This window comes from Panthera leo, chromosome B4 (assembly GCF_018350215.1).
Source record: "Panthera leo isolate Ple1 chromosome B4, P.leo_Ple1_pat1.1, whole genome shotgun sequence".
Lineage (NCBI taxonomy): Eukaryota > Metazoa > Chordata > Mammalia > Carnivora > Felidae > Panthera > Panthera leo.
In genome coordinates, this window is record NC_056685.1 from 93,498,315 (window position 1) to 93,570,403 (window position 72,089).

At 41.6% G+C, this 72,089-nt stretch overlaps 1 non-coding gene and 1 pseudogene across 1 annotated transcript; one reads left to right on the forward strand and one right to left on the reverse strand.

Annotated features, from left to right (window-relative positions):
* Positions 1–25,583: 25,583 nt before the first annotated feature.
* On the forward strand, positions 25,584–60,393 carry LOC122225434 (annotated as a pseudogene).
* Positions 29,332–29,501, reverse strand: LOC122225756. Its single transcript, XR_006205358.1, has one exon. It is a non-coding gene; the product is annotated as a U1 spliceosomal RNA (small nuclear RNA).
* Positions 60,394–72,089: the final 11,696 nt, after the last annotated feature.

Consider the following 72,089-nt stretch of genomic DNA (forward strand, 5'->3'; position numbering starts at 1 on the left):
GGGAAATCCAAATGAAGTCTCGAGTTTAGCAGTAACATACCAATGTCAGTTTGTTATTTGACAAAGTGCCATGATCTCTGCAACTTTTTTTTTTTTGTAAATCTACAAGCACTCCAAGTTTATTAGGTAAAGGCCTACCAGATAGGTCCTATGACTATTTTACAGACAACTACAGTTTAGAGAGGTTACCTTGCTCATAGTAAAACATCTTTTGGAGGAGTCACCCCAATAGCCCCTCGGACAATTTGAAGAGAATTCCATGTGATTAGCTTAAGCTCTTAGAATTTTGTATTGTTTATGTTTATAGCAGCACTCTCAACAATAGCCACATTATGGAAAGAGCCTAAATGTCCATCAACTGATGAATGGATAAAGAAATTGTGGTTTATATACACAATGGAGTACTACGTGGCAATGAGAAAGAATGAAATATGGCCCTTTGTAGCAACATGGATGGAACTGGAGAGTGTGATGCTAAGTGAAATAAGCCATACAGAGAAAGACAGATACCATATGTTTTCACTCTTACGTGGATCCTGAGAACCTTAACAGAAACCCATGGGGGAGGGGAAGGAAAAAAAAAGAGGTTAGAGTGGGAGAGAGCCAAAGCATAAGAGACTCTTAAAAACTGAGAACAAACTGAGGGTTGATGGGGGCTGGGGGGGAGGGGAGGGTGGGTGATGGGTATTGAGGAGGGCACCTTTTGGGATGAGCACTGGGTGTTGTATGGAAACCAATTTGACAATAAACTTCATGTATTGAAAAATAAATAAATAAATAAATAAATAAATAAATAAATAAATAAAAAGAATTTTGTATTGTTTAATCCTCAAAACAACTTTGGAAGTATCATTACATCTAACAGACAAGGAAAACAATGCTTAGGTGGCCACCCTGCAATCTATCCAGAAAGCCAGTAACTTCATACTCCAAGCGTCCATTCCTAGCATCTCTTCAAGTTGTATTCGCTCACTTCACTAACAGAACCAAGATTTTCAGGGTTTTTGTTTTTGTCTTTTTGTTTTTTTACTGCAAGAGTCCGTATAGCTATGGTGCAAATAAGCTGGAGGCTATTCTCTCCCCTGCATCATAGACAACCAATTGTCAAAGAAGAATCAAAGAATATACATTCTATTTGTTACTGAAACAAACAAAAAGCATGCAACTTCAACGTCCAGGATGATTTTATAAAACCTGCAGTTGAAACACAATTTTGTAACTTCATTAGCCCAGTGTTTAGAGACACAAAATTCTTTGTCCAAAATTCTTTGTAATTCTCGTTAAAACCAAGGTGCTTATAAAACTTCAGTCTTTTCTTAAATACATTTGTGTCCTATTATCTGTACACAGAATAAGCATTATAGAAGGTCTCTTCTTTTGCTCTTCAAATTCTAATTCTAATTTCTATGGAAACTTATTTTTTCACAGAACAGAAAATTTTTCCATTGCAGCAGGTGCTAGTTCTTTGTAGTTCAAGTTAAGAGCTAGTGTTTTACTTTCTCCAGCCACCAAGAGAGAGAAACCACTGTTATGTTCTTGGTCAAGAGACCAGAAAGGTCAATTGGATCATTTAGAGGCAATAAAGAGAACAAAGCAGTAACCTTTAACTGTCTCTCCCAATAGCTTGTCTGATAGGTCTGATAGCTTGGCCCAATGCTGGGACCATAAAACACATCTTCCATTCAGACCCTTACCTGCTGCCAAGGTGAAAGCAGCTGCTCTATTCTGCCACCAGGTGAGCAGTCTGAGTGGAGAGGCGGAAATACATCCTAGAGGCTCACTGAGAAACACCAAGTCTTGCACTGAAAGATTAAGATTTTCTTTCTGTGAAAGAAAGGTTATTTTTCAATAGTTCCGATGGTAACACTAGAAGGAGCTAATGTGTATAAGATGCTAAGTGGTTTCATTCAGATGATCTAATTTAATCCCAAGTCAGGTACTACTATCTACATTTTACAGGTGAAGAAATAGAAGACAATGACTTTGAAACTTTGTTCCTTAGGGCTCCCTCACTGTGACAGATGGAGAGGACAGAGCTGGGAAAAGCAGGAAGCCTGATGAATGAGAAGCCAGGCTCCAGGACCCCCCTTCCTAACTTCACCAGAGCACTTATGCTTTATCTATTCTTTTTTTTTTTTTTTTAATTTTATTTATTTTGAGAGAGAGAATGAGTGGGGAAGAGGGAGAGAGAGAATTCCAAGCATCAGAGAATCTGTCAGCACATAGCCTGATGCGGGCTTGAACTCACGAACCATGAGATCATGACCTGAGCTGAAACCAAGAGTTGGACGCTTAACAGACTGAGCCACCCAGGCGCCTTATATTCTGCTTTTTAAGTGTAAGTGGAAATTTCCCTTTAAAGAAAGGGTTCTAAGATGTGATCAGTTTTATGGGTCAACTTGGCTGGCTATGGCCATTTAATCAAACACCAATGAAACAGAAGTGTGGCTGTGAAGGTATTGTTGCGGATGTGGTTAGCATCTACAATCAGTTCACCTAAGGGAGATTACCTTAGATAATGTGGGTGGGCCTCATGCAATCAGTTGAAAGCCTTAAGAGCAAAAATTAAGGTTTCCTGGAGAAGAAATTCTGCTTCGAGGCTGCAGCAGGAACTCTTGCCTCAATTTCCAGCCTGTCTGTCCTACAGACTTTGGACTTGCCCACCCCCACAATCACATGAACCAGTTCCTTAAAATAAATACCTTCCTCTCAATACCCACCCCCCACACTTATGTGTACGTATCTCTATTGAATTGGTTCTGTCTCCAGAACCCCACGACTGGTACACGTGGCTTAAATAAAAGCCCTTATAACCTTGCTACTCAAAGTGTGGTCTGCAAGCCTGCAGCATCAACCTCAGCTGGGAGCCTGTTAGAAATGCATGGTCTCAGGCCACGCCAGATTTACTCCATCAGAGACTGCGTTTTACAAGACCCCCAGATGATCCTTATGCACGCCACATTACAGGGTTTAATACAACACAAAGACAGTAAAACACAACGTGTTTTACCTGAATAAAATCCTCAAACGTTTCAGCCTTGAGGGAGGGCCACTCTGAACATCTGAAAAAGAATAAAAACACCAACTTGTCTCTTTTAAGCTAGTTACCTTAATAGCTGCCTATGTCAATGTCATCAACCAGATGAACTTGTCAGTAATCCTTCAGGCCACCAAGTGGTCATAAGCCCAGAAATAGGCCTATTTGCTTCAAAGATACCTTCTCAGCTTTTACTGTATTCACATCCCCTTTCTCATCCTCCCTCCAGGAAACCAAGCATTTCTTTATTCCTTTTAATTACTAGGAAAATAAATCCAAGGCTGAGAAAAGTGTTGAAATTCAGTTTCTTCTAAAAGAAGTTGCAAAGGAACTAAAAAAGACATTGTGCAGGCTCAACCTCAGCTGAAACCCATAAGACTTAATAAAATTTAGCAGTTTTTTTTTTAAATTAAAATTCTGCCTGCCTCTTATCAAGCTTTGCACTCAATTACCATGTGCTGCTGGAGAAAAGGATGAGATAATTTCTTTAGCTGTTCCTGCTTAGCCCATTTTTCAGCCCAGGGATCCAACACCTGACAAGTACTTTGTGTCCTTCTCTGCAGCTGGGTTTTACGTTATCAGCGGGCAAATAAGTCACCACCTGCACCGTATAATATAATCAGATTTATTTAAATCATTCTCCGCTTCTGCTAGAACTATCTTCCTGATTCATTTAGTACTCTAAAAGATTTGTGGGGTGCCATTTCACATTCCAAGAGTCAAAACAAATGACTTAATCTGGTAAGAGACCGTGAACATCTTTATCTTCAGGCATCACAACAATTCTTCATAGAAATTAGAACATTCATGGGCTGCCTGGGTGGCTCACTCAGTTAAGCGTCCAGCTCTTGATTTTGGCTCAAGTCACGATCTCATGATTTGTGAGTTTGAACCCCGTGTTGGGGATTCTGTCTTGGGATTCTGTCTCTCTCTCTCTCCTCTCTGCCCCTCCTCCATGCATGCTCTGTCTCTCAAAATAAATAAACTTTAAAAGTTAAAAAAAACATTATAAAACTCCCTCTGATAGGCATAGGCCATCGTGCCTTCTCTTTTGTGCACCTGCGGTTTTGTGGGTGCCCGGAGACCAGGAGGAAAGCCAATCCTAACCTAAGTTGAATGCTGAGTTCCTATGGGTAGACCTTCTTCCCTCAATAACTTGGTGGCCAGATAGCAGCTGATACTTCCGTTTTAGGTTGTCCTAAACATTAATGACTCTCAGGCGGAGAGCATATGGTAGAATTGCACCAGATACTCTCTGAAATTGCAGCCATACCTGGAAATTTTGGTTCAATAGACCCGGTCAGACACAGAAAATCATGGTGGGAAGCTCTCCATAGGTAATTCTGATCAAGTCCTTACCTTGGTTGGGTCTCCAACTTTATGGAAAGCGGCCTCCTTCGTTCTACATCTATTCTGATGTGGGTATGGTGGAGGGGGGTGGTGAATGAGGAAAGGGGGTATGGTTTCTCCACCTCAGCAAGTAATTCTCTGACACCAATTGGGTGTCCTACAATTCAGCTCAATTCTGACACTATCTACTTGGAGATAGTGTCATACCCCACAGGTTAAAAGTTCAGTTTTACAAGATTGTCCTCTTGACCCCACTTCAGATGCTAGTCGAAAATCTAGGTTGTTACCTGTACTTCTGACTGGCTATAAATAAGATTCCCACAACCCCCTCCTTGTGTTTAATTGCTACATCAGCTCATAGCACTCAGAGAAACATTTTACTTACCATATTACTGGTTAATTACAAAAGAATATAACTCAGGAACAGCCAAGTGGAAGAGACATATAGGGCAAGGAATGGGGAGGGGGATGGGTAGAACTTCCATGCTCTCTGAGTGCCCCGCTCTCCCAGGACTTCTACATACATTCACCAACCCAGGAATTCTTCACGGCCTCACTTTCCAGATTTTTATAGAGGCTTCATTACATACTCACGATTGATTGAATCGTTGACCATTGGTGATTGGGGGGTGGGACTGAAAGGTCCAACCCTCTAATCACATGATTGGTTCTCCTGGCAACCAGTCACCATCGTTAAGTGCAGGCCAAGTCACCTCATTAACAAGAATCCAGTTCAGGGGGCGCCTGGGTGGTTTAGTCAACTAGTTAAGTGTCTGACTCTTGATTTCGGCTCAGGTCATAATCTCACGGTTTGTGAGTGCTAGCCCCGTGTTGGGCTCTGCACTGACAGTGCAGAGCCTGCTTGGGATTCTCTCTCTGTCTGTCTCTCTCTCTTTCTCTCAAAATAAATAAATAAACTTAACAACAAAACAAAAAACAGTTCAGGTGGGAGGGGTTTGTTAGGAATAATAAGACGTGCATTTCACCCTTACGGCTCAGAATCAATTTTAAGACAGGAGAACAAAATCAACACAAGAGGCTCCCATTGCCTTATTCCTTGGGAAATTCTAAGGGTTTTTTTTTTAGGAGCTGTGAGCCAGGAGCCACAGAGGAGACCAAATACATACACATATGAGAAATAATTTTGATTATCTGAATGACCAAATATATATTTCTTATAAATCACAATATCACAGCTACACATTAGAATCATCTGGAGTGGAGCTAAGGGGTGTTAAAAAATAATTAATGTCTGTGCCTCAGGTCAACTAAATCTGATGCCCTGGGAGTGAGCCCAGGCACCTGTATTTTTAAAGCATCCAAGTGATTCCAACCTGCAGCCAAGGTTGAAAACCATCATGTCAGGAATTCCTTAGATCAGGGCTTCTCAGACTTGAACAGGTGAACCCTTTACCTGAGGATCTTGACCCAGTGCAGATTCTGATTCAGTAGGTTCGCTGTGGAGCCTACATTTCTAGTAAGCTCGGGGCAAGGGCGCTGTTCCAAGTCCCTGGGTCAAACGCTGAGTAGAAAGGCATTTCTCATAGTTGCTCCATAGCCCCAATGTCCATGAATTTAAGTAAACTAAGGTCGTGAGATAAAATAGTTTGATTTTAACTTCAGATAAACAACAAATAATTTTTTAGTATAAAAATGTCCCAGATATTGCTTAGGGCATTCTTATACTAAAAAACTGTTCATTGCGCATCTGAAATTCACATTTTATGGATATTCCATTTGTTTTGTTTTGTTTTTGTTGAATGTGTCAATAGATTACTCAAATTTTTTTTTGTTTTGATGGCAAAGTGTTACTTAGGCAAGAGTGATGAATGACAAGAAGCTGATTTTACTCTATGTCCGTGGTTCTTTATCTTTTCAGGTTGGGATGTCTGAGAATATAATGAGTGTTATAGACCCTCTCCCCAGGAAAAAAGCACACGTATGTACATACACTCAGTATTGTGCATAGAGCTACTGGGCTTTGTGGTGCCTGCCTCTAGCCCACCTGTGGACCCTCTAGAGATCCACAGACCCTGGGTAAGAAAACCCGTGTCAGCCTCTCACTCGGCAGAATAAAGTTGTACTCAGTCGCCTCTGTTTCCCCAAAAGATATCCTGTGGGTTACTAGTTTCACAAAATATTTATAGATTCTGCTTGAAAAAAAAATCTTTTATGAAAAAAGATGGAAAATGCTGGATTAAACTAAGTGAAGCAGGCTTCTTTTTTTGCGGGATCTTGCAAATGTTTAATATACCACTGTGTTTTGGGATGCTCCCAAAAGGAGATAGTGTCTAGTAGTTCCCAAATTTATATGTATCTTATTCTTGCAGGATGTTGCCAGGCATTAGTATTCTCCAAAATACTGTGCTGTGCTGCCTACATAAGTCTGTTTCCTTGTGTCTCTTCTTAGCATAAGAAGAATAAATGCTCATTAGGAAAAATTTGGTGAGTTCAGAAAAATATAATAAGAAAATGTTACTTATAATATTGTGGTCCAGAGGTAACCAGTGTTAACATTTTAACCTATTTCCTTCTAAACTATGAAGGTTCATGACTCAGAAAATGAAGTTTTATGAGGAAAGCAGGATTTTTTAGTGTAAGAATGTAGTCCCGATAGGCTGGAGGAGAGAGGGCGGGATGGGAAAAAAAAATAACTCTTTGAATGTTGATAAAAATAAGTAGAAGGGACCAGGAGATAATTTTCCAATTTAGTAGCTCCTTCTGTAGATAAGAGACCATATAATTAGATTTCTAGATATCTACGCCAGTTGCTAAATTTCTGATAAACACACTGCGGAGATCTGGCCCAGTTAGCATAGAAATGGCTCCATAACTTCAGCTTCTACTCTATTATTATTTCCTGCATTTACCACTTCATTTGATCTCGAAGACAAACAGTATTGCTAGAATAGGCAGTTGAGCATTTTGCTACAACCATTGAAATAGGGAGATATCCCCCATCAGTCACAAAGTCACACGTAATGTAACAAAATGACAGTGTGTCCACCTGATACACAGCAAGCCAATAAAAACTGACACTGAACTTTTGCAGTGAAGAAAGACAAGTGATTTATTGGGTTAGCACCACCCAGGAGAACAGAGAGCTAATGCTCAAAAATCCTAAACAAGTGAGGATTTTTAAGCGCAAAAGTTGGGGCAAGGGTCTTTTGAGAAGGTGGATGCCATTGATCAGTGGTCCATGAGGCCATGCCAGCAGGTGTTCTGGTCCCCCAGAGGTCCTTTCCATCTCAAGAGACCTAGAATCTGAAAAATATCTTTATTCTTTATGTTAAGCTAGTGGGGTTGCATTCCTACAGGTTCCGTGGCCATTCCAGCTGTTTCTGCGGGTGATAGGACTTCTGTTCATTCTTTCATCTGAACTGACAAGATGGGACACCAGCTTCAATAACATGCTTACCTTCTTCCATCATCAATGTAAAAAAATAGGTAATATCCTGACAACCCTTAACAGTTGACACTATTACGAAGCACGTTCACATATGTAATATCTCTGGAGTCTAATAGCCACCGAGAGGGGGGTAGACAGCACAAGAGTGTTGGTGGGTTTTACTGCTTCTTTAATTTTTAACAGATAAAGAATGTAGGACTCGTGATTTACTCAAGCTAGTAAGTGGCAGAGTTTGAACAAGAAGTAACATCTCTGAAACCCCCTTCTGTGTGTTGCATAAAACAGCCAAGACAACAAATTATGTGATGCATGTGGTTGAATAAAGACTTCAATATCTTTGTATTCATGGAAGACAGAAGACAAACATTTTTTGAGGTTAGTAAGTATAGGTATTCCTTAAGCGTGGACTTTATCTTCAAAAGCATCTCATATTTCATTCTCAGTCTTCTGCTACCATTTGGGCCCTACTGTGTGAGTGTTTCAAAATAACGTGTTCTTAAAGCTGTGAGCCCAAACTTGAACTAAATTTTGAAACTTTCACTCAAGAGATAGTTAGTGGGTGCTTTTCTGGGTTTCGAAGGAGACACAGCCGGGTATTCTGCCGGGCCATTCTGTGCCACTGATCACTATGCTATCAACACTGTCCAGGTATGCTTTTGAGGAAATCCCAAACAGAGATTTTTTTTTTTTTCGGTTTTACCATGTTGAAGGGAAAGATCTCCAATGAGCAATGCCTAACATTCATTTTGTCATTCCGTCAACAAATATGTACTGAGTACCTGCCAAGGAGCTGGGGCAAAATAGAAAATAAGACAGAGAGGATGCCTGCACTTGAGGACGCTCTACAGGAAATAATTTCAACTACATGCTGTAGAAAAAAATGAAATAGGACAATATGATGAGGTTGGTGATGTGAAATAGAGTGAGTGACCAGGAAGCTCCTTTTTCTTTTCTTTCTTTCTTTCCTTTCCTTTCTTTCTTTCTTGAAGGCTTTAAATTGGGGTTTGGGAAATCCCTCCCAGAGCTGGTATTTGAGCTGAAGATCTCAAACTTCTATGATGTTAATGGGTCTCCAGTTTGTTTCCAATTAACGCTCAATCCAAACGTTTCTACTTCAAGCTGTTTCATCGCTTTGGTTTAGTATTTTGGTTTAATTCCAAATATTTGAAATTTTCTTCTTTTGGCAAGGTTTCTTTGTGAACAGTTCTGTATTGTTCGATGCTTGAAAGGCAGGTTGGTAGGACTTATTTTTATAAGAAATAGTTCTCTACTCCCCTTTTTCTTCTTAGTATGGCTGTGTTGGCTGCACCAACAAACAGACTTTGAAAACATGCTCATTCCTGGTGTGTGAGACTTCACTTGGGTGTGTACGGTTTCCTTGCCTGGTGAGAAGGAGAGAAGGGAGTATCATTTGCCCTCTCTCTGCCCCCTTGCAGGTGTGCACAGTGGGAAAGAGTCTGTCTCCATTCCTCCTCAACTCACTGGACCATCCTGCATCTCTCTTTCTCTTTTTTTTAAAGTTTTTATTTAAATTCAAGTTCATTAACATACAGTGTAATATTAGTTTCAGGTGTACGATACAGTGATTCAGGACTTCCATACATCACCCTGTGCTCATCACATCAAGCGCCCTCCTTAATCCCTATCACCTATTTCACCCATCCCCCAAAGACCGCCCCTCCAGCAACCCTCTGTTCTCTATAGTTAAGAGTCTGTTTTTTGGTTTGCCTCTCTTTTTTTCCCCTTTGCTCATTTGTTTTGTTTCTTAAATTCCACATCTGAGTGAAATCATATGGTGTTTGTCCTCCTTTGACTTACTTCACTTAGCATTATACTGTCTAGCTCCATCCACATCCTTGCAAAAGGCAAGAGTTCATTCTTTTTTATGGTTGAGTAGTATTCCAGTGTGTGTGTGTGTGTGTGTGTGTGTGTGTGTGTGTGTGTGTGTGTGACATCTTCTTTATTCATCAGCCAATGGACACTTGGGCTGTTTCCATAATTTGGCTATAATGTCTTCAAGCAGCCTAGGAGCCACAGAGCCCAGGGCCCTCAGAAGGAATGCCTCGGAAATATGTGACTTTTTTTTCCTCAATGTTTATTTATTAGAGAGAGAGACAGACAGAGTGTGAGTCAGAGAGGGGCAGAGAGAGAGGGAGACACAGAATCCAAAGCAGGCTCCAGGCTCTGAGCTATCAGCACAGAGCCCTTCGTGGGACCCAAACTCATGAGCTGTGAGATCATGACCTCAGCTGAGGTCAGACGCTTAACCAACTGAGCCACTCAGACACGCTGGAAATATGAAACTTTTGAGTGTGTGTTTCTTTTTCCCTCAGGAAGATGGGAAATGTATATATTACAATAATCTGGGGAAGCCTTTTTGCAATACACTCATTCCATCACCACAGACTGTGTGAACGAGGAAGGAAGAGAAGCCAGAGAAAGCTTTCAGGTGAACCTCATGAATCCCAGGCTACTCGCCCTTCTTAACAATGCATGAAGGTAGTGGACCAAATCTCATTTGTAACTCAGATTGACAGTGATTAATTAATTATCTTTTATTCAAAAAGTAATTTTTGAGTCAGAATGTTCTGCTCAGCGGTAGGGAATAGAAAGATAAATAAAACATGATTTCTACCTTCAAGGGCTCCCAATTTAGTTGGCAAAGCAGAATGGAAAATAGATAAGTTATAATGAAGTGAAATAAGTGATTATATAAGGAGTAAGGGTTCATTCAGTATCATATTTCCTTAAAATGCAGTAAGATCTAAATGAGTATCCAAGGCGGGGTATCTGGCCGGCTGGATTGGTAGAGCGGGCGACTCTTGATCTTGGGGTTGTGAGTTCGAGCCCCATGTTGGAGGTACAGATTACTTAAAAAAATAAAACCTTAAATGAGCATCCAAGGCTATGAGACTATTTAATAAATGTTGCATTTAAAAGGAATACATTTATAAGGAAGGAACTATCCCACATGTTCCTTCATGTGAATCCTCCACAAATGTTTCTTTTAAGGAGGTAGGTATATACTTGTCAAGGCTCAGCTCACAGAACATATGTAGAAACTACTTCATTGCTAGGCACTGTGAAATGAGGTGGGGAAATCTTTCAGGCCGAATGTTATAGGAAAGTTGGCCTGTAAGTTTTAGCATTGACAAGGACCTTAGATATCATCTTTTTACCAATCCACTCCTTGATAAGCCCTGTGAAGCTCAGTGTAAGTGACTTGCTCAAGGTCACACAGCTAGGTAGTGGTGGAGGCAGAGAGCCTACATTCTCCTGATTGCTCTAGTGCTATATTGCAGATGGCAACCCTGAGTTAGTTGGAGATGTTTTTGTAGAAAGAAATAGATAACAAAAATCCTTCTCATCCTACCCATGTAGTAAGATCTAATCAAGCACAACAGACTGTTGAAAAAGAAAAAAGGGACAGGCTGAGAGATATGATAGGAAGTATTTGGCACATGCTCTGTTCACTCCTGTCCCTCCCCCCAACATATTCCATGACTCTTGGCTGCAAGGATGCCCTTACAGGCTGGGTATTTTCCCTCAGGATGGATGTGCTATTAGTGACCCTTTTAGGGTAGCCTGGACTGATACTGAGTCGCTATTCTTGGTTGCTTTTTCTACATGGGAAGTTTAAAGGGTCGAGTCAGAACTTGATGATGTCACTGCAAAACAACTGCCTCAGAAGGGGAGAGTCTTTGTTTAGGGCTCAGTGCACCACAGACACACACACACACACACACACACACACACACACACACACACCTATCCATATGAGCAGGGCCAGTTTCTCACTAATCCCCTTCCTCTAATTGGCATTGGCTCAAAAGTCTGTGTGGATGGGTCTTACCAATGCCAAATTATCCCCCACTCATCCTACATTCCAAACTAAACATTAAGTATCTCTTTTACTTTGCTTCTACTCAGGGTGACCTAATCTTAAACAATTCTCTGTAAAATGTTCTGCAGGCTGACATCTGCTTTCCTTTCTTCATCTCCCAAAAGGTGATCATAAACAGAATTTCAAGAAATTTCTCCTGCAGCTGTTTGCGTTATACCACGACTTCTCTAGTTTCAGTCCTGAGGGTGTTTCCTACTGTCTGTTTATATTTGTGTTACCTAAGAAATAAATCCTCTTAATTTAAAAACAAATAAACAGTGTGTGGTGGCGAAGTTCTAGGCATGATATAAATCTCTCCAAATTAATCTTGTTCACTGAAAACTCACAAAAATGGTTTCAACCTCAACCATTCTGCTTGTAGTAGAGAACCGTTTTGGTAACAGCCACTAACATTAAAAGATTTGTGTTGTGTTTTTCTTTTTTCCCAAGCACCCATATTGAAAACAATTCTCTGCGTTTGCTTAACGAAGAGAGTCTTTCCAAGGAAAATCTCTTTAAAAATCCAGACAAAGGAAATCTTTTCTAATGACAAAAGGGATTTGTGATTCTGGAGATGTGCCTGTTAGTTCCATAAACCACAGCTCTACTACATACAACTCAGGCCAACAGGAAATGCTGACCAAGGGGAGGCAATAATGCAAGCTGTTCAGAGCGCAGTGTGTGTATGTCATAACATCATGACTGAGTGTTGTCTGTAGGGCAAACTCATAAAGTTGTGGTAAAAACACTGACTCTGGATTCACGCAGATCTGGACCCCAATCCAAGTTTACCAATTGCAGTCTCTGTGAGGAAGCTATTGTTTCCCTGAAGATAAAATGGGGTTAATTATATTACTTTCTTCATAGGGTCACAGTTAGGATTAACTGAGATGATTCAGGTAAAATTCCCAGCCCTGGCCCTGGCGGATATCAAATTTGCCATAAATGTTAGTTAATAAGTAAATGAGTTGATCTGGAGGCTGAAGTGCTGGTGAAGTAGGCCAGTGAGCTACCCTTAGAGACAAACAAAAGTAATCCCTGTGCTATGGAGAGCTGAGCCAGAATGCATGCCCCAGATACGGAGGATGGCAGGGCATGCCTCGCTCATCCAATATGGCCAAAAAGGTACCTGGCTAAGTTTAAGAGTTGCTCAATCAATTACAGACTCAAAGGATAATTGAGCATTCTTTGTTTCTCTTGGCAAAACCATGATTTGCAAAATCCTATTTGGCAAGAGAAATGTTCCAAGTTCTCTTTTTTTTTTTTTTTTTTTTTTTGAGAAAATTATTTTAATTGCAAAAAGTGGATTACATGAACAACCTCTAAAGTTCTTTTCAGGTCAAAGCATTCTGTCTCTAAGCATGGAGTATGTAGTAGAAGGAACATGCTTGGGCACTGGTGCCAGCCAGACCTGAGAGTAAGCCTGGGGGCCACCTCTTACCGCATATAACTTGGTCAAGGTCCGTCACTTCTCTGAAGCTCCATTTTTTCATCTGTATACATGGATGTAATAAAACCCACCTTACAGTATGGTTGTAAGAACTAAATAAGAATATTATACACACAAGGGTCGACCATGGTTCTTAGCACATGGTACATAATGAATAAATGAGAGTACCTCTACCCTTCCTTTCCAAAGTCACCAGCAGGGTGACCCAAGTCACTATGAACCTCCCAGGGGGAGCTCTTCCTTAGGGAACGATAGCTGTGGATGAGGCTTTGCCTCATGTTCAAATCATGAGTATATTCTCCATGTGGCCTATTACTTAAATAGCCTCTTGAGATTTTTATAGGAGGAAGAGGGATGAGAGAAGTCAATGGCAGAAACCTATGGGCTGGAACTTTGGCACTGCTTAGCTGGCTGCTTTGAGGACATTGCCCCGCCCTATATCCATCTAGCCACCTACCTATTCAACATATATTTATTGAGCACCGACGATTCTGTGTTAACATTGCACCTGGGCCTGGCAGACAACAGCGAAGAATCAGTGACCCCTACCCTTTAAGGGTTCACAGCACACTGGGTGAGACAGAGAAAGAGAAGTACACAGGCAATTAAAATACAGTCTGCTGTAATCAGAGCCAAGAGAGGGGAAGTACAAAATGCCACGGGCATGGCAAGAATGAAATGTGTACTTCCTGGGAGGCTGTTAACTTGACACTACTTTAAATTCATTCAGTGAGGGGTAGGAAAAAATGGATTTTTAAGCTATTTTTTTTAAAAGAACATAATAAACACTGATATATCCATTACACCACTTGAGAAATAAAACACTACAGGAGCACCTCACTGGCTCAGTCAGAGAAGCATATGGCTCTTGATCTCGGGGTCGTGAGTTCGAGCCCCAAGTTGGGTGTAGAGATTACTTAAATAAACAAATAAACTAAAAAAAAAAAAACACTACAGCAGGGTGGGGGGAATGGGTGAAGGTGGTCGAAAGATAAAAAATTCCAGTTATAAGATTAATAAATGAGATATAATGTACAGCATGGTGACAGTAGTTAACAACACTGTATTAAATATTTGAAAATTGCTGAAAGAGTAGATCTTTAAAGTTCTTATCACAAGAAAAACACTATAACTACACGAGGTGATGCATGTTAACTAAACTTACTGTGGGGATCATTTCGTAATATATTACCTATATCGAATCATTATGCAGTATACCTTAAACTAATGCAATATTATGTCATTATATCTCAATAAAACTGCAAAAAAAATCAGAAAACAACCTACTAGAAATACCATTGAAACCTCCTACGTATCCCTTCCTCCCCTATTTTTACACTTTTATTCCATAGGCATGTATGCCATGTGATATATACAATATTTTAGTGGAACGAACATTAATAAAAAGTAGGCTTAGGGCCATTTACTTAACTAACTCACTTTTACTAGCTGAAAGTTAAAGCCAATCAAAGTTCTGAGAGATTTTGCAAAGATTTTTATTTTTCACTTTTTTATAATTATTTCCCAAGTTTGCCTTTGGGTTTCTGAGTCCCACACATTTGGGGGAGGAAAATTGATAATTTAAAAAAATTAGAAAATACAGTAAGTCATTCATTCACTATAAATATCACTACATACTGTTCAGTTTCAGAATTTCTGCTGCCTTCACAGCTACTAGATATACATACTGTAAAAATGCTCAAGAGCATTAGGTCTGTGCGAAAGAGAACGATTATTTAATTTTTTCTAAAAGGTTCTGCTCAAAAGTGTTGTTTACTACAGTAGGCCTGAAACCAATTTTCATCTCCACAGCTATGTAAGACTTGAGTTTCCAATGATGTTTTAGCACACTCTTAGGTGGGCGCCCTGGGAAGTCCTGGTTATGAGAGCACACCAAGGGGGTAGCCGATCTGGACATAAGGTTTAGGGACAGTATTCCATCGCTGGATGGAAATGTGAAGGATTGGTAGAAATTACCAGACCAACAGTTAGAGGTTGGAAGGAGTACAGGCACTATTTCAGGCGTAACAAGAGAAGAGTCAGAAGTGAGAAAGAACATGGTGTATTTGAGACCATAAATGGCATTTGGTATTGCTGAGGCATAGAATCTGAGGGGAAATTGATAAGGAATGTACTAGAGGAGCCACATAATGCAGGAGAAACTCTATCCGAATTTCCTACACTACAGAATACATTTATGGAAGTTAAGTAGAGCATGCAAAAAAGCGCCCAATGGATAGAACTGATAAATTCAGGTAGAATTTGAATGCATTAAAATTCTGAGCATAATTTGCCCTGAACATCCCTGTACAATGCCGAAAATGCGCCATATTCTTCCTATATCCTCTTCCTCCTTTATCCTGTTCATCATTTATTCAATAATGGGGCAAAACTATTAAACCAAAGAAGAAACTGAGTGCAATACAGTACAACTCCTAATACTTCTTGTAAGAACGGCACTTTTGCGTCCTGTTTGATTGTGCCAGGAAAATGCATGTGACCTCAACTGTAACACTAAATACAGCACTGGAGGACTATGCTGTGAGAGGAGGTTGCATCAAAACAGAGATTCTAGGTCACATTGGCTTGAAGAGCAATTTTTTTAAAGCAAGGGTTTGGGGTCTTCTACTTGTAACACTGGCCCTACAGCATACCTGGAGAGGAGGGAAGCGGGAGCTGGAGAGGAGCAACCAGATCCACAGAGGTCAGAGCCAGGTACCCTCCCTGGGACAGATGATCAAAAACCAGACATGGGCAAAAAGATTCAGTCTAATTTCAGACCTTCCGCTCAAGTTCTGAACAGAAACCGGACCTCCAAGCACGGGGCACGCAGACAATGCAGCAGGAAGCTAGGCACCTGTTAAAAAATCACGACGGGGATGAGCCAGGTAATTCAACTACCCAGCATGAAGCAAAGGAAACAGGAACTGGAAATAACTCCTAGAGAGAAGCAGGTCTCTGGCCATCCCTGGAGGTAATTGGGGGGCAGAAGATGGCACAGTAGAAGCGTATGGATTATTCAAGAGATCCAGTCAGCATGGTGCACCCTCTAATAGCATCACAAGAGTGCTGGCCTGGCCCCACTTCCTGGACTTTGTAATAGCAGAAGCCACATGGTCTGGACACAGGGGAGACGGCAAGTTGTCCCCCCAAGTGCTCGGAAATAAACTTCCCCTCTGAGATGTAAACACATCACATTAACTGCTCAGAGATATACAGCTCGGAGAGGCAAAATGGCTCTGAGGCCAGCAAGACTTGACCTGGGTGAGGGCATCACGAGAGCTACACACATGTTAATTCAGTGCAAAAAGCAGAGGTAGTTCTTGACTTTCCTGCGTATGTTACGCAAACTATAATTTTACGTATCACAAAGACACTCAAACCATCCTGTCATACGCTAACCGTGCCCTTTCCTGATTCAGCTGGCCAGTGACACTTGGAGCTACCACAAGGTGGCACTGCCCGCCACCCAATGGTTTAGTTCATCACTGTCAACCTCGTTGCTCTGAAGATGACTGAAATCATGTACATATTTGGTTGCCCTTTTCCTTATTACCTTATAAAATGTGCCAAAATCGGATGTTGCCATAAAGGAGAGGATATTCAGGCAAGGAGGCTCAAGTATCTAGTCCCTTTCGTAGTTACATTTTCTCTGTAAAATAATAAATTATCACTCTTATTTATAATTTTCCATCTCTCGGGAAGTTTCAGTAGTATAAGTCACCATCTCTAACTATAACCAACTGACAAGATCACGTACAGTCACCTGCAAGATCAGACCCTGGATCAGGGGAAGCCCATCAAATAACCATTACTGTTTCTTGGCAGATTTCTGACTTTTCCTATTTGCACAACTCTATTTCTTAATCACTGTGTGCTTATCCATTTGAGGTTTTTAGATTTTTTTTCAAAGAATTTAAAACCACATAGATGTACAGAGTATAGATTCTGAGACCCTTTGTGTCCCCTTTATAAGGGAACAAGCAGATAGAGGGCTGCCAAATTAGTGGGGACCAAGGGGTTGACTAGGATGGATGTGGGCAATCAATCTTAGGGAGCAGGTGCCAAAAGTCAGCATCAGAAAGATCCAAAGCAAACACCAGGGTCAAGGAAAGGAAAAGGATCATAAGGTGAAGACAAAATTTGGGAAAGGGACAGAGATGAGTATAAAGAGGAAGCAGTTCAGGAACTAATGAAGGGGATCTGAGATGACATTCCGTTAAGACAGGAGAATTTTTGCACCTTACCTTGGTGAGTTGGCAGGTGTAGTTTGGATATGTACCAAGCTAGGTTAAAGCTTTCGGGTCAAGGGGCACCCGGGTGGCTCAGTCGGTTAAGCATCTGACTTCGGCTCAGTTGTGGGTTCAAGCCCTACGTTGGGCTCTGCTGACAGCTCAGAGCCTGGAGCCTGCTTCGGATTCTGTGTCTCTCTGGCCCTCTCCCCACTTCTGCTCTCTCTCTCTCTCTCAAAAATAAATAAACATTAAAAAAAAATTAAAAGCTCCAGGGTCAAGACAGACTATTAAATTGCTAACTCGCCACCTTCTCCTTGGTTGCTTGGGGGTGGGGCAACATTCTGTCAAAGCCGAGAACTAATTAAGAGTCTCTGTTACGAGGCTGTCAAACGAATGATCCTTTACTCCTGTGGGCCTGGAGGGGCCAGCTGACTTTTATCCTCCTTCGCTGTGTGCCCTTCTCAGGTTTCCAGCTGAGTAAAAGGTATGGCTGCCAGCATCATCGGGGAGCAGGTCAAAGTTGAAAGACTGAACTGGGAAACAATAAAGGGAGAATTTGTGGCAGCTACTGTTTCAGTCCACATAGTGCACTCCCTCCCTCTTCTTGGGCTTATGGCACCACCACCTCTTCCGTTGGGAAAATGCTGTTCCCCGACCCTAGAGGATTTGGGGAGACTGCGAGCCCAATTTCACCTGGCTGCCCCCAAGGATGGGCGTGACCAAGAATGTGCCCATCACAGTACTCACCCCCTGGCCAAATTATTGACCCAGTGTCCTTCTCTAGAATTTGCTGGAGTTCAAGGAAGATCTTTCTTTTTCCTGAGATGAAAATCTAGAAGAATGTGACCCCAGAATGGCTGACAGTCACATCCCCCACTGGATGCCGGGTCAAGATTCCTCCTCAGCGAAGGACTTGCCCCAGCTGCTGGGAGTATTGTTGGCACATAACTTTTGGCTGTCAGCCTTCAGGAATTGCCTCAGCTACAGACAGCCTCCTTGCCCAAGGTCACTCCCTTCCCTAGGCAGCCTACATGCAAAGACTGATGGACCCAGGAGCAAGGTCATCTCAGTCCAATGTGGGACAATTCTGACAGGCCATTCCAGCTCCATGCTTTCTTATGCGGTCAGCCTAGGCTGCCATTGGGTCTGCACCATAGCTTGACTTTTTCCTCTACCCAATCCTGCATCCTGCTGTTCCCTTCCCTAGGCATTAGTCCTGACGGTACTCCTGAGCATTCTGAGCATTAAACTTCATATAAGGGTCTTCTCTCCAGCCTGCAACACGCACCACACTGAGGAACTCGAAAGAGTGAAGTCAACATACAAAGAGAATCTGACTTAGAGAGAGAATGAAAGAACTGGCTGGATGCAATCACGCAGGGGCCAGAGCCAGTCTTGACATCCTGGGCTTTGACTGTGTGAGTCAGTTAATCCACATTTGAGATGTTTTGTTTTAAAGCCGGTTTGAGCTGGCTTTCTGATATTTGAAGCATAAACAGTCCCAGCTAATATAAAGGCCAACTGAACTAGCTGCACGGGTTGTTTTTTTTTAATATTGGTTAAAAATAGAGGACTTGTGCGGGCACCTGGGTGTGGCTCAGTCGGTTAAGCCTCGGATTCTTGGTTTTGGCTCACGGTTTGTGAGTTTGAGCCCCACATCGGGCTCTGAGCTGACAGTGTGGAGCCTGCTTAGGATCTCTCTCTCTCTCTCTCTCTCTCTCTCTCTCTCTCTTTCTCTCTCTCTCTCTCTCTCACCCTTCCTGCAGTCTCTCTCTCTCTCTCTCTCTCTCTCAAAATAAATGAATAAACTTAAAAAAATAGATGACTTGTGGAGGGTACTTCAGTATACTGTATAAGTTACTCAACCTCTCTGGGACTTGGTTTCTTGGTAAAATGGCTACTATTACCTATGTTATTGAACTGTTGTGGGGATTGAGTGCATTAATGTGTAAATCACTTAGAACAATGCTGGCACATAAATTATTACAAATTGATGCGCAGAGGAGCCTTTTTTGTTCCTTCACTTAAAATCAGTGGTACCAGGCCCATGCCAATCCTGAACCAGCGACTCATGTGGATCCCTTTTGTGTTGCTTTGTATGCTGATGCTACTATGGTACAAGACAATGAAGATTATTTATTACTGTACATCTGGAGTTGCAAACTCCAATGGCTATAAGGGTAAGCCAGTAGCCCAAAAGAAGAAAGCCAGCCTTGGGCAAGAATACTCAATCAAGAAGGAAGCAGGAGAGGTGGGGGACTGTGGCAAAATGGAAAGCACACACTTTGAGGTGGGCAGCCACTCAAGCATAGCTGATTGCTGCCATATGCAAACGAGGGCCTGTTACTGCCAAATTTTCTGATTTCTCAGGAAAATTTTTTTAAACTGGATTTTCATGCAAAGCATTACATTTTTTGCAATATTGGCCATTTAAAAAATACAGCGAAGGCCAAACAAAACACATCTGTCAATCACAGCTTGAGGCTTCACTTGTACAATACTTGTAGAGTAGTACATAAGTAATAGAATTTTCTTCCTTAAAATATTTTAATCAAAATAATACATGAGAGATGCCTAGGTGGCTCAGTTGGTTAAGCATCTGACTCTTGATCTTGGCTCAGGTCCTGATCTCATGGTTCCTGGGATCGAGTGCCACGTCAGGCTTGCACTGACAGCTCAGAGCCTTGGGATTCTCTCTCTCCCTCTCTCTTTGCTCCCCCTCCCCAAAAATAAATAAATAAATAAATTTTACACGAGCATAGGCTTTTTCAAAATAGTGTAGAAGAGCTTACAATGAAAAGCCACAATCCCCTGCTTCACCTTTTCAGGCGCCACCCCAAAGAAAAGTTGTATTTTCCTAAATAATACCACTACCTCTTGATTTCTCCACTTTAGACATTTTAGATATCATGTATTTAATTCATACCATGATACATGAAGATTGAAGCCATTTATACTTAACTGTATTTTTTGAGATTCAACCATGGGTATCTTCCACTTCCCCCTAATCATCTGATTTCTTTTTTCAACATTGAGAGCCGAGCCAGTCAGGGTTCAGTCAAAAAAACCATGCAATTATTTGGCCAGAAGGAATCTAATATAAAGACTTGTTTGTGTATAAAAGTCACTGAAAAATTAACAGAGTTTCTCAACTTTGACACTGTTGACCTTTTCTTCTGTTTTTAATTTTAGAGAGAGAGCAGGGGAGAAGGGCAAGGGGTGGGGAGGGAGAGAGAATATTAATTAAGCAGGCCCCACACCCAGAGCAGAGATCGACACAGAGCTCAGTCCCACGAGCCTGGGATCATGACCTGAGCCCAAATCAGGATTTGGACACTCAACCGACTGAGCCACCCAGGCACCCCGACACTGTTGACATTTTAGACCGAATAATTCTTTGTGGTGTGGGCTGTCCCCTGCACTGTGGGGCGGTCAACAGCCCTTCTGGCTCTCTGGCTGCTCTTCACTAGGTGCCCGTAGTGTTGCCCACACTTAATGCTGAACTGTCACAACCAAAATCTCTCCAGACATTGTCAAATGTCTCCTGGGCAGGGGGCAAACTTTCCCCTGCTTAAGAACCATTGCCCTAATGCACCTACCACTCCTAAGGTTGGGGGAACAAAGAGCAAACGCTGGAATCATTAAAACTTAAAAATGTAGAAAAGGGGACATTTAGCCCCTCGGACTTCTGCCGGTGCTGGTGTCTCCGAGGAGGCACGAGGAAGCCGCTTCTGCAGATGTTGGAAAAACTGCCAACTGGATTCGACTGCTGCCAGAGGAGGGGCCGGCTCCTGCGGAACAGCTTTGCAGGGGTGAGGCTCTCTAGAGCAGGAGGGACACAGGGAGGGCGAGTCACGTTTTTTGCCTCCAGCCCAGACATCTCCCTCTAGTTCCCCTATAGGCAGAGCCAGCTGGCAATGCCCGGTTTGGTTTGCAAATCCTAGTCCCAGCTTCACAAAGCTGATCTAGGTCATTTGAAGCTAAAAGACTCTTACTGGCACAAACACCAAGCTCTCATGTATGATCCCAGGGGATTCTCAAACTTTGAAGGGCTTACAAATCACTGGGAACCTGAGATGAAATTGGGAAAGCAAGCAGGGATGACGGAGAGTCACGGTAAGAAGTTTGAACTTACTCCCAAGGACAGCAGAGAACCACTGAAGAGTGTAAGCACAGGAGACAGCATACTGGATAATTTTTCCTGATGGCTAATCTTATCCATCGTGAATTCTTACCGGTATCAAAAAGAAAACCACAGACCCAAAATGGAGTCACTTATGTCAGGCCACGACATCAAACCAGGGCTTAATACCTAAACCAATGGCCCTTTCAACCTCCCCCCGGAAACATAGTCTGAACTGGTCAGTCAGGAATTTTATGGTCAGCACCAGCAAGGTCACATGGGTCCTCTCTATCCCCCAAAGAAGGATGAGGTAATTGACCTAATAAGACCCTTTTGTCCTCAAAGGTGACTTTACCCCAAATAACCCTTTTTTTCCGCTTATGTCGTCCTTATCCTGTCTTTAGAAACCTTTCTGTAGCCCTTTGCAGCTCCCCTCTACTTGCTAGATGGCATGCTGCCCAATTCATGAATCCCAGTAAAGCCAATTAGATCTTGAAATGTACTCAGTTGAATTTTGTCTTTAACACTGGTTTTGCTCTATTACTTGATTTCCAATCTTAGGGATATTTCCCTTAAGCCACTCTAAGACTATCATCCCCATCAGATTTAGTGGCTCCCTTCAATGGGCGCTCAGAGCTTTGCTATATATGCCTTTTTGTCATTGTTGTTATTGTTTAAACGTCTGTTTCTCCCACTAGACTGTTAATGCCTTGACAGGAATTGTGTTGTATTGATTTTGTTTGCCCGCAGTCTAACATAATAAGTGTTCCTTAAAGGCTTAATGGAGGGATGAACCTGGCAGGAAGGCAGAAAGAAATAAAAATATAAATGTACTTGCCAACCTACACCTTCTAGATGCATAATGATTCCTCATGTGACAAAGAAGTATTTTTAAACTGCAGACCACAATTAAACATTTAATAATGTAGAATTAGCAGTGAGATGGCAGAACAGGTAAGTGAACCCTCTTTTTAATTATACATGGACATTTCCTAGTATCTGTGTAATAAATTACTCTGGTGGCAACTCTAGAAACAAAAGTAGATTTTCTCAAATGACAAAAATGCATAATAATTATAGGAAACTGCCAAAGTTGCATTTATTTTAGTTCCTTCAAAGATGTGCCCACCCAGTGACACTCCAGGGTCCACAGAGCATAATTCTGGGTTTCAGATTAATACTAAATTGCTGGGGCGCCTGGGTGGCTCGGTCCGTTAAGTCTCCGACTCTTGGTTTCAGCTCAGGACGTGATCTCACAGTTCGTGAGTTCCAGCATCGGGCTCTATCCTGACAGCACGGAGCCTGCTTGGGATTCTCTCCCTCCCTCTCTCTGCCCCTCCCCCACCCATGCTTGCTCGCGCGCTCTCTCTCTCTCTCTCTCCCTCAAAATAAATAAAATGAACAAACAAACAAACAAACAAACAAAAAAGACTAAGCTGCTCTACTTGTTCGCTCCTTCAACTCATTCTTCTTCCCCTACTTTGTATCTGACTCTTCCTACCTATGGATCTCAATGTCAGCCTCCCCAGTCTGGCAGAAGAGTTGACTTCTTCAGCCTCCCACCTTGACTCCTTCCTTGCTTTCCTTGCTTCCTCACGGCTCAGCCATTCTTAACACCCTCCCGACCTGACCCCAGTGCCTCGCATTCCCACCCCCCCCACTTCCCACCAGATTGGCCCAGGCTCTGGGTGGCACCTGAACAGGTAAAGCAGCTAGTAGGTTGAGGTGTCACAGTGACAAGAGCATAGTATTGGAGTTAGGTGGCCTTGAGTCAAATCCTGCCTCTGCCACTTTCTTAGCTCTGGGACTTTGGGAAATCTATTCAACTTCACTAGTTTTCAGTATTCTCTTCGCTAACATGGCAATAATGTCTACCTTATTGGCTGTTAGGAAAATTAAAATACGTGTCACGTGTAAAGTGCCAAGCATAATGCCTGCTGTCTTACGTGGGAAACTGGCTCTGAGAGGGAGGCTTGTGTGCAGGAGTTTTTTTAGAGAATGCCCTTGGGATCAATATGGGGGAGGGAAGAAAACAGAAGGGGGCAGAGAAGAAAGTTGAACTATACTGTGGTCACAGTGAGCTCTGGAGCTGGGAAAGTCCTTCAGAGTAGCTCTGTTTTCCACCCTATAGGCCAGTTGACATTCCTCGGAGACGTTATGTGACCTTGGATGAGGCGACTGTCCTCAGTTGACGGCAATTCCTAGAGGCTAAAAGCTGTCAACTGCCAACAACACTCCCCACAGTTGAGGCAATGAGCCTCAGACCTGAGTCAGGGATCTGGACAAATGGTGGTGTGGGGGAATACAAAAATCTACGTGGTCTTTGTCTCTGGTTCCAGCCACAGAGCTCTAAAAGTTCTTGGAATTTCCTGAGTGATGAGATGTATTTTATTATTCATAACAAGCCCTTTGATCACACCTGAGTTTATGCTAATGAGGTGACTTAGGGTGGTACCCCTAGATCAACTAGATGGGGCTGGTCACCAGAAAGACCAAGTGATTAGAAAATTACAACTTTGAGCCCCACCCACCAACCCCCGTGGGAAGAAGATGGGGGTAGAGATTGAGCTATATACAAACTTTTGAATGAGGTTGGTAAATATGCGGAAGTGCTGGGAGGATGGCATGACTGGAGAGGGTGTGGAAGCTCTGTGTCCCCCTCCCCCCAACCCCTAGGCATCTTTTGCCTATGCATCTTTTCCATTGGCTGTCCCTAAGTTGTATCCTTTATAATAAACTGGTAAACATAAGTAGAGTGTGTTCCTGGGTTCTGCGGCCATTCTAGCAAATTATGGAACATGGGGAAGGGATCATGAGAACCTCTGATTTATAGCCAGTTGGTCAGATGTACTGGTGGCCCTCAATCTACAACTGGTGTCTGAAGTGGGGACAATCTTGTGGAACTGAGTCCCGAACCTGGGCAGTCTGCTCTAACTCTGAGTAGTTAGTGTCAGAATTGAATCGAATCTTAGGACACCCAGTTGGAGGTGGAGAGTTGATTTTTCATCAGAAAAGCACACCAGGTGAATACTTGATAAATGTCGTAGTTCTATAAGTTGAAAGAAAAATAAAAATGGTACTAACACGTAGTGGACTTTTCAGTAAATATTTACTGAATGAGAGAGTAAATGCTCACCCCGGGCACCAAAATCTTGCCTACAGTTGTTAGTTGGTGCCACCCAGTTTCTTTTTTTAGTTTAATTTTTATTTTTTTAATGTTTGTTTATTTTTGGGGGGGGGGAGGGGCAGAGAGAGAAGGAGACACAGAACTCAAAGCAGGCTCCAGGCTCTGAGCCGTGAGCACAGACAGAGCCCAATGCAGGGCCCTAACTCACGACCTGTGATATCATGACCTGAGCCAAAGTCAGACACTTAACCGACTGAACCACCCAGGTGCCCTGGTGCCACCCAGTTTCCATCTGCCTTTAACTATACCTGAGTAGGATTCTTTAACTCACAACTTTTTGAAAATAGCAAACGGATTAACAACCGAACGCACAAAATGGAATAAGCGCTATATGCTGTTATAGTTTTATGACTATGAGCTACCTTTAAAATGTGTGTGTGTGTGTGTGTGTGTGTGTGTGTGTGCGTGTGTGTGTGCATGTGTGTGTGTCGTCAGAACTGTAAGTAGACCCACTCAGGAAGGCACTGCTGGGATGGTTAGGTAGGGCTGGGGAGGAAGATCTCAAGCAAGCCAAGGAGCATGATTAACTCAAATCTACACCAGAGGTCCCTGGGCAGCAAAGAAAACTTCTCAGTCCCAATGCAGTGTGGCTCCTTTTCTCTCAATACCCAGGATGAACACGTCTACCCGCCCACACCCCCCTCCCCCGGCCTCACTCTCTCCCTGTCAGCTTCTGAATGGCCAAATCCAGCTGCAGGGGTTTGTGCACACAGAATAGGATTCTCAGTTTCTGCCTCTTATTTCTCAGAGCTCACCCTCCAAGAGCATCGTCACACTGAACAGATTTTTTAAGAGATTTGCATCGCTTCTCCGTGCCTTCCTGCGAATGCCAGCTGCTGCGGCTATTGTGTAAAAGACACACCCCTCTCTTGCTTGCCTTGGAGCACTGCCTCTGCGCTGGGCTACAGGATGACGCAGGATTTCACAACCACCCTCTCCTTTGGCCAGGAGCGTAGAGCTTCCAGGCAGCACACGTCCTGCAAATGGCCCCACTTGGCCTACACTAAAACGGTCCCTAGGATCAATTCGATAGGTAACTAACAAGAGATACGGGAAATGGGGAACAGTGCCAAGGGTCTGGCTGGGCTGGATGTGACGCGTGAGTGGCAGATCATACCTGCATTTTTGTGTCTTCCTTCAGCATCACTGTGGGACTAGAGACTAGGAACAGAGACTAAGAATATTACGGATGGACTCGTGTTGGAGTGACTCATTGGGCATATCAGAAAGGCTGGGGGCATTCCTACTCCATGTTCAGAGAAATTCCACGTTGAAAAACTGACCACAAGAGGTGCCTGGGTGGCTCAGTCGGTTAAACGTCATGATCTCATGGTTTTGTCAGTTCAAGCCCCGCGTCAGGCTCTGTGCTGACAGCTCAGAGCCTGGAGCCTGCTTTGGATTCTATGTTTCCTTTTCTCTGTCCCTCCCCTGCTCACACTCTGTCTCACTCTGTCTCTCAAAAATAAATGTAAAAAAAAAACTGACCATGTTTAAAAAATTTTTTTAATGTTTATTTATTTTTGAGAGAGAGACCGTGTGAGCAGGGATGCAGAGAGAGAGAGAGAGAGAGAGAGAGAGAGGGAGACATAGAATCCGAAGCAGGTTCCAGTCTCTGAGCTGTCAGCACAGAGCCCAACCCAGGGCTCGAACCCACAGGCAGCGAGATCAAGACCTGAGCCACAGTTGGATGCTCAACCGACTGAGCTACCCAGGCACCCCTGACCATGTTATCCAGGCTGAATAAAAAAACACTAATGTATTCAGGAAAGTGTCCATATCCCAAGTGAAGGACAAAGGCTTAACTAATTGGAGGTCCTAGGGAAAGGGTCTATAGTGTCTGGAAGATAAATTTCAATATAAAATAATCAGGAATATGAAACAGTAATTTTACATACACATAGTAGAAAAGCATGCTATGGTTTTTTTTAATTTTTTTTTTTTTTTTTTTTTTTTTTTTTTTTGGAGAGACAGAGAGAGAGAGAGACACAGTGTGAGTGTGAGCAGGGGAGAGGCAGAGAGAAAATGAGACAGAATCCGAAGCATGTTCCAGGCTCTGAGCTGTCAGCACAGAGCCTGACTCGGGGCTTGAACTCACAAACCGTGAGATCATGACCTCAGCCGAAGTCCCACGTTCAACCGACTGAGCCACCCAGGTGCCCCAAAACATGCTATGTTTTTATCCATCTTAAATCTCCTGTCGAAAATTTAAAAGCAAAAAAAAATTGGAAAAAAAAAAAAAAAAAAAACTTCTCATGACCCCACTTTCCCTCTAGCTAACGTCGCAAAACAACACTCCTCCAAAGAGCTGCCAACAGGTTGTCCCTAATTCCTTGACTGCTATTCTCTCATACCACCCCAATCAGGCTTCACTTCCATCACTGTGATGAGTGAAGGGCACCAATGACCTCTTCCTGGAAATATTTTCCTCATTTGGTTTCTGGGCCTCTGAACTCTCTTGCTTTTATCTCTCTGGCTCCTCCCTAGTCTTTTTGCTGGTCCCATCTTTTCTTCTCAGCATGTGACTGGTATAGTGCCCTATGCCTCCATCTGTCTCTTCTCTCTCCCTTGGTTGTCTCATCTGATCTTACGGCCTTGTTTGCCCTACGACTCCCACCTGTGTATTCCAGCCAGGCCTTGGCCCTCGTCTCTAGACTTATACACCCATCTGCCTTCTCCTTCCCTACCTGTATGTCTACTAGATGTCTTGTTCTGCTCTCCCACTCCATTCCGTCTCCAACACCAGGCTCACTCCATCCACAGCCCTCCACATCTCAAATGATGGCAATTCCATGACTCCAGTCACCGAGGCCCCCAAGCTTGTAGTCATCTTTGACTCTCCTTTCTTTCATATCCCATATCTGATCCACCAGGAAATTCTATTGCATATACTTTCAAAATGTCTCCAAAATCTGATTGCTTCTCCCCAGTTTCATTCCTCACTCCCTGGTCACCATAATTCTCCACCCCCCCTTAGTTGTTATTGGCTCCTAACTGGTCATGTCACTCCTCTGCTCAAAATCTTTTAGTGGCTGCCTATTTCTTTCTGAATAAAAGCCGAAACACTTACAGTGACCTGCCAAGCCCTATAGGATCTTGCCCAGTTATTACTGATCTCACTTTTTACTATCCTCCCTCTCACTCACTCTACTCCAGTATTTTTGTTTCGTTTTGTTTTACTGCTCCTTGAGCATAGCAAGCATGCCTCTACCTCAGAGCCTTTGCCCTGGTATTCACTCTGTCTGGAATGTCCCCACATGTCTGCATGGCTCCCCTCCACCCCAACCTTTTCTAGTATCTTCAAATGGCATCTTCTCCATGAGGCCTTCTTGAGAACCCAATTTAAAACTATCTACTGTATCCCTACTCTCCCTAGCATTCCCAATCACCCTGCCTTGCTTTATTTTGTCCTCATACTCCTTACCACATTCTAACACATTGATACCATAAAATATTTACTGTGTATTATTTACCACCCCTGTTTTGTTCACTGAATCCCAGCCCCTACAGCAGAGTTAGCAAATGCTAGGATTTAATCAGTATTATTGAATGAATTAGTCATACTAGTTATACAATTATACTTAATTATTGAATTTCAAAGCAATTCTTTTTACAAAGCCAATAATTCCATTATTTTCATGGAATAGATTAAAATTACACACTGTCATTAACAACTACTAATTATTTTCATTAATTCAGTGTCACTTGGCTGAGAATCATATAATCCTCTTCTGCAGATTCCAAAGTACCTGTCCTTTCTAAACTTGCTACAAGGGAAACTCTCTATCTGTACCCAAACACTGCCCGTATTATAAATCATAATAACAAGCCTCTGTGACTCAGACACTGGAACAATATGGCCACACACAGGGTTGTGGGATCAGGTTGCCACGGTAACCCTCTACTCCCATCTTCTCTGAGTTTAATTGTTCAGTTCTAAAATTGCACACTCTTGAGTTCAGCCTGCTTCAACTCTGCCAGGCCTTAGCTGGCAGGAAATTAAGTGACAGTATTATTATTCACCATAATTACTTGCTAATGATAATTTATATTTAGAAATATGAGAAAATATAGAAAAGAGATATTTAGGAGAGCTTTTCAATCCATCTAATGCTGTTTAAATATCGGTACTAACTTTGCATGTTGTGAGAACACTATCTTTACTTTGCTGGCCCCCATCATGCACCACCCTGCCCCATGACAGACCTCTACCTTTCAGTTTATTGTGTTCCAGTGTAAGATAACTGAACTTGCCTCCTTGGTCTCCAGTCCTTTGGGAAACTCAAAGAAAAAAGTTGTTGGAGACTATATGATTGATATAGTTTAAGTTGTGGATAGTAAGTTTCCAGTTATTAAAAGGAAAATGAGCCAACAAAAAAACTGTTCAATTTCTTGATTATTTGGGAAAAGTAAGATAATTATCATTAAAAAAATAATAAATCTGTAGTAGGTCAGGTAATAAAAATAAATGGCAACTTTTTAAAATAACCTTGTCCATTTTCAGGAACATAATTGTAATCTTTATAACCAAGTTAATTTCCTTAATAATGGCCTGAGGTTTTTTCATTTTCTGGTTTTATCTGTATTTTTTTAATGTTTATTTATTTATTTATTTCTGAGAGAGAGAGAGAGAGAATGCAAGTGGGGAAGGGGAGCAGAGAGAGAGAGAGAATCTTTTTTAATTTTTTTCCCTCACTATCACAAATTATGCGGTCGAGTTTCCCACATTTGGGGAAATCGCAGGGGTCACCACATCTGGAGTGCAATGGATAAGCCTTGCCCTGGGAAACCACCTTTGTGATCATGGTATCTCCCCTGCCAGGTAAGTATTTAAATTTTTTTTAAATGTCTTATTTATTTTCAAGAGGGAGACAGAATACAAGCCAGGGAGGAGCAGAGAGGGAGACATAGAGTCTGAAGCAGGCTCCAGGCTGAGCTGTAAGCACAGAGCCCTACTTGGGGCTCAAACTCATGAACCGCGAGATCATGACCTGGGCTGAAGTCAGATGTTCAACCGACTGAGCCACCCAGGTGCCCTTGAGAGAATCATAAGCAATCTTAAGCTCAGTGCAGAGCCCAACACAGGTGTCAATCCCACGACCCTGGGCTCATGACCTGAGCCGAAATCAAGTCAGACACTTAACAGACTGAGCCACCCAGGTGCCCCTTATCTGTATTTTTCAAATCAAAGAGAGCTACCAGCTCCGCACTTAAGCCATAACCCTAAGCCTTAACAGATCCTGGAAGCCTGGATCAAGCCAAGACAGTGGGCATTAGAGGGGAGGAGTGCAGATGTGAAAGGTATTTGCGAGATGGAATCATCTGTGAGTGCATACACGTATGGAGAGAAGAGAACAGTAAGGTTGACTCTCAAATTTCTGACATGAGCGAGTGGGTAGAAGAGTGGCTTGGCACTCCAACCATCGAGTTAAGGCACCTAACCTGGGAAGAGGCTTTTGCAGGAAGATGAAGATCTTTCATCATTTGGGGCACGTGGCCCACTGGATGAATATGGTCAGTAGGCAGTGGTCAGATGAGAGGCTTGGACTGGTACTGTAGATTGAGAGTGAGCTGGGTAGGCCACAGAAACCAGTCCAGTTTCCAGATTTTGTGAGAATAATGACTGGGGGCTCTGCAAAGGCTATGTTTTATTCTACTTTATTCCAACCCTGTAAAGAATATACACCCACTGAGGTTACACAGACATGTAAAGTGGAAATGGCCCCCTAGGCCAATGTCTGGTCCCAAGAGTCCCTAGGGGTGAGGAGTCTGTAGGTCAGGAGAAGCAGAATCGTGGGGCTCAGTCTGCTGTCTTTTGTCCTGTTTTAGGCAGGGCTTGGGGTAGTCCTTGGGGACCTCCTGGCCCCATCTTTTCTTCTCAGCATGTGACTGGTATAGTGCCCTATGCCTCCATCTGTCTCTTCTCTCTCCCTTGGTTGTCTCATCTGATCTTACGGCCTTGTTTGCCCTACGACTCCCACCTGTGTATTCCAGCCAGGCCTCGGCCCTCGTCTCTGGACTTATACACCCATCTGCCTTCTCCTTCCCTACCTGTATGTCTACTAGATGTCTTGTTCTGCTCTCCCACTCCACTCCATCTCCAACACCAGGCTCACTCCATCCACAGCCCTCCACATCTCAAATGATGGCAATTCCATGACTCCAGTCACCGAGGCCCCCAAGCTTGTAGTCATCTTTGACTCTCCTTTCTTTCATATCCCATATCTAATCCACCAGGAAATTCTATTGCATATACTTTCAAAATATCTCCGGAATCTGATTGCTTCTCCCAGTTTCAAATGTCCAGCTTGTCTCCATATAAGGAATTTCTTGCTGCACCTTAGCAACAGACTTCTGCATTTTATTTCTTGCCATACATTTGGCCTATTGGAGGTTTCAGTATATCAGGCCTCCTCCAGGGAGTTATCAGCACATAAATAGTAAACTGAGGCTTTGGGCTTGGATGAAATCCCAGGGAGGACAGAGTGAGAAAAGAAGGGGGCAGAGATGGAACCCTGGGGAACCCCAGCATCTAGGACCAGAAAGAAGACCAGTGAAGGGAACAGGGAGAAAAATGGTGGGGCAGATGGTGTTATGCAAGTCAAGGGATGGGGGCTTCAAGTAGGGAAGAGGGTTCTACTGTGCCAAATGCTGCAGAGAGCAGTTAAATAGGGCTGGAGATGAGCCCAATGGGCTTGGCAGTTAGGAGGTCACTGTGACTTTGGCCAAGCCAAGTCTTATTCCTTCAAGTCAAGGAGCAATGCTGGACCAAGAGGTGAGGATAGGAATCTATGTTGAACTGGCTACAGGAGGGAGTCACAGGATTCAGTAATTTTTCTGTCCAGAAAACATAATTTATGTTATATATATTATATAAAATATAATTTATACTGAAACTATTTGCAGGTTTTAAGCCATCATTTAATTCATTGTCTGTACAGATAATATGGGGGGGGGGAGAAGAAAATACACCACAATTCTCACAGTGCTTGCAGTAGAATAGTGAGTTTATGAGTGTGTCTCCCTTTTTCTTCTCTTCTTCCTTCTTCCTCAAATGTTTAGTAATATGCTCATGTTGCTTTCAAGAGAAAAAACGTTTGAAGGGTAACAAAAGCATATCTTGCAAGGTATTCACTGGCAAATTCCAAATGAGTAAGGGATGACAAATATTGTTTCCAACTTTATTTGAAACTTTTACTCAGGTCTATTTTAATGTAGACGATTTGCATTTGAACATCAGAGAAAAAGTGTAGGTACGATATTTAAACCATCCACATAAGAGTAAGCTCTTAACCCTAATGCAATTTAGAATCGCCTAGAAAGCTTTGCAGGAAGTATTGATGCCCAGGCCAATTATATCAGGATCTGGGGGTAAGGAGCACCTGGCTGGTTCAGTCAGAGGAATGTGCAACTCTGGAGCTCAGGATCATGAGTTTGAGACCCATGAGGGGTGTAGAGATTACTTAAATAAAACTTAAAAAACAAAACAAAACAAAGAATCTCTGAGGGGTGAAGCCTAAGGTTAGGTATTTATTAAAGCTACACAGGAGATTCTACATGCAGCCAGGAATGAAAGCGGCTGGATTAAGCTGCATAACAGGACTGTGTCTAAAAAAATCATTCCATTCTCTTTCCTCCTCCCCCTTCCTTTATAGATCAAGTCACCCTGACACAGTTTGAATGCATCCTATACCATTCGTTCTATCGGTCTGTAATTATTTATGTACGTATTTGTGTGGCTTTTCCATTAATGTCCGTTTCCCCACTAGTCAGTGACTGGGGTGATGACAGGGACCTGATAGTTTTATGTACTTTACCAAGCTTCCAGCACTAGCCTGGCAGAGTGTAGTTGCTCTATAAATATCTGTTGAATGAATAAAACAGTATCAAAACGTTTACAGATCAGATGATGGGTATGTTTCACACTGGAAAATAAATTTTGTCTCTTCTCTCCCAAGGTGGGTCAGACTGGCCTGAAGGGAGAAATGGAACCAAAGGGAGCCACAGTCTGGCATTAGGCTCAAGCTGGCTAAAGCAAAGATGAATGGAATACACATTCACGAGAGGCCTGCTAGGAAGCCAAGAAGGACCTAAAGCTTCAAATTCTAGAGACAAGAATGAGAACAAGAGAAGTCTGGGGTTTGCAAGACAGACACAGGAAGCAAGTTCAGAGGGATACATGAAGAGCCCCCATCCCCAGGGCTGAGAGCCTTTTATGATGCCCAAATCCAATTTCCTGAGAGTTAAGGGCACCTATGCTGTCCAGACAAATTCCAGAAGGACCTTGTGAATCCCGAGATTCTATGACACTTAACTGTCAGATCAAAAAAATTAGATGATTGTGAGAAAGTATAACCTTTCGTTTCATGAATAAAACCCCCAAATCGGTGAACCGATACTGTGTTCGTACATTCCCTATTTCAAGAATGTGCACAACTAAGGGGAGAGAGGGCTTGAGATGAATAATAAATATAATGCCTTATTTAAAGAATATCTTAAGTCTATAATAGCTTCCAAAAATGTTGCATGGAAAAGCAAGTGTTTTAGGTAACCCTCATTTCTAAAATGATTCAGACACATGATTGATTTATTATTTAAAATAGTCAGAGGTTTAACTTTCCAAAGGTTGATTCTAAACACATTCACGCATGGCTGCAGGTATTGCCTACCTAGATATAAAAACAGAACTCGCTAGAGATTGCCAAGGACACATGAAGAACATCCCACAGTCTGTAAGTTAAGGGACAGTTTGTCCTTATCTTCCTATAGCCATTTACCTTTTTGTTTAAGACATCTGTTTGAGTGGGGTCATTTGGGATAAAACCTTGTAAATAAAAGAAGAAATTAGCAATGAAATAAAGCTTTTACAATTGTTTGAAAAGGGACCAAAGTATAGAAACCCACTTTTGTGAAAATGGCTAGAAATGAGAATTCTAGGTAAATTTTGAAAGGATAATAAGAGGTGTCATATTCTGAGAACTTCATCATGTAAACTGCATTTTCAGTGCAGTGGAATTGAAGCAGAAACAGGATTTTACAATTTCCAACAGGCTGGAGAAAAATTGTTTCCAAAAAGAAAGATTTTCTTAGTAAGTGTGAATTCTATTTTTACAAAGTGATTTGAAATCAAGGTTGTGAATCAATGAAGCAAACCACAAAGGATACCGACGGCAAGCCCTTTAATCAATAGGAACACAACTGTACAAGGAGTGGGTAGGCAATATGTTTCCAATCCTTAACATATCTTTAGTGGAATACAGTCCACACAGGCGGAAAAGTGCTCCCCTTAATACCACAGATTTCCGCTCACAAAAAGCTTTCATACTGAAGCAAGTGACAAGATAGAGTGTGTCTTTCTTCTCCTGGAGTCCCCAGCCTGTGTGGGAACGTGACTGATGTCGTGTTCTACCCAGCGTGCAGGATGTCACTTGACCCTCCGCTGCACAGACTGCCTCTGACATTTCTTTCTGAGCCTGCTTCTTTGCTGCTAGCCAATCCTTTCCCGAGACAGGAGCATCCATATTCCACCCTGCTTGTTGTCTGCTCTGCCACTTTGTCTGGCTCCAGCGTCCTTGCCGTATGACCAAGCTCCCATCTGGCTTCCTGAGTAGTTCCATCAGCATTCCTGCCATGACAGAGCCCACAGGAATCAGCAGAAGACAATCACTACCAGCAAAGCCTGGGATGCAGATGTTCACAAACCTCTAGGTAATATCCATCATCATCCGGCCCCAAGCTGGACGCGGCTGAGGAATAAATGAGTAACGCAGATGCTGCTGTTACTGAGAATGAGCCAGGCAGAAGCAAGATAGAAGTCCCAGGCAGACTTAGTAATTATTTATCTGCTGCCTGACTGTTCTTACATAAGAGAAAAGTAGCTCTTTGGTGTGAAAGGGGACACCTGAACTTAGAGCTGGTTGGAGTCCTGGGTCTCCCCTAGATCAACTATGTGATCTTGGGAAGGTATAATTTATTCATCAGTACCTAAGTTCAGCATCGCTGGGAGAGTTAAATGAGGCTCCTCAAGCTGAGCCAGGAGGTGCTTACGCCCATCTAGATCACCTCTCGGTGGCTTTGTGTGAAGCTGCTCTAATTCCATCTTCCCCAAGGCCCTCCACTCCTCAGTCCTCTCCTGGCTCCAGTTCTCATTACTGAACTTAGTACCTAAAGTATTCATGAGCTAATGCAACATATACTTAGGGCTCCTATTGTGTCCTGGACTGAGTGAAATGGGTACATTCCCTGCACTCGTGCAATTTACAAGTCAAATTGAAAGAACAGACATGAATTAAAAGATGATACAGGTGAATGAGTAACAAGCCCGGGGAAGTGCTGTGAAAGAGAAGGGCTATTGGAGTGAATACCAGGGCAACCCGGGCTTCAAGGAAGGATTTCCCAAGGAAATGATGGTTAGACAGAGAGTTGAAAGATGAGAAGGAATTAACTAGATGAAAGGGCACTTGGGGAGGAGGTGGCAAAGAGTGTGACATGAAGAACTGAAAGAAGCCAGGGCAGCTGGCTTGGCTTGGAGACCATGCTTGGGATTTGGCCTCTATCCTGAGGGCAATGGGGAATCACTGAAGGGTTATGAGTAGGCTGACAGCAAAATCGAATCCGCATTTTGAAAAACCCACTGGGTGCTGTGTGAAGATTATATTGGACAATGAAAGAGTAGAAGAGCAGAGACTTGTGTGGAGGCTACTGCCGTGATCTGGGTAAGAACTGATGATAACCTAGCCTGAGGTGGTGACCAGCACAAGACAAGCACTGGATACTGGGGTGAACAGTACAGGCTGAGTCTCTCCCCTCATAGAGCTTATGGGGAAGACATTAAACTAGTATTCACAGTGGGGACGAGTACGATAATGGGTAGAGAGTTCTCCAAGTGTACCAGGCAGAGGTTCTAGAATACTCTGCCAGTACTCCATCCCCTCCCAGTCCTGGAGCCCAGCTTTGAGACAGCTCTTCCCAAGGATAAGGTCTGTTCCTTGAATCCCAAGTTGGTGGCTCATTGATAAATCAGCTAGTTGCTGACACATGCCTGGATTTCTGACTCTTTTTGGATTTTACCTCTTTGAAAAAGTGGACACCTGCTAAGCATCAAACTGCTTCCCATATCTCTGTACCTTGGTTCTCACCTTTCCAAGCCCTGGTCCAGACTAGAACCCATAGAACATCCAAGCTTGCCAGTTAGGACCTCTACTGTCAGTAGGTGTGACCAGGTCAGTCCAGTGTCTGATCCACCCCAGTGAGGGATTCTACACAAAATCTATGCTAGACCTTCTCCTGGTTAGACCCCTACCGTGTCCCACTGGTTCCCAAAATAAGGGATCAACTCTCCTCTAGCTATTCTTGATGAGACACTTTCATTAAAAACCTTTAGTTCCAGCTATGGAAACTTCTAGAAAATAGGGAAATTATACTTGCTCATCTTGATAGACTAATGACCAGTTTTGTTAAATTATTTTTATCATGATGAGAATGTCATAAAAACTTTGTTAATGTACATAAAAGCAGAAAAGAGATATTACATTTGAAAAGCACTCCAACGAAGTATTTATTGATATTCTTTTCTGAAACAGGTCACTTTCTGAAAAGACCAAAACCATCGTGGCTTTCATTTTAGATTTCAGTGTAAAAGAAAAGGAGATCCGGTAAAAATCCCAAACTCAGGAAGATGTAACATACATGTTCAAAGGAGTGGAAGCAGAATATTAGAATACGTGGTTAATTATGACTTTTCCACCTATAAAATTCCACGTGATACAGTGAATAAAAGAATTGTGCATGTTCAGTATTGTGGAATGATAATTTGCATCGATGGTGCATTAACCAATTCAAGCAAGCTTAATGATGACAAGCTTCGAGAGGAAAATAAGACTCTGGCTCAGTTAGAATAATGATTAATTCGCAACTGCAATTAACACTTTGGTCTCAGTAGAGAAGCTAGCTGGATGTGCGGCAGTGATGTAATCAGACTGTTTATGTCTGGGTTGAGCTGCATCAATGATGTAGGACACAGGGTACTGAATCTCTATTTTTAAAAAAAGAAAAGACAGGTTTTTTGGAACTAAGATTGATACAAAGATTTGTCTTTATGATATAATTTAATAGGTATTTTTGTACAGAACTAGGATCCTGCCTCCCCCATCAAACATACTACCATCTTTCTTCTGATTTCTTCAGGAAACTAACAAAAGACACGCAGGGATCCATAAACCATAACTTTTACTTAGGGCTCTCCCTCTGATCTTCTGTATGCTTGCAGAGCATTTCATGTAAATAGCTTCAATGTCTGGATTCAGATTTGGTTTTTAATGTGTGTTCAAAGGCCAGGAGCCCAGGAACGTGCAGGTGTTACTGAAATGACTGGCGTGTGATTAATGATGTTTCCACATTAGGCACAGATAAAGAGCGACTCTCTGGTTTATGGTTACAGCAGCTCTTTGCAGGGCCTGCCTCTGCAGTTTGCCTCTGGGAATCAATAGGAGGGCACTTACCAGTCTGAGTGCCTTCTCTGCCCTCTGTCACATTGCTTGCCACACACTGGATCACAATCTATCCTCAGGGCCGACCACCAAGTGGCTGACTGAGTTAAACATTCATAGCAACTAAACCAGATCACCACCAGGCTCGGTAATCAGTTGTTCCATAACTAGTGACCACAATGGCAAAATCCACCAACTAGTCAAATTTTGGTTGATTTGTTGAAGCTGGTAGCAGCTTCTGGTTTGGTGAGGGGCAGTGTGAGATGTGGAATAAGGGGTTATTAAGGAATCAGCCCAAACTGGGTTGGAATTTTTACCGAGCCTATCAACTGGATTGGACTGTTTCTTGACCTCTTTGACCTTGAATTTCCTTATCTGTAAAATGAAAGATAAGAAAGCCTACTCTGTAGACTGTTGCAACCATTCCAGATAACATATATAAAATTCTATCACAGAGGCTGGCATGTAGTAGGCACTCAGTAAAAGGTAACTGGTTTTTGAGAACCCTTCAATCCATCCTCCCATTGGTGTCAGATGATACTTTCCTTACATACAATTTTCATGTTGCCTTTTTCTGTTGGCAGTTTGCTATCTAAATATATCTTCCTGGTCCATTCACTGTTATGCAAATGATCCTTCCTATGCTTGCCTGGGTTTTTCCTGGCCTGAAAAGTTCTCTTCATTCGCCTCTGTTTATCCAAATTGTTCCCATTTTTTGTTTGTTTATTTTGTTTTTTAAACCCAGCCCAAGCCCTAATTCCTTCTTTAGGGAAAGCCTGACTCACTGGCTTCCCACTCTCTTTGGTAATTGTTCCTGTAGTTATTAGTTCACTCTAAGTCACATCAGGATTTCTTTTTTTTTTTCTTTAATATTTTGTCATGTTTATTTATTTACTTTGAGAGAGGAGAGAGAAGAGGGGAAGGGGCAGGCAGAGAGGGAGAGAGAGAATCCCAAGCAGAGATTATCTGGGTTATCAGCGCAGAGCCCAATACAGGGCTCCATCTTAAGACCCTGAGATCATGACCTAAGCTGAAATCAAGAGTAAGAGGCTTAACCAACTGAGCCACCCAGGCACCCCTAAGTCACATCAGGATATCTTGGGTGCTAACCTTTTCACCAACAGATGGTAAGTTCCTTGGTGCTAGGACGGTATTACAAATTTTATCTTCCATGGTACTCAGTATAAAGCTAACCACATAATAGACTCTCATATTTTGGTTTACAGATACAGCATTATCACCTTCATGTTGATTTTATTTGATGAGTAAGTACCTGTAATATTCATACTTTTGTTGGACCCTAGAACACAGCTTTGAATGAAACAGAAGTCAAACTGGTTTTAAAGTCTTAGAATTCAGCTATAGAATCACAGAAACACTGCTTGCAAGCCATAAGTGTCCTACAAATTCAATCTGACCCCTGTAATTTTACAGTTGAGAAATGTGAAGATCATAGAGGTGAAATGACTTGTCCACCGCAGCCAGTTCACGTGGGATCCAAAAGGACAAGTTGAGTTTCTGACCTCTAGGCAGTGACACAAGAAGGGGGCAATTCCAGGAATGTCTAGTACTGAAAGGTACACACAATTAAGTGGATACTTGTAAAGGTTAATTGACTGTGTCAACTTGACAGGGCCATGGGCTGCCCAGATATTTGGTTAAATGTTATATGGGAGGACGGTTTGGAGGGTGTTTCTGAATGAATATTTGAATTGGTAGAATGAGTAACGCAACTTGCCCTCCCCAGTGTGGGTGGGTCTCATCCAATCTATTGAAGGCCTGAACAGAACAGAAGATGGATTCAGAGAGAATTTATTCTCTTCCTGACTGTCTTCAGTTTGGGATGTTGATCGTCTACTGACTGTGGGCTCAGGCATGGGAGGAAACTTGTACCATTAGCCTCTTGGTTCTCAGGCCTTGGGATTCTGACTGGAATGGTACCATCCGTTCTCCTGGGTCTTCAGCTTGTTGACCAATCTTTGGACTTCTCAGTCTCCATAACCACATGAGCCAATTCCTTATATATAATAAATCATATATATATAACTCATTGTGTGTTTTCCACAGGGCCACATAAGCCATCTGAATCTTAGTCCTTCAGTTGTAAAACAGAAAAAAGAAATGGGACTAGACACACATGCCTTGCCCCTCACCGGGTTGGTGTCAGATTTTAAGGACATAAAGGATATAAATGTATTTCATACATAAAAAATAGTATTAAGATGTTGTCAGCTTTTCTGGGTGACTTTTAAAATATCACAGGAAAGCCACACATAAATGCTGTTGGCTTCCCAGCCTAGCATCTTTATGAGAGAACTTAGAAAACTGGTAGATGGATACTTTGCTGAGGAAGGATTTTGTACAATAAAGTAGTTTCTCCTAATTAAGTAGCAACTGCAGTTTGTTTCTGCTCCTAATAAAAATCAGAGCTGTGGGGCTAAAAAGTATTCTGGTACCTTGCTTGTTCCATCTATTTTCCTTCAGCAGGAGCACCTTGAAGCCACCTAAGGACTTAAATGACAGGAAGAAAGAAACAAAGAAACAAAAAGGAAGGGAAGGGAACTGGAGGGGAAGGGAGGGGAAGGGAGGGGAGGGGAGGAGAGGAAAGAAAAAGAAAGAAAGAATGAAAGAGAGAGAGAGAGAGAGAAAGAGAAAGAAAGGAAAAAAAGACAGAAAAAAAGACAGAAAGAAAAGAAAGAAAAGAAAGAAAGAAAGAAAGAAAGAAAGAAAGAAAGAAAGAAAGAAAGAAAGAAAGAAAGAAAAAGAAAATTAAGTCAGGGCTTTTTGTTATAGTAGACTTTCCTTGTCATAGGGAGGAAAATACCTCCAAATTTTTGGGACATTTGCCTAACTGCATAGATAAGCTTTTAGAAAGGGCTGATAGTAAGTCTTCTGTTAGGGGTTTCCTTGTTATCTTAAAGGGACAGGATATTTTTTTTTTTTAATTTTTATTTTTTAAGGGAGATAGAAGTTTATTGAATACACCACAAGGGAGCAGTGGGCTGGACAGTGGAGAATAGGCTGTCTTACAGATATTTTTATAGCATTGGTTTTCATTCTGGTTTATGATATTCTAAGGCATCTCCAAAATCTCTAAACCAATTACTTTTTATTTACTTTTTGGTTAAAAAATAAGAAGAGCTCACAGAGTATTTTTAACAAAAGTGTATGATTGAAGGGTCTCAAAGTCAAACAACTCATTGTTTGATTCCAAGAATGCTAAGGATTACAGCCCAATATTGACTGAACTAAGGTATACAATAGAGTGAATGCAAATCAGAAACATCAGGCTGCAGAGAGAGCACCAGACTGAAGCCAGAGTTTTAGGAAGAGGTGAGCTAAGCTGTACAACATCTGTGACTGATAGAAGTAAAGAGTAGGTGAAGTTTCCCCAATTGTAGATAATCCAGACTTGGCTGGAGAGCACAGTTATCTGTGCTCAGAAACTACCAAGTGGATTCCCAGGAATCAAGTGGCAGCAAAGAATGCCATCACGGAGAAATGAATGATGGGTGAGGAACATCTAGAGCAGTGGTTCTCGGTTCTAGCTGTACATTGAACCATCTGGGGAGACTTTTTTTAAAAATCATGATATCAGGGGTGCCTGGGTGGCTCAGTCAGTTGAGCGTCCAACTTCGGCTCAGGTCATGATCTCGCACTCCGTGAGTTCCAGCCCTGCGTCGGGCTCTGTGCTTACAGCTCAGAGCCTGGAGCCTGCTTCGGACTCTGTGTCTCCCTCTCTCTCTGACCCTCCCCCATTCATGCTCTGTCTCTCTCTGTCTCAAAAAAATTAAATAAACATTAAAAAAAAATCTTTAAAAAAAAAATCATGATATCAGTCTATCACCCCTTAGATTCTGATTTAATTGGTCTGAGAGCCCAAGCACACCATTGTGTGTGTGTGTGTGTGTGTGTGTGTGTGTGTGTGTGTTGTTGTTGTTGTTGTTCTATTTTAAAGTTTCTCAGTTGATTTCACTGTGTAGCCAGCATAGAGAACCACGGGTCTAAGTTATCATAGCTACATGTGATTAACAGCTATAACTAGGGTCATCCCTTCTCTAGACCAATCCCATACCCAAACAGTAACTCCAAGTAAGGAAGTTAATATATGGGTGCTGTTGACTCTACTCTGACCTAAGTTAAGTACGACTTTTGCACCTGGGCAAGCAGGGCCCTGGTGCTTCTTCTTTGTAGCACTTTCCTCAGAATTTTCCCGTCTCCATTCAGTGCATGGAATCCAAGACTAGACCAGGATTTGTGTGGATCCTGGTCTCCACTTCTATTTGGGGCATCTCAGCACCATACCCCCCAACCCTTCCTACTCAACCAGAGGGGTTGGCCAGATGACCCAAAGAGCTCTGGTATCTGTACCTTTGGAGTCACCTTGGAAGCCCATGAATAGCTCCAGTTCCAAGAAGACAGTAAACATATGGCCCCACTGTCCAACAGGCACTTTTCTCCCTTGCAATTATGTGAAATTGGGCCACTAGAATGGTGCTGACACACTGATACCAAGTGACTCAAATTGGCCCATATACCCAGGAGTGATCTTAACTCATTCGCTTGAAATAATCCTCGTATCTTCCCATGTTTCTTTACAGTTTCTCCTTTCGCCAGCTTCCCCCAAACCAAATTTCTTCTGATACCTCATTCTCTGCAGAGTCTGGATTTCTTGCCTCTAAATCCCAGTGTCCTCATGACTTAGGCATTAATATCAGCTGACGACTATCTTGAAAGCCAACTGTATATACAAAGACCTTCCAGGTATTGGTGATTTAAGTCCCACTGATTACCTATCTTGAGCCCTAGATACCCAGGATTCTGGATTCAGCACAAACAATTGTCTAATGGTATTTCCGTATTTCTGTCTCCCCTCCCAACCCTTTTACCTCTTTCTCCCATGGAAGCTGATGTCCCAAATTCAGTCTTGTCCCCTGTCCTTGTTCCCATGTTCAGACTTGCAGGCTTAACAGTGAATCTACTTACATTCTGGTCCTGGCCTCCAGTCTATACTGATTGTCCTTATTGAAGACCATAATTATGACAGATGCTGTAAAATTCTTGCTAGAGCAAGAATAATAAGCATCGGGATGTAGACCCTTCAAAATTACCCAAAGCAGGTAGTAAAGAACAAATGAAATAACTGTTTTTTTACTGACATAACTGATATTTGCTGAAGCTATGGCCCAAGATAGTGATGATAGCGGGTAACATTTATTAGTCATTTGCTCAAAAATAATTTTTCACACACACACACACACACACACACACACACACACACACTTTAGATTTTACAGAGTGCCTATCATATTCCAAGTACAATAACCCCATGAGTTGGGCATTTTGCTGTTATTGTTATTTTTCAGATAAGGAAGCTAAGGCAAAGAGAGGCTGAATAATTTGCCTATGGTCAAATTAGTACTAGAGTTGAAGCAAGAGACCAGCCTGTCTAACACAGACCCCTGTCTGTTACCACGTCAAAACACCACCTCCTGATGAGTTTTACCTGAAAAAGGCAACTTTTCTTTTCTAACACGTATACCAAATAAACTCTGAATATTTGGAAGGATGGTGTTTTCCTTTTCTACTTAAATATGCAAACCCATTGGGTCAGTGAAGATTCTCAAGGAAGAGTCTAGCAATACGTGCGGAAAAATTGAGAATGAATTGCGTACGTTAAGAAAATTTCTGATAAACATTAGTTTTTATTATTGTATAGAGATGTTTAAACATATATTAAAATTTATTTTCATTTTAAATATTAAATTCATTTGTGTGTCATATGTTTTATTGTTCTGGCAACTGATGCCTGTTTAATAAGATGAGGCTCCCAACTACCATCCCGGCAGGCTTCCTTCTGACAAAGAAATTCAAGAATGATGCTGAAGAATAATCCCCTCTTCCTTCTGCGCTTACACCCGCTCCCCCCATGTTACCCTCCCACTTGAACTTGCAGTTAATCAAAATGTATCTAAATTCTAAGATCAAGTAGCAATGGAAAAAGTGACTTATTTTTCCAAGTCTGAAAATCTGACATGTGTCTTTCCAACCACCGTAGCTCATCCGGTCTAAGGCAAACTCCCTCCGTGATTTATTTATGTAATTTAAGGATTCCTGAGAATTCCCATTACTGAATAGTCAGTTAGGAGTTTGTTACTTTTCCAATCTATGAAATTCCATAGTGGGAACATTTAAACAGACTGGAGGAGAAGAGTTTTGCTGAAGAAGAAAACTCTGTGGTAGATTTTAGATGTGATTTGTTAAGTAACATAAATCAGCATAAGAATCACTTTGGGGGCACCTGGGTGGCCCAGTCGGTTGAGCGACTGACTTCGGCTCAGGTCATGATCTCGCAGTTCATGAGTTCAAGCCCCGTGTCGGGCTCTGTGCTGACAGCTCAGAGCCTGGAGCCTGCTTCCGATTTTGTGTCTCCCTCTCTCTCTGCCCCTCCCCTGCTCATGCTCTGTTCCTCTCTGTCTCTTAAAAAAATAAAATAAAACATTAAAAAAAAAAAAAGAATCAGTTTGGACACAGTACAGAGAACAAAAAGTAAGCTATTTTCTTCATATAAGAACACTGTAGCAACAGGACCATAACCTTCTTATGGCTGATACCTAATGGTTGAACAAAGTATCTAAACATGTAGGTTGATTATTTATAAATGAATATGTAATACTATTATATTATTATGATGATGTTTATTACTATGTTATTTTATTTTTTAATTTTTTAATGTTTTTATTTTTTTATTTATTCTTGAGAGAGAGAGAGAGAGAGAGAGAGAGAGAGAGAGAGAATGAGCAGGGGAGGGGCAGAGAGAAAGGGAGACAGAAAATCCAAAGTGAGCTCTGCACTGACAGCACGAGCCCAACTCACGAACCATGAGCTCATGACCAGAGCTGAGGTTAGATGCTCAATCCAGTGAGCCACCCAGGCACCCCTGTTATTTCATTATTTTTGATGTAAATGTAAATTTATTATATAAATGTTTCAAGAAATACAGTGGATTTTTTTTTTAGGTAAATTCTTATGGATCTATCATTTGAGAAGGATGATTTTATACACTTCCAGGCTCAGGCCAACATTGATAGGCTGACAACAATTGAAATACTACTTTGGCGTGGTTGCTAAGCAAGACTCCTCGCTCTAAAGGCAAATGCACTCTGTGTCTCTTACTGCCCTCTTTTGGCTGGAGCAAGATGTGCTGACTTGAGTGGAATTGTTTATTCAGTAACCTAAAGATCTGATTGTAGTAATAGATGTACAAGGCACTCCGTACAGGTTACCCTCCAGAACACTTTGTTCTTAAGATTTGACACTAACATTAATTGCCACCTACCATAGAGTGTGGTGGTATGTGAAAATATTTCTAGAGATGAACCCAGAGCAAAACACCTGTAGATGCATCATTTCATTTGACAACCCCCTAATCTTGCAAATAGGTAGTAGAAGCTAAATTCTACACAAATTTGAGTTCAAAGTTTGTGCTTGTCCCACATCACCATGCTGCTTGTCTTTCCTATAATCAAAACAGGTGTGAGGTCCCTCCACCACATTATTTCTTCTGCCTAGAACACTTTCACTTTCCTAAGTTAAAGAAACGACTTTGATAACTACTCATCTTTCATAGTGGGATGCCACTAAATATTTTTTAACATTGGTAAAACCAGACATAGGGGATTATTTAGAGGTAACAATCAGGAAAATAGAGGAATGAATAGTTAAAAATGGTTATCTAACCAAGTGGGGCTAGAAATGGGGCAAGAAGGGAGACAGGAGTCATTTAATTTTTGTATGTGTGTGTATCAGTTTTATAATCATCTTCCTAAACGTTTAAATCTTTCATAAATAGTGTAGTTCAGAGACACCTGAAGAACCATTCCTGTGCCTGGGGAATGGTAAGGTGTTGTGGTATATATACTAGTGAGGGTAAGCTAGCTGCTGTAATAAGTTGATCCCCAAATGCATGATGGCCCCAACACCATGGGAGGTTATTCTCTCTCTCAGAGCAAGGCAGTTCCAGGTAAGTGAGGCAGCCCAAAAGAATGGGAGGAGGGGAAGAAAGAGATGCTGTGTTACACACAGTTATTCAGGGACCCAGCTGGCAGAGGCTCTGCTATCTTCAGCACCTGGTTTTGAAGGTCACCTGAGAATCAAGAGCAAGCCAACAGAAGGGAAAAGAACATGGACAAGTATGCACGGGAGGATGTTTATGGGCCAGCCTGGTGGTGGTGCACCTTACTTCTGCTCACATTCCATTGGTTGGAACTCAGGTCAGGTGGCTACACCTAACTGCAAGGGAGGCTGGGAAATATGGGTCAGCAGAATACCCAGGAAGAAGAGAGTATGGATTTTTGGTTGGCAGATAGCAGTTCCGTCACAGGCGATAGCCATATTTACCTCTAAGGTTCCTGCTTCTGGGGACCCACAGTCGTGTCTAATGATACTAGTATAAAACCTTTCTCCCCAAGGAGAGACTGTAGAAGATGGTTTGGGTACATCTCCTTGGCCCAGCTCTGATTTCAGCCAAAGTTGAGCAGTTCTCGCACTCACTGCCAGTATCCCACACCGCGTGCCCTTGGGACTCCCAGCTATTCTGCCTCTGAGGTTTTTCTGAAGCCACAAGAGTTGCTTTATCCCTTGCACAAAACAGCCCTAAAGTACAGGGGAATCAACACCCTGGGGACAAACCTCTACCAATGGTGGGCAGAGCAGGTGGATTCCAAGGAACATACTGCACGGGTTTTCAGAAAGTTTCCAGTGGAGTTGAGCCCCAGTCACTTGGTGGTAACTTAGGTGACTAATGAGCCACTTACTTTTTCCTCCTGCCCTGTGACACTCTCTGCTTGCTCCTCATCCCTGCCTCAGTCATCTACCAATTGAACTACCTGAACTCAAGTCCTTGTCCAAGGCTCTGCTTTGGGGAAGAATCACCCAAACTAAGACAGAAGAGTTAAATGCTTCCCCTGTCTTCTCAAAAGAGGGTACTCTAGGAATTTAGGAACCTACACTGAGAAAAGACCAGGGAAGGATTTCTTCTCTACTTCAGAATCCTAGGCTTGAATCTGTAGAAGGTATTACTGGTGCAATTGGAGGTGTACATAACAGATACCCGGCTTAACTCCCGAACACTTGCTAATATTCTCTCCCAATGGGAATTGTACACTTGACAGAATAAGGCCCTTTTCGGGACTGTAAGAGCCACAGTCTATGTGATTTGTTTGCAAGAAACAGAAACCACTTCAAGGTGGCTTATGGAAAGAGTTTCATTATGAGAATTCAAGGAACTTCCAAGGAATTCAATGCGGGAAGTATAGTCAGGCCACATAGCAACTGGAAACCATTGAGCAGCTATTTCTCTGGCTTTCTGGGGCAGTGTATTCTCTCACCTCAGCTGTATGTCCACTTCAGTCTCTGAAGTCTGGCTTCTGGGCAAGGCTTTTATGTCTGTTCCTCCATAGTATATTTCATGTGGCTTTGCATCAGGAAATGCGCCAACCATAGCTCAAACACCGTATAACCATAATCTAGTGCCTACCTCTGCAACTGGGGCTTGGCATATGTGAGGGTTGGAGAAATGGAAGTCAAACTAGAAAAAGAGGTTGGCTGTGGCAGAGAAACTGAGGTGGAGACAGTGTTGAGGTGGAAACTTTGGGCCATAGGGACCTCAGCAGAAGGGATCAATTTTCTTCATTAAAGGCCAAAGCAAGTTAGAAAGGGAGCTAGAGAAGGTTTGAGTATAAATGTCTAAGGTAGAAGGCAAAATTAAGGCTAAAGCTGGATAGGGGTGTCTTGCTGTCTCAGCAGGTAGAGCACGGGACTTTTTGATCTTGGCGTTGTGAGTTCAAGCCCCATGTTGGGTGTAGAGATTGCTTAAAAAAAAATAAAAACTTTTTAAAAAGGCTAGAGCTGGGGGTGCCTGGGTGGCTCAGTTGGTTGAGCGTCCGACTTCGGCCCAGGTCATGATCTCATGTCCGTGAGTTCAAGCCCCACGTCGGGCTCTGTGCTGACAGCTCAGAGACTGGAGCCTGTTTCAGACTCTGTGTCTCCCTCTCTCTCTGACCCTCCCCCGTTCATGCTCTGTCTCTCTCTGTCTCAGAAATAAATAAACATTAAAAAAAAATTTAAAAAAAAAGCTAGAGCTGGATAATGAAAGGAACTGAGGTGAGTTGTGGCACAAATGTTAGAGAGCAGTGGTGCCAGGCCAAGAAACATGTGTCTATAGCTACAAGTGATAGAATGCCCAAGTGTGGCTTAAACAATAAGAATATTTAATTATGTCACATTAGAAACCTGGACATGGGTCATTCCAGAATTGGACAATAAAGGAGTTTGAAGGGACACCTGGGTTGCTCTGTCGGTTAAGTGTCCAACTCTTGATTTCAGCTTAGGTCGTGATCTCACAGTTCGTGAGATCGAGCCCCCTAACGTCTGCTTGGGATTCTCTCTCTCACTCTCTCTGCCCCTCTTCCTCTTGCTCTCTGTCTCTCTCTCAAAATAAATAAATAATTTTTTTTTTTTTTTTTTTTTTTTTTTTTTTTTTTAAGGAGCTTGAAGGTGTCAGGGCTCTGGGCTGGCTTCTCTGTCATCCTCTGGGTATTACTCTAAGACTGCTGCAATACCAAATATCACGTCCTCCTGTGCGCAAGGCAGGTTTTCGCTGAAAGTCTCCCTTTTATCAAGGAGTAATACCTTTCCCTCATGTCTACAGCATGTATCTCTTCAGGTACTGTTGCCTAGAATGCAGTCACATACCTAACTCTAATCAATTACGTGTAAAGGAAATTTTCACAACAGCAGGAACTTTACCTATTTTATTCATTGTTGCATTCTCAGAACTGAGGATATGTTTGGTACATAGCAAGGACTCCATAAATATCTGCTGAATGAATGAAAGAGACACAGGACTACCATGATTGGCTTGGATCAATCTGCAATTCATCCCTTGGGGCCGGGACGATAGCATATCTTCCCTGAACATACTGATGCCCCATAACTATTCCCCATTTGGCTTTGACCCCTATTTCACACCACACACAAAAATTACTCTAAGATGGATCATCCAACTAAATAAAAAGGTAAAGCAATAAGACTTCTAGAAGAAAACACAGAAAAATCTGTAAATGACTACGATGACATTTTGATGTGTCAACTTGACTAAGCTAAAGTCCCCGGTCATACAATAAGACACTAATCTAGATGTTGGCATTTTATAGATGTGATTAAAGTTCAAAATCAGTTGACTTAAGTAAGGGAGATATCCTAGATAATATGGGTGAGCCTGATTCCATCAGTGGAAGGCCTTAAAGAGCACAGCTCAGACTTCTCTAATGAGGAAGAAATTCTGCCTGTGGACAGCAGCTTCAGCCTACCTATGGAATTTGAACTTGCCCAGCAAGTTCCCATAGCACATAAGACAGTTCCTTACAATAACTTGCTTCATCTATATCTCCCTAGTGGTTCTGCTGCTCTGGTTGAAATGCGACTGAAACAATGACATAGGGACAAGCACAGGTTTCTTAACCAGGACTTAAAAATCACTATTACAAAAAAAAAAAACAACAACAACAAAAAAAACAAACTTGATAAATTGTACTTCATTAAAAGATACCATTAAGGGGCACCTGGATGGCTCAGTGGTTTGAGTGTCTGACTTTGGCTTGATCATGATCAGGTCATGATCTCACAGTTCGGGAGTTCAACCCCTGCATCAGGCTCACTGCTATCAGTACAAAGCCCACTTCAGATCCTCTGTGCTCCTTTCTCTCTGTGCCTCCACCACTGATGCTCTCTCAAAAATAATAAATAAACACTAAAAAAAGAGGTTCCATTTAAAGAATAAAAAGACAAATCACACACTGGGAGAAGATATTCACAATATGTATTTCTGACAGAAGACTTATGTTCAGAATATGTAAATAACTCCTACAAATCAATAAGAAAAAAATGAACAACGCAACTAAAAGTCACCATACAACCCGAACAGGTATTTCACAAAGTAAGATAACCAAACGTCCAATATGCATATGAAAAAGAGCTCAGTAATATTACTCATTAGGGAAGTACAAATTTGAAACCACTGCGAAATACTACCAGACACCAACCAGAATGACTAAATTAAGAGGACTTACAGCGCCAAATGATGATGGCAAGGACGTGGAAGAACTGAGATCCTTATACATGGCTGGTGAGAGTGTAAAATGCTATAACTACTTCGTAAGCCAATTTGATAGTTTCTGCTAGAGCTAAACACTGCCAACCAGTAAAGACAGCAATTCCAGTTCTAGGAATTTCCTCAAGAGAAATGAGTACCTGTGCCCACAAAGAATGTGCATAAGAATGTCCATCACAGCTTTGTTTGTATTAGCCAAAGTGGAAACACCTCAATGCCAGTCAACAGAAGAATAGATAAGTAAGTTGTGGTATGTGCTTGAAATAAAATACTACATAGCAATTAAAAAAAGAGAGCAGACTTCTGTACATGCAACAACATGATGAATCTTGTAAATATTAAACTGACTGAAAGAAGCCAAATTTGAGAGAATACATACTATATGCTTCCGCTAATACAAAGTTTAAGAACAGTCAACACTAGTCAATAATAATAGAAATGAGAATAGTGATTACCTCCGGGTGGTTCAGGGGTGCAAACTGGGAAGAAGGAAGAAGGAAAGTGATGGGAATTTTCTACATCTTGATCTGTGTAGGGGTGACATAAGTGTATGCGTGTACAATAATTCATCGAGCTGTGAACGTAGGATTGGTGCTTTCGGTGTATGTGTGTTACCCTCTATAAAAGTTACAAGAAAAAAAACCCACTGGGGGTTCTATTCCCAAGAAACTGTTGGGTAAGCAATGAACGTGTCCACTAGGGGCAGTCTGAGAACACAGGTTCCTGGTCTTCCTACACTATCTCATGAGCATTCCCCACTGAGCCTCCAAAAAGGCAGGGTTTCAGGAGCCCTCTCTCAGGACATCCACCTGGGAGGCTGGCTCGTGGAGTTGGAGCTCTGGGAGCTCAGAATTCTAGTGAATATTCCTCTGATTGTTACTTGGGTTGGTGCAGTGGTGTACAGAAGGACCGCAGAAGGATCGGATTGGATTTTTTCAAATTTAAACCAGTGCCTGAAATTCAATTTCATGAACATTGTGGGAGGCCTGAGTTTTTGCTGTCAGACCAATAAAGAGGCTAGATCTGGAGACATAACTATTTATGGTCAGCACAAACATGCACAAATCTCAGTTGATAACTGGGAGGCCTCCCTTTCTTCCTGCTGGTATCATCCTAAGACTACACTGAAATTTACAGTTCCTAAGGTTAGTACCCAGGAACATCTCCTCATGTTTTCCATTTGGCTAGAAGGCTTAATTTAAATAAAGCAGCAGGTAAAGACTCTGTGCTATCAAAATTATGCAAAGCCTGTTCTAAATTACTTCCTCCAAAATACAAAGCCATCTGTTTGTTAAACATTCCATTTAAACTTTATGCCTATTTCTTCCCTAAAATATGTCAGACTGAGGTTTTCTGGATTTATATTTTACACAAGATTCAAAACAGTTGAAAACACAAATACTCTACTATTACACCTAATGGAAAAAATGATCAAAAATAATATAATAGGTGAAGGGGATTAAGAGGACACTCATTGGGATGAGGACCAAGTAATGTATAGAATTGTTGAGTCATTATATTGCACACCTGAAACTAGTATAAGTTAATTATACTTCAATAAAAATATATATGTAATATACTGTTGGAGACTTCAGGTTCTTGAAATTAAATGGGCATGACTTTAAAACTTAAATAAATGAATTATAGAGTTGATTTTCTTCCCCCATTTGTCTTTAGCTTACCTCTCCTCTGGCTTTATTCCTTTACTCTAGGGAAAGATTCCTGAACACATTACTAATTCCTCGTTACTGGTTCTTATACAAAAGCTGCATTTTAACATCTTAGCAAGAGTCAGTATTTGTCTTCTGACAGATCTATCTCCTGACGAACCAGATAACTATATTGAAGGGCCTAAAGCAAGCCTATATTCTTCCCCGTTCCCACACTTTCCTTTTATCTGCTCTTTGAATGATAGAAAACCATTGGGCGATCTGGCTGCATTCCCTCCCTGCTAGAGACATGAACTAGGAATGGCTTTCATGTTCAGCTTGCCATGAGAGCCTCATGCAGTTTTTTCTATGTCTGTGATGAGTGATTGGTAAAAGCTTCTTTGAAAATCTTCCATGCTAAGTCACTTTTTCCACATTCTATGATTTAAAAAAAAAAACTCAGACTTAAAATTTATTCACTTATTAAAGGCTCAGAAAGGGGTCCTTAAGAACATTCTTGTCTTGGTTAAAGGTACTCCCTTAGTGGACTTTGAAATGAAGAGGGTGTGGCAGATTACATTTTACAAAAATGGCTGCAACAATATTTTTGGTCCCACATGCTCTTCCAAACTCTGCCACTCCCCTAGCAATGTCTCCTGGGGTCTAAATCCCCTCCTCTTGAAACTGAGCAGATCTTTGTGCATGCCTCAATGAACAGAATGTAGTAGAAATGACAGTACATGACCTACAAGGCTAGGTCAAAAAAGGTAATATGACTTCCATCTCGTTTTCTCTCTCTCTCTCTCTCTCTTCCTCCCTCTCTCTTTCCATCTCTCTCTTTATGAGCCACTGTGTAAGAAGTCCAGCTATCCTGGACCCATGCTGCTGGAGAAAACATGTGCAGAAACTAGACAGAGTTGCCCAAGGAGCCTAGCTGTTCGAGCCCCCAGCTGATCAAGTCTTCTCAAGCTGGTACCAGACATGTGAGTGAGCCTTCAGATGATTCCCAGCCCAAGTCACTGTCTGTAACTGCACAAGAAAAGCTGAACAAGAACTGCCTAGTTGAGCCCAGTCAACCCCCCATAACCATGAAAGATAATAACAATGGCCATTGTTGTTTCAAAACACTAAGTTTTAAGATCATTTGCTAAGTAGCCATAGACATGGGCAGAGGGTAGCTAGTCATCAGTCTGAAAGTTTTGGTTAGATGCCTCAGTTTTTTGTTGTTGTTGTTTGTTTTGTTTTGAGAGAGAGCATACACGTGCATGTGGGCATGTGCGTGCACAGGTGGTGACTGTGGGGGGAACAGTGTAGAGGGAGAGGGAGAGAGAATCTTAGAGAATCTTAAGCAGGCTCCACACCCAGTGCAGAGGCCAACATGGGGCTCCATCTCACGATCTTGAGATCATGGCCTAAGTCGAAATCAAGAGTCAGCCACAGGCGCCCCTAGATACCTCAGTTTTCATAAAAGCTTGTAAAAAATCTCATCTGATAACTATAGTATATGCTGCTAGTCTCAATGAACAACATAGAACAAGGAACTTTTAGGCCTTGAGAGAAGATGCGAACTTTAAGGATCTGCTCCCAACCCCTATGAAAGTTCTTGTTCAGAGAGGTGATTTTAATGGAGAATTGTTTGAAGGACTTGAAATCCTCTGGGTTTCCTAAACATAAATATTTTTTAAATTTAGCTAAAATTTTAGAAAGTTTCAGTCTTAATCCATATTTCCTTGGCCTACTACAGAATTACTTCCGTGAGATGTACTATAGGAGAAGCCTCAGGTTTCGTGCTATAAGACACAACTTTAGAAGAGCCCTATAGGGGCACCTGGGTGGCTCAGTTGGTTAAGCATCTGACTTCGGCTCAGATCATGATCTCAAGGTTTGTGGGTTTGAGCTCCGCATCAGGCTCTGTGCTGACAGTTGCTTTGGATTCTGTGTCGCCCTCTCTCTCTGCCCTCTCTCTACTCAATCTCTGTCTCTCAAAAATAAACATTGAAAAAAAATTAAAAAAGAAAAGTCCTATAGAATTTTCTGTAAGAATATCATTGAGGATACCCACTTATCATATCACTCAATGTCCCAGATATAAAGCTCCATACCAGAAATTTATTTTAGAGCTAAGTTCCAAGAAAACCTTGAGAAGCTAGAATTTTTTGCCTTTGTAGTCAAGAGAGTCATTTTTGGCCTTCATTTTTTAGTGGAAAACTCAAATCTGAATCTGTGGCTCAGATAATTATAAGGAACTCTATTGCCTGCATAATTCATTCTACTCCACTGACTTGTATTTGCTTAATGCATGTTTCTAATGATGCTGGCTTTATTTATTATTTATATTTTCTATTTGATCATATGTATTTTTATAAGCTTTTCCAAACCCCTTGTGAAAGAAGACATAATAGAAATAAAGTAGAAGTAAATGAATATATAAGTAAATTACCCCTCGGAGACATCACCGGATTATAAACCTCCCACAGGCCTGGCTTAATGATTCATCCATTTACTTCACAAATATGGATTAAGCATCCATAGGAGCCAGGCATTGTATTAGGGAGGGTCAGAGCTGAAAAGATTTTTTAAAAACCAGTCTTGGCCCTCAGGGAAATAGAATGCCTAAGGGATCCAGAAATTTGGGGCCCCAGTAGCAGCAGGCAGCAATTTCAAATAGTGACCTCTCTGGGGTTCATCATGAAGCCAGAGCTCCTAAGCTTTTTCACAAATGAGTCCAGGGGCTGGAGAAAGGGAGGGAGCGTTTTGGAAAAATAGATAATAAATGAACACTCACCTTGGGTTCCTGGCCAGGAACTTTGAGAGACTACCATCTCAAAAACTCCTTCCAGTTCTGGAGAAATGGTTGCAAACTTTTCTCCTCAGACCTGGATTGCCATTTCTACGCTGATTCGTTCATCCCAATGAGACCAACACTTGTAACTCCTGTTTATGACTCAGCAGCTGGTTGCACTTCTTTCCTAATTCTCTTCACTCCTACTCAGGTCATCAATCTTTGTACCAGGTGGGTAAACCTTTACACCTGTCTCTCAGGACAGACCAAGGGCCTCCAACTCTGTAAATTCCAGATTCTCCTGCCAAGGATGGCAATAAATGTGATCTGCCTCATCAACCTTAAATCTTCAGTTTGACCCCCCTCATTATTTCTGACAGCCTTTAGGTGAATGCCTCTATTTTGGTCTCTGTCCTTTCTTGCCAGCAGGGGGCTCTCTACTCTCATCTGCGGGAGTCCTACCACTTGGGATAGTTTGCTGTCTTTTTTTCTTTTTTTTTCTTTTTAATTTTTTTTAATGCTTATTTATTTTTTGAGTGAGAGAGAGAGAGAGAGAGAGACAGAGCATGAGCAGAGGAGGGGCAGAGAGAGAGAGAGGGAGACACAGAATCTGAAGCAGGCTCCAGACTCTGAGCTGTTGGCACAGAGCCTGGTGGGCTCCAACTTGTGAACCACCAGACCATGACCTGAGCTGAAGTTGGAAGCATAATGGACTGAACCACCAGGCGACCCTTTGCTGGCTTTTTCTAAGAGAGCTGCCTCTCCCCATCCCAACATTGGCAAATGTGGTTACTAATCCTATTACCATGGAATCTAGACTCCAAAGAAGATGCTTGATTTGCTAACACAAATATTTATAAATTCTTTATGATTAAATAATAAATCCTTTCTGGCTTCTTGAAACTCCAGTTCTGGATACTTCAAAATGAAAATAAGCCTGTATTTCTATAGGTCCTTATCTATGAAGTTTAAACAAACTATGGTACTCTGAGCTAAATTTAAATAGGTAAAATTTGCTTTTTTGAAATATTCATGTGCTGTCTTCCATTTACCTAATGAAAGATATATGACCTCAGCTAATTTCCCAAGCAAATTGCTTGTCAAAAAGTGTGAGTACTCTTTCTGGCAAATAGTCTTCATGGCTGCCCTTTTTTTTTTTTCCCTCAGTGGAAAGGAAAAAGGAAAAAAGATTCCCCCTTCTACATATAAAAAAATCATTTAGGGGTGCCTTTAGTAATCGTCTGCATCATCGGCCACTGAGCACTCTTCGCTTAATGGTAACTTGAAGAGTCAGCTGCAGAATGAAACCACATTTAGGTGATGATGGCCCCATGACTTCAACACAAAACCTTGAAGGTTGAAGTCATCCCTCATCAATACAGAATATTTCATCCTGCTCTAACCTTCCCATTAACACCATCTACCCTCCTTTCCCTCCAAAATTATGGCAAAGAAATATCTACCTGTAAGAACCATTCATACCAGTTTGGCTGCTGTTCTGAAGAATACAGTTTGAAAAGACATTATTTTACATCCTCCTGTCCACCTGGTCGTATGTATTAAGTAAGTCTTAAAGCAATACCTCCATGCTGTGCTTCTGCAGAGAATAACTAGGTCTGTCTCATAACCAAGGCACATTTGTTTTTTATTTTTTTTTTTTAACGTTTATTTATTTTTGAGACAGAGAGAGACAAAGCATGAACGGGGGAGGGGCAGAGAGAGAGGGAGACATAGAATTCAAAGCAGGCTCCAGGCTCCGAGCCATCAGCACAGAGCCCGACGCGGGGCTTGAACTCACAAACCGCGAGATCATGACCTGAGCCGAAGTCGGCCGCCCAACCGACTGAGCCACCCAGGCGCCCCAAGGTACATTTTTTTTCACATTTATTTATTTATTTATTTATTTTTGAGAGACAGAGGGAGACAGAGCACAAGTGGGGGAGAGGCAGAGAGGGAAGGAGACACAGAATCCGAAGAAGGCTCCAGGCTCTGAGCTGCCAGCACAGAGCCTGACGTGGGGCTCGAACCCACAAACCACGAGATCATGACCTGAGCCGAAGTCAGACACTCAGCCGACTGAGCCACCCAGGCGCCCCCCAAGGCACATTTTATATACAACTCACTCCATTTCTCTACCCAGAACACATTCTTTCACAGAAGCTGGTTCCACATCTGCTATTAACTCCTACCTTTAAGCACCACCATTACCACTGTCCCCTGCCCACCCCCAGCCAACTGGTGGGTACCTGTAGAAGCCATTAAGAGAAGCTTGAAGGAAATTTACCTATCTGCCAAAAAGCAATATTTGTTTACTGCTAATGAACACCAAAGAAATGTGTTCAGGGGAGGACAGCATCTAGTTCATTTTCTTATGCAAATATATCACCCACTCAGCTAAAACCGAGATGACCAGCATCAGGGTTCCTCCAGGTCTTGAGAAACATTGACCTCCTGGCCTGCTCTTATCAGTAAGAATGCTTTGTATTGCAAGTAATGGAAAATGATTGAAATGATTTAAGATGATTTAAACATTTTAAATGATTTAAGCAACGTGGGCAAATTGTTAAGCTCCTAACTCACGTAACTCAGAGGTCCAGAGTGATGGCTTTAAAAGAGGGTTGGCCCTGCAGTCCAAACCTTGTCACTAAGGACTAGGTTTCTCTCCATGTCTTCACTCAGTGTTGCCTTCTTTGTCCGTCTCTACACCGAGTCTCTACAGTAATTCTAGAATCCTCTCATGATAACAAAATGACTGCAGCAGTTCCAGCACATTCCATCACACTACACCGTCCAGGCAGATGCCAGTTGTTCCTGAAAAACTGAGAGGCTTTCCTAGAAATTGCAACAATCAGTAACCTATAAACATTCCTTGGGTCTCCTCAGCTGTGACTAAAATACATGACCAACCCTGCACAAATAACATCTAGGAAATGAGATTAGAGCTGATGAAAGAAATCAAGATGAGGAATGGATCTGGGGGTAATGGAAACAGTGTCCATAAAAGCTTCCTGTACATGTGCATTTACTCCGTCTTCCATAACTCCCTATACTACAAGACACCAGTGAAAGAAACCTTTGCTCATCTGAACTGATGTAATTTTTCTGTTTTTAGCTCAGGTGACCACTCTCCCTGGGTTATCTCAGCCACTGCCAAGGCCTTAAATATCTTCCACGTGAGAGATGCCTCTCAGAGCAGTACCTTCAGGCCAGGAGCTATCTCCTGAATGTTAAAGAGGTACGTTCAATGTGTTTTTACTCAAAAAACACTTGAAACTCTTTAAAAAAAAAAAAAAAGAATCCTTATCTTTTAGAGATCCATGCTAAAATAGTTACGGAAGAAGTGGTACGACTTTTGGGATTTGTGTCAACGTCCTCCCGTGGAGAGAGGAGGAAATGTGGGTTGGGCTGAAACAAGATAGATGAAATGGTAGTTGTTGAAGCTAAAGGTGAGCATGCGTGAAATTATTATACTATTCTTTCTACTTTCAAGTATGTTTGATACTTTTTATAAGAACCTTCCCAGTGGTACCTCAAACTCAACATGCTTGTCAAAGTTAAGATATAGTTTCAGCCACACAAATAGAGACTGAAAATAATACTGGCCTACAGGAGAAAGGATTTTTCTCTTTCATGTAAGTCTGGTATATCACTCCATAGTGTCAGGGACCCAAGTTCCTTCTACTTCATTGCTCTATTATCTGTATGGTGTTCTTTTGGTCTCCATGATCTCAGGTGGCTCAATATCATCACCTTTTGAGCAGCAAGAAGGAAAAGAGGAAGGGAGTATGCCACTCCCTTTAAGAGTGAGACCCAGGGGGTGCCTGGGTGGCTCAGTTGGTTAAGCAGCCCACTCTTGATTTTGGCTCAGGTCATGATCTCACAGTTTCTGAGATGAGCCCCAAGTTGGGCTCTGTGCTGACAGCATGGAGCCTACTTAGGATTCTCTTTCTCCCTCTCTCTCTGCCCCTCCTCCCACTTTCTCTCTCTCAAAACAAAATAAACTTAAAAAAAAAAAAAAGTGCAACCCAGAAGTCACAAATATCACTCCCCCTCAGATCCTATTGCCCAGGACTTAATCATATGAATAATTGCGCCGCAAGCAAGGCTGGGAAATATATTGTCTTTCTGGGTGGCCATGTGCCAAGCTAAAGACTTCTAATATGAAGAAGGAAGAGAAGACATATTGGGAAGCAACTAGCAGTCTCTGGCCCATTTTCCCCCCTGAGTCATCTAAATATCCATGTACACCCTTATTCCCACACATTTTTTTCCTCTCTGGGGAGAGAAACCACCAAAGTTCCATTCAGTTTCTGCTTCCAGCTCAAAGTTCACAATCTCTGGCTAATTCTCAGTCCTATTGGTAACATCCACATATAATTTCTCATGGTCTGGTAGCCTATAAACTAAAAAGACAAATCTGTCTTCCAACCTTCCTGTTATAAATTGCAGAGCAGGAAGGGGGTAACCAATATACACACAAACTTCCACAATCTATTTGAAAAAAGGGAAAATGGGAAGAAAACAGCAGCCTCTCATTCACAGCAGAGGGGCAATTGCAAAGACTCCCTGACCTGGTAGAGAAATAAGTGCCTAGGTTGTCCCATCTGGCAGTTGGTATTCTTGATGTCTGGGTGTGGGGGGGTGGGGGCAGTGGAGACCTCTCTCCTGAACCCTTGTCCCTTCCTCTCCGTGATCCCAGATTTTGTCCTATGCGGGGTGGGGTGGTTCTTCTCGTCCATTTGTCTCCATGGCCACATCTGAACTAGACTTTGCAGAATGTGCCCTACATAGGGCTGCTTAGTTTTCTTTTTCTTTTTTTTTCTTTTTTTTTTAATAAATAAACTTATTTTTTTTTAATTTTTTTTTTTTAGCGTTTATTTCTTTTTGAGACAGAGAGCGACAGAGCATGAACGGGGGAGGGGCAGAGAGAGAGGGAGACATAGAATCGGAAGCAGGCTCCAGGCTCTGAGTCATCAGCCCAGAGCCCGACGCGGGGCTCGAACTCACGGACCGCGAGATCGTGACCTGAGCTGAATTCAGACGCTTAACCGACTGAGCCACCCAGGCGCCCCAGGGCTGCTTAGTTTTCAAAAGGAACTTCTGTGTACAGGCTTGGGGGCCTTTGTGCAGTAATTGAACAAAGGTTTCCTGTAGACATGTGTTTAAGTCTGACGACTGACCTTTTATGGACAAGGCATGGAAATAGACTCTTCCCTAAAGCCTCAGAAGAAACCCTTGTTCTGCCAACACCCTGATTTTAGGCTAGTGAGACCCATTTCAGACTTCTGATCTCCAGAATGCTAAGATAACAAATTCGTGTTGTTTTAAGCCACTGGGTTTATAGTAATTTGTTACAGCAGCCACAGGAACTACTACATGCACCTTCATGAAGCTGGGACACTACTTAACCTAAAGAAGACTATAAGCTCAAGAGGCAGGGCCGGGCATGTTGGTGACACCTCTCCTGACCCTGGGAACGCACCCTCTTGTGCCATAGGGAGGTAAATGCAATAAAACCAGTGGGAACAGCCTCCAACCAGGTACGTGGACAGGCCCGGACTGCACACTCTTCACCAGACCTTTTTTCTCCACTCTTCTATGTCTGGCTTTTCAATTCCTGGCACAATTCTGACTTCTAATACCTGTCTCTGCCCCTCGCCCTCAGTCCAAAGATCCAGAATGCTCTTCTGCAGCTCACTCAGCTCAGCTGTGTGCTTAGCCTGCTCCCTCAATGCCAGTGACATTTACAGTTTCAGGCAACAGATCTCCCCACCAGCCCAGCTGGTCCTTGTGACTTGGGGAGGCAGGGATTCAGGAAGAAACAATGTTGTAATGGGACAATCATGTTACCAAAGACTTTGCGTCAAATCACAAATTTGACCCATCAAATACCAAAAAGACACATAAGACACTGGAAAAGTCTGTGGCACCTTGTAATAAGCTGCTCAGGTCTTATAAAAGAGAAATAAATGTCCTATCTGCATAGAGTTCTTAAGAAGACTGACACTATGGAGAATATAATCAGCGCATTAAATTCATTATTCATTATTAATTCATGTATTTGACTTACCCAGGGCAAATATGCTAATTACATACATATTAATAGTTAATTAGACATTCAATTAATGTCTTGCTGGTGACTTCCTTGTATTTATAATAACTTTGAGGGAAAATCTAGGGGATCCAAGTGTCATTAAAAATTCTTCTGGAGAGGCGTGGAATTGGTGGCTGCCACCTTTGGGTTGGGATGCACCGCACTCTCGGTGGAGACCGGAGCCACGGCCAGTACAATGGTAGCAGTTGGACTGACCACTGCTGCTGCAGGAGCTGCAAGCCATTTTCTCTTACAAGCCGTGAAACTCCAAATGGAGCCTCAAAAAAAAAAAAAGTTTTTCAAAGTCTACCAAAATCTGTCTTCAGTGGTGGCTATCACAGAGGTGGGTTTGAACCCAAAATGATAAAATGAGAAGCAGCATTAATACTAGATGTAAACCCTACTGCCAATAAAGGGAAAATAAGAGATGCTTATCAATGAATGAAGCTTTTAAATCACCCAGGCAAGGGAGGATCTCCTTATATGGCAGCCAAAATCAATGAAGCTAAAGATTTACTAGGTCAAGCTAAGAAATGAAGTACTTGTGTGATAAACTATAAGTTCTTGTTAGTTTACATATATGAGTGCCAGCTTTTTATAATACAATGCCTCAAAGCTACAAATTTAAAAAAATTATTCTGAAAAATAAGTACTGTTGCAATATCTGTAAGTGAAACTTATAGTGTTGTGAGCAACTTATATATTCAACAAGAGAGCAATAGCTAATTTAGTTACCCACAGCTATAAAATATCATTTGATCATTCAAATTTATCTTTAGAAAGAAATCTTAGTAACATGCAAAGTTGCTTAATTTATAGAAGTGAGAAAAGCAAGATGGAAAATGATACATAGTATTGCTTCAACTTTATGAAAATATGCACTGAGAAATAGGGTAAAGTCACACAAGGATAATATATATGCATGAAAGTGATACACAAGAATATTTGATATAAAAAGACATTTACATTATATCATTGGGCAAAAATGGGGGCACACATCATGACACCATTTTTTAAATGTATTTATTACTTTTATTTGTATTTTATTAAAAAACTTATTTATTTATTTATTTATTTGGAGAGAGAGAGAGAGAGAGAGCGAGCACAAGGGGGGGTGAGGGGCAGAGAGAAGGAGAGACAGAATCCCAGGCAGGCCCCACGCCATCAACGCAGAGCCCGATGTGGGGCTCAAACTCATAAACGGTGAGATCGTGACCTGAGCCAAGGCCAAGAGTCAGATGCTTAACGGACTGCACCACCCAAGTGCCCCTATGTTTATTTTTAAGAGACAGAGAGAGAGAGAGAGCGCACGCACACACCAATGGGGGAGGGGCAGAGAGAGAGGAAAAGAGAGAATCCCAAGAAGGCTTTGCACTGTCTGCACAGAGCCCAATGTGAAGCTCAAACCCCTGAACCATGAGACTGTGACCTGACCTGAAATCGAGAGTCAGGTGCTTAACCGACTGAGCCTCCCAGGAACCCCATCATGACACCATTCTTTAAAACAAAAATGTATATTTCTGCATGTGCATCAAAATCTCTGGAAAGATACACATGAAATGGTAATAGGATTATCTCTAGTTATAATGCTAATTTTTATTTTCCCCTTTTTACTTTTAAGCATTGTCTAAATTTTTCTATAATTATCATATATCAATTTACTATGGCATATAAAAAAATACACAGTCACTTCCAGTCAGGGAGAGAAGCAAAGGAAAATATTCAAAGAAAATACCCAATATGCAAATAGCAGTTGCCTCTACACAGTTATTTTTTCTTTTACCTGTTATTATTATTATTATTATTATTATTATTATTATTATTATTATTTTTACCCTTTACTTTTTTACTCATTTCAACATTACTTTAAAGAAGATACATTGTTAGGTACAAACTTCCGGTTATGAGTAAGTACTGAAGATGTAATGTACAACATGATGACTATACTTAACACTGCCGTATGGCATATTTGCAAGTTGTTAAGAGAGTAGATCCTAAGAGTTCTTGTCACAAGAAACAAATACTTCTTCTCTTTTATTAGTATCTATATGAGATGATGAATGTTAACTAAATTTATTGTGGTAATTCTTTCACGATATATAGAAGTCAAGGTATTATGCTGTCCACCTTAAACTTATACAATGCTGCATGTCAATTGTATCTCAATAAAACTGGTAAAAAAAAAAAAAGACATTGCTACCATTATTTTTATTAATGGCTAAATTCTCTTAAATTCTTTGATCTGATATTAATATAACTATGCCAACTTTTTTCTGCTATGTGCTTGTCACACTTTTTGGTATCCCTTTATTTTTAATCTCTCTGTGAGTCTTTGTTTAGGTGTATCTCCTATGCGTTCTCAAAATCATATTGACTCTGATAATCTAGGTCTTTTAACTGATGAGTGTAGTTTGATATACAATGGTTGTGTCCTCATGTAAACTGTCCCGATATAAACTACTATCTTAATTTGTGTTTTCTTTTTATACTTCTGTTTTTCTTTCTTTCCTCCTTTCCTGGCTCCTGTTAGATTAGCAAAAGCTTTCCATCTCCCCACTACCTTCTTCTCCCTGGTGTGAAGGCTATACATTGTTTTTCTGATTTTGGAGGCTACCTTTAATTTTTTTTAATAACATATTTAACATATATAACAATTTACTTTTTTTCTCTGACAGAGTCTGAAGTTATTCAATAGTTCTATCATACTCCAGAACAGAACCTTAGCATGGGCTATTTCTATTTTTGCGTCTTTATCATGCAGGCTTTCCCCCACATGGCTATTTCCTCATGGTTGCAATATGATTGCCATAACTCCATTAGGTATCAAGTTTACATTCAAGGCAGAAAAAAAAGGAGAGGAAGAGAAAGGTCTTATCTATCCTATATGTTAAGAGAGCAAAAATTTTCCCATATTCTACCAGCTAAATTTCAACTAAGTTGTATTGCTATCCAACTCATGATGCTATCTTAGCTGCAAAGGAAGCTGGGAAAACTAGGGCAACAAAGTGTTTGCCCATAGATCAGGATTCTGTTCTTACTTTAGGCAAAAGTTGAAAATGGCTCTTAAAGAGGGAAGGAGATGCATCCATTACACCATGATCTAGAGCAAGTCACTTTCCTACACTGTAAAATTAGCACATTGGATTAGATTATCTCTGTTGATTATTTGTAGGGGTGATGGTCTGGATCAGGATAGTAATAGCAGCATAGAAAGTATTTAAGAAATATTTAAAGGAAAATTCAACAAGTCTGAGATTGAATGAACCTAGGCTTTTCAACAATTCGCACTGTTTCATTTTCTGTCCACACCATCTAGTAAACCCCTATATCTCAGTTCCAACTGCTTTTACTTGTTTATTCAAAGATTTGTGTGGTGGCACTGTTTTACCACCAACCTGTTTAGGATTAGGTTTCCTCTTTTGTAAAAAAAAAAAAAAAAAAGGTGGGGGGGGGACTTGGATTCTGTATCCCTTGACCTCAAGGAATTCACAGTAAAAGTGTGATATAAGGATTTATCATCATTATCATCACTACTACCATCATGACCACCTATGTTCTCTTTCTTCAGGCCTGCTTCTTCCAAGGTCGATCTTAACACTGTTGGAGCCTAGTGGAGAGACAGTTTGTAACTCAACCCTAGGTATTTCTGTTCCTGGATCCATGTAATTGGGGTTGTTGTGGATTTTTTTTTAATGTTTATTTATTTTTGAGAGAGTGTACATGCGTGCATTCAAGCAGGGGAGGGAGGAAACAGAAGATCCCCAAGCGGGCTATGTACTGACAGCAGAGAGCCCAATGCGGGGCTCAAACTCGTGAACTGTGAGATCATGACCTGAGCAGTTGGGTTTGTTTCTTGCTGAAGGAAGACAGCCTACAGAATAAGGAGTGAGTGGCAGAATTAATTTCATTTTGGGAGGGTCTAGGAAAATGAGATGGAGTTGGGGATACAATAGCTTGATAGTCAGAACCCATGCTCCATAATAGCTTACCTAGTTATTAGAGGTAAATGAGATGAAACATTTCTTCTTGACTCTGAGTGAAGAAGAGGCATTTTAAGAAACTGGTTATGCTCACCACTGAACAATTTAATCACTGAATTGGCCATGTGGAAAGCTTACCCAGAGTTGACTAATACACTTAAATCTCATCACTTTTGACCCAGAATTTACAACAAGGCTGGTTCTGAAGTAAGACTGGCCTGAAGTTCCTGCTCTTCAATAAGGTGGATTACAGCTTTTTGATACCATAAGTGAACATACGTGGGAAGCAACATTTGCTTATTTCTATACTTTCTTTTTTAATGTTTTATTTTTGAGAGAGTGCGCAAGTGGGATAGGGGCAGAGAGAGAGGGAGACAGAGGATCTGAAGCAGGCTCTGCACTGATAGCAGCAAGCCCAATATGGGGCTCAAACCCACGAACCACGAGATCATGACCTGAGCAGAAGTTCGACACTTAACTGACTGAGCCACCCAGCCGCCCCTCATTTCTATACTTTCTGTGCTAGATACCCTCCTTTGCTTCTCCAGATCTGCTTTCCACCCTTTCTACCCTGCTGTCTGCTCCAGTGGGTGACCTTTTTTGACCATACCAACGGTACCTCTTACTCTCTGACTTCCAGTTGGGTTCAACCAGTGGGAGGCCCTACCAAATCTAAGGTCAAGGGAGATGTAATGTCAGGACTTATTTTCCAGACTCTCCCCTGTATGCCTGAAGGCTACAGCTGATTCAGGCAGCCTTCACCAACAGCTACAGATCTCCCTGTCTGAGTTTGAGTAACTGATTGTTCCCTTTATCCCTTCGGGCTTGCCCTACAGTGCTTCATCATCTTCCATTAGTTTCTCTCAACCTTGTCCAAACTGTCATAAATGGTTATTCCATCATATCCTACTCCATTTCCCCGTTGTGTGTGCCATCTCTTTCCTGCCAGGTTCTGACTGACACATATTCCCAGAGATTCCAACGTGATATCTGTACTTCTAAGGATTACCAGCTCACCCATCTCTCACACTGTACCTATACTTTCTAATTTGAGTTGATGTATATAAAGTATATATCTCAGGGACTGGCACATAATACTATGTGCACAGTAATTGTTGGATTCTTTCCATTCTTCTATTTTAGGTGGATATTATTATCTCTATTTTTTGCAACAGGTCCCATTGAAGTTCAATAACTCTTGCCCAAAATGACACAATTGAGTCTCAACCGAAAGAAGTGGGTCTCAAACCAAGATCTGTCACGTTACACCTTACCATGCCACTTCTCACTACTCACTTCTCACTTCTCACTTTTCACGATAGTGAAATCTTATTTACATTTGTATTATTCATTCCTACCTATTACAGTGGCCGCCTTGCAGCAGTTGCATTAAAAATACTTGTTGGTGGGGCGCCTGGGTGGCTCAGTCGGTTAAGCGTCCGACTTTGGTTCAGGTCACGATCTCGCGGTATGTGAGTTCGAGCCCCGCGTCGGGCTCTGTGCTGACTGCTCAGAGCCTGGAGCCTGTTTCAGATTCTGTGTCTCCCTCTCTCTCTGACCCTCCCCCATTCATGCTCTGTCTCTCTCTGTCTCAAAAATAAATAAATGTTAAAAAATAAATAAAAAAATACTTGTTGGATAGTAGAATGAATAAATTTTGTCATCACTTATACATTTATTTAGCTATTGTAGAAGTTGTAGGAAAAAAAAACCTGTATGATTACTAATTTTAAGTCCCATTAGCTCCATAAAAAGTGGTTTTTGATGTTGAAAAATACTTTCACTCATATTAATGTTATTGTATTTTGCTCAAGTCCAGCTCTTAATATGGATTTTACATTCATTTCACTTTCAGTAATTTCCAGAAATAAATCATTCAAAACACAAAGACTAATGCATTTTACAAAGCACAAAAGAAAGACCACTTGTATCAAACAATACACTTTAAAACCATGGTGAGAAATGTCTGTTTTTAAAACACATTTTCACACAAGTGCTAAAAAAAGTAGTTCATGGCAAACTACAACGTAGCCTTCATATGTTTTTATTTTTTTTAAGTTTATTTATTTTTGAGAAACAGAGAGAGAGAGGAGAGAGAGAGAGAGAGAGAGAGAGAGAGAGAGAGAGAGAGAATGCACCAGCAGGGGAGGGGAAGAGAGAGAAGGACAGAGAGAATTCCAAGCAGGTTCCTCTCTGTCAGTGCAGAGCCCGATCCGGGGCTCGAACTCACGAACTGTGAGCTCATGACCTGAGCTGAAACCAAGAGTCAGATGCTTAACCAATTGAGCCACCCAGGTGCCCCAATGTGTTTCTTTTTCTTTCTTTTTTTTTTTTAACGTTTTATTTATTTTTGAGACAGGGAGAGACAGAGCATGAACAGGGGAGCGTCAGAGAGAGGGAGACACAGAATCTGAAACAGGCTCCAGCTGTCAGCTGTGCTGACAGCTCAGAGCCCGACGCGGGGCTCGAACTCACAGACCGAGAGATCATGACCTGAGCTGAAGTCAGACGCTTAACCAACTGAGCCACCCAGGCGCCCCTGTTTCTATTTTTCAATCAGATATGTGACTCGTTATTATTACAAGTTTCTAAATGTTGGGGCACCTGGGTGGCTTAGTCGGTTAAATGTCTGATTCTTGGTTCAGCTCAGGTCATGATCACACAGTTCATGAGATTGAGTCCTGTGTCAGGCTGCACTGACAGAGCAGAGCCTGCTTGGGATTCTCTCTCTCCCTCTCTCTCTCTCTCTCTCGCTCTCTCTCCCTCTGCCTCTCCCTTGCTCTCATGTGTGTGCTCTCTTTCTCTCAAAAGAAATAAACATTTAATAAAATTTGTAAAAAATGTCACGCTCCTTCCTGAGTGCAAGGTATGGCCATACTGCATAAAAAAATCTTAATTCTATGCTTTTCTATTTTTTAACATTTTATTTTTTTTAAGTAAGTGCTATGCCCAACGTGGGGTTTGAACTCATGACCCTAAGATCAAGAGTCCCTTCTCTACCAACTGAGCCAGCCAGGTGCCCCTATGCTTTTCTATTTAAAAATGAAGTTGAAATTTTTTCTTGATTATAAGGTGAATAAATACAGGTGGTAGCAATATTAAAAACACACAAAAAATGTATGAATTAGAAACTAAAAATATTCATAATCCCACTGCCCAAAAATATTAACATTAGAACATGTTTCTACGCAATAGAATATAGACAAAAGTCTATATATAGCTGAGGTGAACTTTTTTTAGGTCAGTAGCTGATCACCCTGGCAGGGTGCACCTGACCATGTGCTGTAAGTTTTATTTTGCAGTTCTGGACTTTGAACCTTGAGGGAATGCACAAAAGAACACTTAGATTTGGTTATGAGGCGACTGGAGGTGATCCAAAGGTGTGGCAGTCTAGCAATGAGCTAAGCAACCATCAATGGTGGAGTTCAGCAGAGTGATAGCAACTGTCTAGTGGCAACAATGCCAGCAGTAGCTTCCGAGGCAGTTGATCTCTGTAGCGTGATCCTGACTCGATTTTGCCATCTTTGGTTTCTGCCTGTTTTCCAAACGTGGTTCTCAGGCCTTCAGTCAATTGTATGAGTTCACGGATATCCTCAGAATACATTTCCTTATTGTTTAGGTCAATTTGAGTTTTGTTTCTCTTACTTGAAGCCAAATGTGTTCTAAATGATATGTTAGGGTGACTCTATGAATTTGCCAATGTTAGACCATTTATGAACTATAAAACCTACACCTTGATATGGTTCAGTCTAACAAAATTTGGTAATAGGAAATGCAGTGCTTGAAGTGTGGAACTGGGGGCGCTTGGCTGGCTCAGTCATAGAGCACGCGACTCTTGATCTCAGGGTTATGAGAGCAAGCCTCACGTCAAGCATGGAGCCTTCTTAATAAACAAAAAAAATGTGGAACTACCTGATTCAAGGAGGGACAAGCAGAGAGTGTGATGCCTCACTTCTCTGGGGTTGAAATAAGTCTTTCTTATTCAGCATCGCAATTGGCTTAACCAATTGTTTCTGGAGTGTGCAAATATATGTATAGGCATATGGAAAGATAGAGCATAGTATTCTATTTTTTTGTTTAAAAAGTTGAAAAATTAAGGTTAACTAATACTTATTACATGAATTGACCCTAGTGTCCTCACTCAATTCATATGTCAAATGATTTCAAGTTACTAAGGTATGTGGCAGGCATAAATCTAGGCTTTCTGGGGATTGATATACCCATATTTTGAAAGCTTTCTTAAAGAAAAATAACAAAAAATTATGAATACAAAATAAGGTATGAAAACAAATTGTTATCGAGGACAAAAGACACAGGGATTTCAATTTCATGTGATTTTCTCATTAAGAGAATATATGGTGAGTTGATAATTCTAAATGCCTCATTATTTAGTGTATTCCTGTCAGGAGAGACTTCCATTTTGACTAGGCATTAATGAGAACCAAATCTTTCACATGTAATTTTGCATGTCTCTTTAGACTAATTTTCTAAAGAATAATACCTGACTTCATACATTTCAAACTTTGTTTCTCTTCCACTACCCACATACTTCTAGTGCCTAGCACAACTGGACACACTCAGATCACAATATGACCTCTGGCTTTGCATTTTCACGTCACAGAAGCTGGATGAGTTGGCATAGTGGCAGTAAAGATGTTTCTGGAAAGCATTCCTATGTCAGGATGGTTACCAATAACTTATACATAAATATTTTCCATTAAATCCAAATTAAATGTAATCCCCCTCATTCAGCTTCTCATTAGATCCAAAAAGATGGCTGCTCCCACACCACACACACCTATCCAACACAAAGTGGGGGATGTATGACAGAGAGGAGAGAGGAGTGGAAGGGAATGATGGCCTTAAACAAGTTACGGAAAGAGCCCATGAATGAGAGGGACTTTGAACCATTAACTTTTTTTGCTTCTCACATAATTGCCCCTATTGGGGGCAGTCCTGAGGAAAGAGGGGGACAATGCAGAGGATTCTTTTTATTATTATTATTTTTAATGTTTATTCATTTTTGAGAGAGATAAAGAGAGAGACTGAGCACAAGCGGGGGAGGGGCAGAGAGAGAGAGGGAGACAAAGAATTTGAAGCAGGCTCCAGGCTCTGAGCTGTCAGCACAGAGCCTGACGCAGGGCGCGAACCCATGAACTGTGAGATCATGACCTGAGCTGAAGTTAGATGCTTGACCAACTGAGTCACCCAGGCGCCCCTGATACAGAGAATTCTAAAGGGATTCCTTCACACAGGCACTTACTACACTTCATGTGTAGTGTATTATGATACTGTTTATGAGAGCCCAGTTATATCGACTTACAGATTACACTTTCTCACTTTAAATTAACCATCACAAAATGCCCGAGTCTTTTTTTTTAGAAGTATGTCAGATTGATTGATTGATTGATTGATTGATTTAGTGCAAGTGAGCAAGGGGCAGAGAAAAAGAATCCCAGGAGGAGCAGAGAAAGAGAGAGAAAGAAAGAGAGGGGGAGAGAGAAGCAGGACTCATGCTCACTCAGTGTGGGACTCGAACTCACAAACCATGAGATCATGACCTGAGCTGAAGCCAGATGTTTAACAACTGAGCCACCCAGGCGCCCAAAGTGCCTGAGTCTTAAAAAAGAGATTCTAAGAAACTATGGCTCATAGTTAATACTAATAATGAAAGTGATAGACAAGAAAGTGTCTGAGCCAACACCTATGTATTTCTAGTATAAATTCTTGTCAGTCCCATAAGGGATGAAAATAAGGATGATGTAATCAGATTTGACAAGAGCAGGACCAAAAATTTCAAGACTATTTGAAATATGGATTTATATCCACTAATGATAAAATGAGGCATTTTATGATATCATTGTAATGATATCATAGCCAGACATTTAAAAAATCTTTATTTCATCCTTCAAAATGATATATTTTATGTGTGTTCATGGTATTAAAATGTTAACATGAAATAATATTTGCATTTATGTATACTATGGCTGCATTTTTTAAGTGTTAGGGGTATAGGGGCACCTAAGTGGCTCAATCAGGTGAGCATCCGACTCTTGATTTTGGCTCAGGTCATGATCTCACAGGCTGTGGGACTGAGCCCTACATAGGGGTCTTTGCTGATGCTGAGGAGCCTGTTCAGTATTCTCACTCTCTCTCTCTGCCCCTCCCAGGTCATGCTCTCTCTCTTTCTCTCTCAAAATAAATAAACTAAAAAAAAAAAAAAAAAAAAAAAAGGATTCGTTAAAAAATAATAATAATAAAATAAAATGCCAGGGATATTTTTTAAAAGTTTGGGGAGCATAGGGCTAAACTATGAGCTGTAGTATGTTAGAATCAAACTCACGTTCCTACAGAGATTACGGCATTGACTGACTTGAATGAAGTAATCAAAATGACAATATGTGTTAGTATTTATGGATTTGGATTTGCCTTCTCCAACCATAAGGTCTTTGTCTATGTGTTGTCATCCAACAGGTGGAATGTGTTAGACCACCTTTGGGGTATCACATTAGTTCAAAGCAATCATCTTTCACTGATAATTCTCCACCTTTTCCTAATTCACAGAGTAGATTTTGTAAACTACGTCTTACTCTGTGACTCCACCCACTTAGACAAACTTGATTGGACTAAAAGTAGACTCCTATAAAACCTGAGCTAATCAGTTGCTTTCTCTTTAGATTTTGTAATTGAAACTAAGACAGATAGCCATTTTCTTGAATGGTGCCTATTTGAACGCTGGAACTGAGGTTGCCATTGCTACATACACGTGTGTATGGAAAAGGACGGAAAGTTCTGTATAGAGAAGAAACAGATGTACAGAAACCTTAGAACATTAGTTACCTCCTTTCCAACCTCTTTGTTACTCTTTGAAAATATCTTGATTTTATATTGTTTATATTGTTGGAGTGATATGATTGTGGGAAGGGAGGGTAACAGACAAAGAACATGGACAGCCTCTAGAAGATGGAAAAAGCAAAAAATGTATTTGCCTCCAGAGCTCCCAGAAGGAACGCAGACCTGCCAACACCTTGATTTTGGCCCAGTGAGATCCATTTTGGACTTCTGATCTCGAGAACTATAAGATAAGGAATTTTTATAGTTTCAAGCTACTAGATTTCTGGTAATACCATTATCAAATTCCTCTCAAGGCACTCTGGACTTTGAATTCTGTATAAATTTGAATAATAGCATTTCAAAACTGAGAGGGACCTTCATTGGGGAACTTGAGGTAAAGAACTTGCCTAAGGTTACCTGGCTGGTCAGTAATGTCGGGATAAGAACCCAAGTCTCCAATCTTTCATCTATGTACACTGATGACTATAAAATGTCTAACAAAGAGGTTGGTATATAAAAGTACTCAATAAGTGGTAGAGTTTTTGCTTATTGTTTTCATTATTATTATGCATTTTCTTTTGTAATCTACAATAATATTTCATTTCTTGAACATTGCTAAGTAAGCAGATACCCTGTAACAACCTGTTAAAATCATCAAAAAGGCTAACCAGGGAGTGAGTGAGGAATTAGCTGGTCAAGAAGTAGAAGAGGATAAGGCCTACACATTCAGAGAGCTTATGCACTTCAGATCCCAAAAGAGATGGCTGCAAGGTTGAGCTGCACTCTTGACATGCACGGAAACACAATATGGAACTTAGGAACTGTTAGTGACTCTGGTACACCATATTTTGAGGTGGTCTTCAGAAGGACAGCACCCTGGGAGGTAAAGGAGGACCAAACTATATCCATCCCCATAAGGTTCCGAAGTCTAATATAAAAAATCTTAAAAGCAGCCGCCAGGGGTGGGGGCGGGAGAGGGGGCAGAAACCAATGCCCTTCAAAGAAACAGTCTCAATGGCAGTTGACTTTTTGTAGGCAACAGCAGAAGTCAGGCCCTGGAATAATTTTTAAGTGTACTGAACGAACCTAAACCGCTTCTCTCATCACATCTCCCCTACCCACCTCCCTCTTTCACTTATAAGGACCCTTGTGGTTACTTTGAACCTACCAGGAAATCAAGGATAATCCCAGATCCTTAATGTAATCGTACCTGTGAAGTTCCTTTTCCAACGTAAAGTAATATATTCACAGGTTCCGGGCATTGGGATGTGGACATCTATGATGGGCCATTATTATCCTTACCCTATTACTAATCTAAAAAAAGGTCTCACCCTTTATCATGAGTAGCTCTTTCCTTCTATAAAGCCCCATGGAAAAAAGAAAATCAGTATTTTCAAGAAGAGGATAGGGCATTTTGCA